The sequence below is a fragment of the Nyctereutes procyonoides genome, unplaced genomic scaffold, assembly GCF_905146905.1.
Source record: "Nyctereutes procyonoides isolate TBG_1078 unplaced genomic scaffold, NYPRO_anot_genome, whole genome shotgun sequence".
In the NCBI taxonomy this organism is placed as follows: domain Eukaryota; kingdom Metazoa; phylum Chordata; class Mammalia; order Carnivora; family Canidae; genus Nyctereutes; species Nyctereutes procyonoides.
This window is the reverse complement of record NW_026575048.1, coordinates 3,626,556-3,697,619: the sequence shown is the minus strand read 5'-3', so window position 1 is coordinate 3,697,619 and position 71,064 is coordinate 3,626,556. Positions and strand designations below refer to the sequence as shown.

The window sequence follows — 71,064 nt, the reverse complement described above, 5'->3', positions numbered from 1 at the left end:
GGGTCTTCCTTTTAGCAAGAAAATGCAGTTAGCTAATCTGAGCTCATATGCTAACACCAGAAATAGGCATTTTCACATAGGACGCATTCGTTGAAGTCCCACAAAATACTCTTCCTTATTTATATTCAGTGCCCATGGACCCAGGCCTGCGACCAGAACCACATGAAAATGGGCTTTGGATAGTTCACACCATTCAGGGTCTCCATACAAATCACGCAGCATCCCTCAGCTTCTTGACCTTTATTCATTAATTAATTCAGTAAATGATTATAAAGTATGTGATGTGCACCAGGTAACATTGACCTCCGTACCTATTTCCTGTCTGTGGCTTCACTCAGGCCTATAGTTCTATCTTGTTCCATACCTCCAGCCCTCGGTCTTTGTTTCCCTTCTCAGTTACAGTCTGGGTGCTTATCCCAAGCCAGATATTTCCAGTCAACCCACTGTCCTCCTAAGGAAGTAAGGAGATGATATAAAATGATTGACATTAAGATACCAGACTGAATATTCCAGCGCTAACAGCTTCTTGGCGAAAGGGAGTATTGTGGATCCTCACATCCTGCCAGTTCCTGGGAAGACTTTCTATAGCAAAACAACCATTCTGAATGATTCCTAAGATTACTACGGAGATGCAGGGGATCCAGGATAGCCAGACAGCCTTGATAAAGAACAAATTTGAAGGACTCACACTTCCCCAAAGCTTAAGGCAATGTGGTACTGGTATAAGGATGCACTTAAAAGGTCAGCAGAATAAGATGAGAGCCCGTTGTAAACTCGAATTTACAATCAATGGATTTTTGACGAGGTATCAGCAAACTCAATGAAGAAAGAATAATCCTTTACACAAATGATGCTGGAAAACTAAATACCCACACATAAAAGATGAAGTCAGACCCCTATTTCACATAAGATACAACAATTAACTCAAAATTAATGATCCATTGAACCCTAAGAGCTAAAAATGTAAAAGTCTTAGAAGGAAATAGGAATAAAACTTCGTGACGCTGGTGGAGGCGGCAGTCTCCTAGATTGAACCCCAAAAGCATGGGTGACAAAATAAAATATAAATAAGTTTGACCTGATCAAAATTTAAAACTTCTGTGTTTCAAAATACATCATCAAAAGGCGAAAAGACAATTCACAGACTGGGGAAAAGTGTTTATAAATCATTTATGTGATATGAGACTCATATCCAGAATCTATAAAGAATTCTTACAACTCAACAATAAAAGGACAATCCAATTTTTTAAAATGGGAAAATAATATGAATAGACATATTTTCAAAGAAGACATACAAATGGCCAATAATCCCATGAGGAAGGTAATAGACAATCACAAATGTTGGTGAGCCTGTGGAAAAATTGGAACCCTTGATCGTTGCTAGTGGGAAGCAAAATCGTACAGTCACTTGGGAAAACAAGTTGGCAGGTCCTCAAAATGTTAAGCATAGACTTACCATATCACTCAGTATTCCACCCCCTGGATGCGCACTCAAGAGGACTGAAAATATACGTCCACACAAAAACCTGGACACAAATGTTCCAGCGATATTATAGTTAATAGGCAAAAAAGAGAAACAACCCAAATGTTCAACAACCAATGAATGCATAAATAAAATGTGATCTATCCGTACAGTGGACATTTATTCAACTATAAAAAGGAATGGAGTACTCACACACACTGCAACATGGATGCGCCTCAAAAACATGCTCAGTGAAAGGAATCAGACACAGATGGGCACATGTTGTATGATGTCATTTACATGAAATGTCAAGAATAGGCCAAATCTGTGAGACAGAAGGTGGATGAGTGGGTGCCAGGAGGTCAGGAAGGGGAGTGGGGGTTGATTGCTAATGGGATGACCTTTCTTTTCGGGATGATAAAAATGTTCTGAAATTAGATAGTGAACAGCTCTGTGAATATAAGGTAAGGGAAAAAAATCACTAAATTGTAAACTTTAAAAGAAGAGATTTTATGGTGTTTAATTCGTATCTCAATAAAGTTGGTACAGAAAAGTCCCCCTCATTTATTAGCTCTCTGCTCTGAGTCCAGACGTGACATGACTGAGATTTCTGCTAGCAAATCACATACAAGGCAAAATCAAAGCGTTGGTGCCTGGGCTTTCTTCTGGATCTCGGCACCCTCTTCCTAGCTCACTCTTGCCCTTAGCAGAATCCAGTTTCTTGGAGAGGAATAGGGCTACAGACTCTGTTTCTGGGCTTGCTATCCATGGGGGTCTCCACATTTCTCACCACGTGGCTCCCTACATCTCAAAGCCAGCAATGGATGATCTTCCTTGGGTAAAATCCTAGCTCACGCTTCAAATCTCTTCATTTGGGATGGAAGCTGTCTCTTTATGTGCTCATCTGAATTAGATCAGTGCTGCCCAGAGTCATCTTCCTTTTCTAGAGCCACCTGTGCTATGTAACCTACCTTCACCACGGGAATGATATTCATCAAATTCACGGTTATACTGGGTGTGTGCACCAGTGCGTTATAATCTAGGTGGGAGTCCTGTAAGTCTGCTTACCATGCTCCCTGGCTTTAAATCTCCCTGGCCTTATGCTGACCTGCCTGTCATGCTCCTCAGGATTATTCTGTGGATTCCCTTGAGTACCAAGTGGCCTAACACAGAGCACACACAAAAAAGTACTTTCAGGATGACTGTCATGCATAATGGGTGCACCTTGCATGTCCTCAGTGGCAGGGGACTCTGGACAACATGGAGGTCCGTGTGCGTGGCATCCCTTCTCATGTGCATTCTAGGAATGGTGCTAAATTCTAAAGCTTTTAGGGATGGTCCTATGATTGTTCCAGAAATCTCAGTCTTATTTTCTATATTTGGAAACTCAACACTCACAGAAATTATGTGTGTTTGTGTGTATGTGATGGAGAGAACATGTGTGTGGGTGAGAAAGACAGAGATGGCTGGCAGAGCCATGGCTTTACTGCTGTTACTGCTTCAAACCATTCTGCTTAAAAATAGGAAATCACATCAAAATCAATAGAACATAATAAAAGTCATCACTGAAGTAAGAAGTCTGCAGAAAGACAAGCAGGTTCCATGGAATGTTGGTCCTGTGCTTTTCTTTCTCCTCCCCACCTTTTCAGATGGTGTGGATTTATCCACAATATGCCCAGATTCTGAAAACCCAAGGGGAGGGGTGAAGCTTAATTGCAGCCACATGAAGCCTGGGAGGGATTGGCTTATTGACAAGGCCTCCCTGCAAGAAGTAGAGGGACTGGCCAAATGATGGTAATTGACCCAGACAGCAATCGTGGAACATTTTAGCTTTGCGGAGGGATTGTATTCACCAGTTGTGATGTAAGATGAAGAGTATGATGCTATGGTTTGTCTTTAAAGAAAGGCTCTTACTTATTTAGCAAAAATGTCTTGGAGTCCAGTTTTCACAGCCACCTAAAATGGTGACATGATATGTACCCGGGTTTTCAGGATTTAAATGTTAAGAAACGTCTATTGTTTAAAATGTGTGTTCATTTAGATAAGAATCTGATTTCAATAAATAACTTTTCCACAGATTAAAAAAATGTTTCTATGCACCCATCGGGAGATTGTATTTAAGACACATTGACCAAACCTCAAATAACTCTTTGAGAAACATTTGATTCCCATTCTTTGCAGATCAGAAAACGGAAGCTATCAAAATGGCATTGTTACTTATGGGAGCTGAATGTTAGAGAGACCCACAAGGTCTTCTACTGCACTGACTTCATATTTTTCTTTCTGGAGGACGATAGGTCTCTGCTGCCCCTTGAGAACATGACTCACTCTTTTCCTATACATCTCAACAAGATAATGCTGCTTTTTTTTTTCCCAGAGGAACTTTACGAATTTTTATCATTGCACATCTTTTGTCTACAGAAGTCGTGTATAACCAAAGGCACATTGGATCGTTTGGTCATGGAGAATCCTAAACATGTGAATTATGTATTTCACAAAGTTATCCAACTGTGTACCATGCATGAAAAGTTGTACATTTTTTTTGATAAATAACTACCTCAGAATATTTTCAGAACAAGGTTTGATGTAAATAAATGTAACAGATATTCAAGATTATTCCCATTTTTAGAGTCTTGTCAAAGCCATTAAACTGAGAAGTAAGGTGACAATCCCTCATTTTTGAAAAGTGGCAGCCAGACTCATCCTTCACTAAGGATGATTGCTAAGAAGTCATCAACCTTCTTCTCAGACCCTCCATCTATTGCCTTTCTTTGGACTTAAAATAGGAGACTGGAAACTGGTCAGAGCTGGAGAGAGAAGGGAAATCAGGGTCATTTCCCCCAGAATCACCATCTTATCAGTGGGAGTGAGGAAGTCCTTTCTCAGAACCACAGAAAGCAAGTGGGGATGTCTGCCAAGAGAAAAACCTGAAGGCTGACCTGTTCCCCAGCCCAGTTTGGAAATAACCAAGCTGCCCACACAGTTGAGAACAAACTCAGGGGGACACCTGTCTTCTCCCAAAGCAGAATAGGCTGGGCTGACAGGAGGCGCCAGGATTTCATGCAGGGGTGGGGGCAGTGCCTGCATCACTTTTGGAGTCGATGTGGCTCTACTGGTTAGCTGTCTACGCTTCTGCTGGGAGGGTCTGCATTACTATAGGCGTGTGTCTGCATTTGCACCAGAGGTGAATACACTACATTGGAAAGATCCACAGTTTGATTCCAGGCAGATGTACTTCCGTGGGTAGATACCTGCATTTCTCTTGGGAGAAGTCTATATTTACCATTGGGAGGCAAGGGCATACATAGATTCTCAAGAGTAAGAATGGCTGGTGTTTCCTATTAGCAAGAGGAGACCCTCAGGAAATCGGCTGGGCCAAAGGTGGGTGATCATCTATACCAAGAAACAATGTATTGTCTGATATATGGGGCTAGGAGGGGAGGAAGACAGAAAGCCAATTATATCTCCTGTAAACCCACAGTGGCCCAATGTGACCAAGCCAGCAGTTAGGAATCTGTACAGAGGTCCCTAGGCACATAGGACCTTGCCCTTGTATCCCCCTTTACAGAAAGCAAAGGTAATGAGGGTGTAGATGGTGTAATGTGAGGTGAACAAGTAAGAGCACATGGCGCCTTGCTTCCCCAGTGAAGGCTACAGAGCCTGAGCAGACCTGAACCACGGGCTAGGATGTGAGATACAAATGCTGCCCTAGACCAGCCTGGAGTTTTAATAACTGAAAATGAGTTTATTGTAATGCCTGAGCATGATCCAGAAGGCTGTGACTGCTGCCCATTCAGGGGTAGGGAAAAGGCCAGCTAGGTGGGTTTGAGGATCGTAACACACAGTTTCTTATGTCTGTCAAGTTTAGCCCGTGCAAACTTATTTGAATAGCGGCTGCTGGGGTAGGAATGATATGTGAGGGATACTGCTTTCAAAAGTTTGGACTCTGTCTTAAGAGCCAACACCATTCATATCTACATTCATTGACGGTATGCCGCCTCTTTGCCTTCCACACCTACCTATGGCGCTCCCGCAATGCATCCAGTACTAGGTTACGGAACACGCAGGGACGCAAGAGCATCTGTCTGCGGCAGACACAGGGGGAGCAGGGCTCACAATAGACATTACTTCATGAAAATAAGAAATGGGGTGGCCATATTAAATGTTCTCAAAGACAATGAACTTCAAATCTTCAAAAATTTTTTACACTCATTATATTGAAGAAATATGTTTAAGTGCATGGCTAGTTGGGTTGATTATGCAAAAGAAGAAAAAAAAAGGAAAGGTCAATAAAGGGACAGTGAACTAACAGGAAAAACATGGTCAATCCAGACTTCTTGAAAACCCTGATTGCCATTTCACTAGAATAGCAATTACCATTATAGCAGCTGTGTTTGGGGAGAAATGAGAATATGTCAAGCGTTATGATCCCAGCTCTGCATTAACTACCTATTTGATCTTGAATAAGTCTTTTAACATCTCTGAGCCTACTCTCTCTCTCTAACCAGCAGCTCTAAACCTAAACACACATTCCCAGATTTCCAGTGTCAAGAAAGCAGTTGAACAATCTACATATTTTAATGCTTATGTTGGGTCTTTTCCATAACAATTCCAGGAGGTAAGCAAATTCATTCGTATCCAGCCTCCTACTGCATCTTTTCCAAAAGATAAACTGAATTTTAGGGTAACAGATGTTTGCTTATTATAGGAAGACAATGCTGTAAAATTCTAGCAGCTCAGAGCATTTGTTTCCAAGCATGAGAGTTTAAGACACTCTGAACATTTGTAAGGCTTCGGTGGCTCTGACTGGACAAGACGTGGTCTTTGTCCGTGATCTCTCCACGGCATGAGATCCCACGGCAGCCGTCACGGATGGGAGAATGAACTCAGGAGGGGCTACGTGAAGGACACCTACCATGGTCAAAAAAGATGGCAATTTTTAATGAAGCATGATCTTTTCATTTGAAATTGTGATTGACCAGCAGGGTAACTTTTCTCAGCTTGTTACGTTCCGAGTTCTGCAGGTTAGCTAGCTAGGCTCAGATGTGATTGGCATGCAGGGCCCCTTAAAACTGTCAGGCCACCTTGCAATTAGGCATGATGCCACCCGAACAGATGGCATGAATGATGGCATGCCAGACAGCCAATACACTTATCGGCATTGAGCATTCAGAGAGAATTTCCTCTCTCAGAATGTCAGAATATGGATCTATGGCATAGCGAGCAGCCGAATATTTCACATAGCGCACAAACTGTAGGAAGAATCAGGGTGTTTTTGTACAGGGCTAGATATGGAACCAGAGCAGCATAGACTAATAGAGTCCCAGGGTTTAGAGATACTTTAAAGGCAATGAATTCTGGTGACCTATTAGATGCTCCATTCATTCATCCATCCACCCCCCCCCAGGAAATTGGACATTTAGGATGAGCTAGGTACTATGTAGCTGTCTGCACAACCAACCAGCCAGGCCTTGACCACATTCACTGGCAGGGAACTCACTTCTCTTACTATATCCATGTCACCCTCCACGGAATCACTTTAAATTTGATCACATCTTCTTAACACATAGCGTCCAGAGCCAAATCCACTGCTATACATGCAGCTGCTTCTCAGATGGCAGACGATTCAGTAGCTTTAAGTAGAACTGTAACATTTTTGGTACTTTTTCTTAAAATATAAATATGAGTTATTATTCAATGTGGTCACCTCCTCACTTCATTCCATTTTTATAAAACACCACAAGCTTTGTGATTCCAGGAAAGAAAACAAAAAGGCTATGGTTTAAAAACGTCCCCGTTATGACCTTGGATAGTAAAGTGATGTAGAAAAGAGCAGTTTCTCTCGGGGTCAGACATGGCTTACCTCTCGGAGATGGCATTTCCTTGCTGGGTGATCTAGGGAGAGCTCTTTTGTCTCTCTGAGCTTCCATGTCCTCGGCTGCAGAATGGAGATAAGGTTGTAATATATCGTACATCTTATCATATATCTCTTCCTTTATTTGGCAAACATTTTATAACCATTGTGTGCAAGGCACCATGCTGGGGCATATTCTATTAATTATCAAATATGATGAGTTTATGTTATAATAGGTGAACACTACATATTGTTATTGAACACTGATGAAGTCACTTGATTGTTTGGCATAATCTGCCAAAAATATCTATGGAATGAAAAATAAACTTTGGGCTTGAAAGTGACCTTATGATATAACATGGGCACGTCTGTCTACACCCGCAAGATGGTACAATTCTTTGCAGGAAAGTTACTAGAAGTGAACTCCCCTAAAGGAAGAAAAAGATGAACCCACAGAATTAGATCGTTTGGATAATGGGCTGTGATGGATCAAGGAGAAGTTTGCAAGGAGCACAGCGGTCCTAGATGAAGTGTGAGGCCACCACTCTCTACATACTCTAGTGCTATTGCTTCAGAGTATAGAAGACTTTGGGCAAGAAGGAGAGGAATTTAACCAAGTTTCCAAGGACCTCTGATGGCCCAACACCATGTGTGCCTTTTCTTCTATGTGTTCTCTCCACATAAAGCAGGAATGGGGGACACAGGGGCAAAGGATGCCTTCGTGATTATTCCTACTCCAGACCCGTGGGTCATGCCTGACTTCTTGGCAAGATGGATGCATTAACATGTAAGCACAAGTGGAAGGTGCTTCACTATAGCCTCTTGGGATGGCTGAATGCCTGAGATCTGATTGCATTGCGCCAGTGGTTTGATGCACAAAGAACGCCACCCTTGGAGGCAAATGCCCAACATGGCAGCTTTGACACAGGCATCGGTGGACTTCCTCAACAGTGGTGGTAATGGTTTTAGTGTGGGCTGTTGGTAGTAGTACCTTCCCCACCATTGTGAGCACACATGCTGCTTTTGGCAATAGACGGTGTTACGGGTTGAATTGAATCTCCCTAAAAATTCACATGTTGACTTCCTAATGCCCAGTATCTGGGTATGGGAACTTATCTGAAGATAGGGTTGTGGCAGATGTAATTAGTTAAAATGACTTCATAGAGTGGCGCTCTAATTCTTATTAAAAAGGGGGGTGAAATATGGACACAGATGTGCACACGAGGACACCTAAAACATGAAGATGAAGGCAGTTAGGATGATGCATCTAAACACCAAGCAACATCAGAGATCACCAACAAGCCATCAGAATCCAGGGTAGAAGGGCTGGAAGAGATTGTCCCTCACACCCCGAGAAGGATCCAACCCTACCAACCGCTTGATCTCAGGCTTCCAGCCTCCAGACCTGCGAGAGAATGCATTTCTGTTGTTCGAGCAACAGGGCTTTGTTAGAGCCGCCCGAGAACACTAACGCACCTGGAGGAAGAGACAGTCCTCCAGGTCACAGAGCGGGGCCACAGGAAACGGCCGAGGCTCCAGGTTGTGCTCAATGTCGAATTTTGCGATTCTGTGTTTAGATTCTACGGCACATGCGTGTGCTCCCTCCAAAGGCCACAAATGGAAGCTAGGGTGCTGAAATGACCAGCTAGCTGAATGAGTCGTCTTATAAAAAATGGTCACTTTGTCAAGGCAAAAAGGGAAAAAAAACAAAACAAAACAAAACAAAACCCCTGCCAACACCAGGTAAATTTGACTGCTCAGGTGTTAGCGCCCTTCCTGGTGGCCCCAGTGGGGTGAGTGGCAGCTTAGCGACCAAGTCCGGTTCAGGTACGTGACACCGAAATTTGCCTCACACACAGCGGGGGGTGGGGGGGGAGGCCTTTCGGCACCAGCCCACCTTAGCATATACTTCTGGTCGGCAGCATTAATCAGAACGGTAAATATTTATAAACTTTATTTATGGTGACTCTTGCTCTGCCCGAAAACTCTCCCACACCACAACAGATGGGAGCCTAACATTATGCACCAGGTATAAATATATAAACATTATATAAGCAGGTAGATGAATATATGAGTTAGCCTCGAGACTAAATCAGAGTGCAAAGGTGTTGAGGGACATCCTGCTTTTGCCTTTTTTTTTTTTAACCGACTCTAGTTATGGAGTTCTTTAAACTAAAACTCAGCATAAGCAATCCTCAAGGGCTCGTGCCTATGTAAGTCCTTCCCGGATTCTGAGTAAATTCAGGGTAAGGCGCCGCGTAGGCATCAATTCTCAAAGCAACGTCCTAGATCGTAGGGCTTCTCTTTTATTCATTCTGATTAATGGCCTATGCAAACATCATTTAAAAAGGCACACTCCAGCGATTTAATGAGAGATTAAGTAATTTTCGAAGTATTACAAATACAAGGGAAATTCCATCCAAAACGACAGAAAGAAATGGTGTGGAGTATCTGCTGAATTTCTATGTGCTGATTATTGATCGAACAAATAAAAGGAGGTCCCACGTTGGAAATGCGCAGTAGCGCCTCACACATACTGGCACTGGAGGCGGGGGTGGCGGGGGTCGGTTCTTCTTTGCCTCGTCTCCCTTCACTGGTGTCTGCCTGTCTCTGGCCCCTCTCGACCCTCTCCCCCAGGCAAGAGTGGGAAGCGGGCTCCTCTGGAGGACAGCTAAAGGCTTTCGGCCTGCTGGAGGGAAGGCGTGGATGCCAAGGCCAAGGCCAAGGCCAAGGCCAATTGGCCACCCCCTGGCAAAGCATCAAGCCCAGTTCCCTGGGATACATTGAAAAAGCAGACGGAGAGTAGCTCACAGCTTCTCTGTACTAAATAAAAGTGGTAAGTTCTGATTCAAATACAAAGTGACCAAAACGTGTTATCTCACCACCGGATACAGATTTGAGGACCTTGAACCCGTCTGCTAAGCCCACCTTCCGATCCCAGAGTCAGGTCTCTGAGTTTCTAAGGCGGGGCCTGGTACTCCACATAAGTTACGCCTCAATTTTGAAATGTATTACCTATTGGAAGACAGAACAAGAAGGAACCCATTTTAAATTCTTTTCCAACACTGATCTATGACACAGATATAGGTGTACAATATCGTTTTACTGAAGATAAATGAATATGAACTTACGTCAAAGCATGTGTCTGGCTGGTAGCCTCCGAAATCAGAGCCCTGGCTGCAACCGCTGAGCTGATTGCGCAGTGTAAGCCACAGTTAGGAACTCAGGGTACACAGGGGACAACTGCCGCGGAACAGACCGGGCACTGTCCTCGTGTCTTTGAGGGATGCCTGCCGGAAACGTGTCCCAGATTGTCCCCTGTAAGGAAATCCCAGACCGGTAACCTTCATGAGGCGGGGCACCTGTCTTCCCGGGTGCTACTTCCTAAGCCTGGCAGTGTGACGTCCCCCCACCAGGGGTCATTTGCTGCCCCAGGGTAAATAAAGGAAAGAGGGTGGAGAAGGATGGAAGGAAAACTTTCACCATGTAGCAGGAGAGATTTCAAACGCACATGGAAGGCTGACTGTGGCAGGTGTGCTGCGAAGGGAGGGAGTGCAGGCGGGATCTGCAACAGGGAGGAAAAGCATCCAGAGCCAAACCCGAGAGGAGGGGATGGATGTGGTCATCAGGGATAAAAAAAAAAAAAAAAACAGTCAAAAAATGTTGGTAGTTTCTGTGAAGGAACTTGATTATTCATCACTCATTTCTTCATTCGTTTCTTTGATAAATATTTATGGGGCAATCGCTGTGTTCCAGGCACGTGTCAGGCTGTGGGGAACAACTCAGTGGATAACACGGAAGCGTCCTGTTCTCGAGGAGCTTTCGTTCTAGCAAAAGAAGAAAGGCCATAATAAATAAGCCAACCCGGAGGGAGATAGAATATTTTCAGATAACGATAAATGCTTTTAAAAAATGAAGCGGGTTAAATGAAGCATAAAAGACACACTGGGGGAAACTCTGGATCACATGGTCGAAGCGGCATCTCTGCATGAGGGGCAGAGTCCTGAAGGTCAAGAAGGAGGGAAACTGATGGTAGAAGTGTTCTCAGAAAGGGCAAAATGTGCCCAGAAGTCCTGGGCAAGGAAAGCGGGGAGCCGTGAGGGATGTTTTGTGTCATCACAACGTCCGGGATTTGGGGAAGACCTGAATATATATACAAAGAGGAGCCTTTAAAATTCTTATCAGCTCCACATCTAGGCAGGTTCTGACAATCTTTTAATTAGAAGGAAGAGTGAAGCAAAGTCTTATGAGCACCCATCCCTCCGTTCAGAGCAGAGCTCCCCGGAGACCAGCAGGTGGGGGCTGATCTGAGAACGCGCCCCTGCAACAGGTGCTGAAGGGTTGCACGTGCAGCTCTGGGGTTTCGGTGGAGAAAGCCGCAGATGTGAGAACCGTGCTCAGCCAAACTGCCTGATGTTGTCATCAGGTGTATAAGCACTTCGAAAACGTTTCCGCCTTCTATCTTTTGGGGAGATAATAGTGTGCCCTGGGATGATGAGGAGGGACTGGGGGAAAAAAATCAAAATTCCTTCCTGAATATCAGGGGGATGCTAGGTATGATTTTTTTAAAAAGATAGTTGGTAAAAAAAAAAAAAAAAAAAAAAAAAAAAAAAAGATAGTTGGTTAACCAGAGGGTTAACAACAGGCTCCATGCCCCCAAATCGTTCCTCAGGAAAATGTAAGAACATCTCCGTGAAGCCTACACTTCTGAGTCGGGCACAGTGAAGCCTCTATCAATCAGGTCTGCTTCATGATCACATTAGACGTTTAAAAGTTGTCTCCGCATAAATTGCTTCCCCTTATTCTCATAATTAAGCCAAAGAGATTGATCTGAAAGAGGCTTTCTTCTGGATAAAACATCCACTGAATAAAGATCTCGGACAGAATGTGATCACCAGTGACTATGAATGTCCCCATCCACCCAAACTTAGTGGCTTAAGGCGAGATCAACATTCATTTGTCCCCTCCCCAGCTGGCCTCCAGGTGCGTCCCCATGAGGCCAGCCTCTCTGCTTCCCTCGGAAGGCTGGGAGCCGCACCTGCTGCGAGCTGGTGGCTGGCACTGGGCCCTCGCTGAGCTCCTCAGGCTTCTCCACCTGCAGGTGCACCTCCAGCCAGGGAGCATCGGGCGTCCGACACCCTGTAGGCAGGTCAGGGCTCCCAGGCCACACACCCCAGGGAGAGAGGGACCCCGGCCCGGGAGGAAGCCAGGAGGTGTCCTGCGTCCTCTCCCTCAGAAGCGAGCCCGAAGGCCAGCGCAGGGTGGTGGGGAGGGTCCCGTGGTGACAGCAACAGCCTCAAAGGCTGCCTGTGCCTGCAAGAAAATATTAACAGACAAAATACACAAACGCAGTATTGAAAGACGTTTTTATGGTCATCGTACTTTCTCAATATTCTTCAGTCAACTCCTGCTTAAAAAAAAAGAAAAGAAAGAAAAGGTTAAAGTTAGGAATGAGCTAACTGTGCAAGCCTTTCTCCAATGCCGCCGCTGATAACCTGCCTCCCCCCCCTTCTCCTCGATGGCTTTCTTCTCACATCCTACTTCTGGGGCTGCTGTGCACACTTGTTTCTCAATAATAACTTACAGTCCAGGCCAGTCTGATGAGAGCCACGGAGGATTCGGGAGCACGTGCAAACACGGGTTCACATCCTGTCCTTTGCTAGGGACATGGACTTGGGAAGTCCATCCAACCCCTCTGTGGTTCCGGCTCCTTAAGGGGAACTCACAATGCCTGTGTCATGGGGATGCTGTGAGGATCCTTCAGGTGATGCTTACCAAATGATCGCAGAATGCAGCACACCCCTGAGGGCACTTGGTGGCACAGTCTGGCCTTGACTCCCTCCCAGAGCACCCCAAGGACGGGACGGCCGTTGCGTCCCTCCAGGTGAATGGTCGGTCAATACGGCTCCACCGTCCAGCAGGTGGAAACCAGGGCAATGCCTGCTATTTGCATTCCTAAGGACACACACACACACACACACACCACAGCACGAAAGGTAAGGCAATGTTACAGTCATTCTAGACTGGGCCAGAATTTCCAATTTCAGAGCAAAATGGTATTTTTTCCATCTTCCCAGAGAATAGTCATCACCTAGTCACCAATTTCAAAAGGAGAAAATTAATAGGTAGCTTGCTACAGGCTTGAAGAGAGAAAAAGAGCCCATCAGTCAGCCCCCGTGGTGCCCCAGGTAGAGTGTGCCAGAAGCCATGGGAAGCAGGGTGTGCAAACCTTGTGTTTTAGAGCAGAAGCAGACCCGTCTCCCTAAGGACGGGGAAGCCCATTGTGAGTTAGTGAATTTCACAAATCAGCAAGTAAGAAAAAAAAATATATATATATATGTAATTAAAAGAATGAACAGCGAATCGTGGCATGTGCAAGGTTCATCTATTGTGGCAAGGATAATTTAATTTTACTTATTTAGGATAATATTTCATAGTGTGCTAATGAGCGAGCTCTCGTCTCTCTGGTAAAAGTAATGAAATGTTAGGATTAGGAGACCTCAGTGCTGCTCTCCGTTGGTCCTGACAGGGGGTGAGACCCCGGAGGTTGTGCTCCACGGCCGGGGTGCATGGACGCGGGGAATAGCAGTGAGAACGGGATCCGGGCTTCCCGAGGGACTACAGTGAAGGCACAGCCGTGTTCACTGAAAAGTGAGTACACACAAATTTAAAGGGATGTATCAGGTGACATGTGGATAGCAGTCTTCTTCTGGAACCATCTAAAATGGATTCTTTGCTAAGAAATCAGAATCATCATTTGTTTAAAGGCAGTTTATATGCCAAGAGGCAATACTCCTTCTCGATCTTCCCGTTTCTTCCAATGAATCTCTCTTCGCCCAAGCCAAGAAGGCAGAGCACGTAGCTAGGCTTCTTCTCTATTTCGTTTCCTCTCCGATCAGTCATGAACACCATCCTCATGATCCTTACCTGGTCCTCCCTCCTGACTCATCCCCAGAGTGTGGGACAGCCCAATGCCCACATCCGGCTTCCCCATCCTTTGTCTTCCTTCCATTCACTTATGTCAGATTGATCTTCTCAAAATGTTCTTGTGAACATGGCAGCACTCAGCCCGAGAACCTTCTGGGCTCTATGTTGCATTCCTGTATTTCTAGACTGAGATTCAAGACCCCCCACAGGACCCTGCCTCTTTCTCTCTATGCATATTTCCTCTAATCCCACACAGAAACCTGATTTTCTGGTCTACAGGTGTTGTTGGGTAAACAAATTCATTGGACCTCTGTCTCTCCATCTACAAATGAGCCAGATTACTCCAGGCTCCCCTTTACCTCCATTTTACCCTCTGTGTTTAGATTTCGATCTACTCTTTTTTTTTTTAGATTGATTGATTGGAGAGAGAGAGAGAGAGAGGGAGAGAGAGAGGGAGGGAGAGAGGGAGGGAGCACACAAGCAGGGGGAGAGGCAGAGAGAGAGAGGGAGAAATCTCAAGCAGACTCTGCTGAGCATGGAGCCCGAGGTGGGGGACTCAATCCCACAACCCCAAGATCATGAGCTGAGTGAAAATCAAGAGGCAGAAGCATAACCAACTGCTACCTGGGCGCCCCTCAATCTACTCTTGAATCCACAGACATTACTTACCCAAAGTTCCCCAGAGACTTCAGGTTTGCAAGCCCAGTGATGGGGTCCTCCCTGTCTGATGGACACTTTCAATGACTTCTCTCCTTGGCGATCTCTCCTGCTAGCTTTCGAGACATTTCTCTTGTTTGCATCTCCTCCTCCCTTTCTGACCACTTGCTCCCAGTCTGCCTCCCTGATCTCTTTCTTCCTTTTGCATTACTTTTATGATTTAAATTTAGGATTCCTAGGGTTTTCCAGTTATCTTCTTGATCCTTTTATTCTCATGGTTTGACCACCTGGTTTGTGAGTGCTCTGGAAAGTTTCTGATTTCGGTGCCTACATCCCAGCCCAGGTCTGGAGCTCCAGGCACTCGTACCTCATCTAAAATTGCCCCACATTGAAATCATAGCATCAGCTCCAAACACTGTCTTTTCTCTACATTCCCTGGTTCAACAGCAGCATCAGCTCAAGGTATCCCAGCGAGACTCCAAACCCTCCTCACTGCAGCTGAGCCCACTAATGTGATCCTTAAATAACTGTAGAATCGACCATCACAGACCTTCATTGTCTCTTCTCCTTTGGAAGAGTTCCCTCAATTTGTTGGATCTCACTTTTCTCCCCCATTGAGTCCACCCTTGAACACAGCCATCAAGGTATGAGTTCAACCTCAAGGTTCTACTTGGAGCTTCCCAGCTGTAATCTTTCCAATAGTTTCTCACATCCTTCGATGGAAGCCCACGCTTGCCCTGTGGACCGTGTGGCTCTCTATGATCGTCTAGAATGTCCTACTTTAGTTCTCTTCAGTCTTCCAGCTGACCTTCACACAGCTCAAGGTCATTCTCCCTGACTCCAATCCTCCTCAGTCCTCAGGGCTCCTGAGAAGGCCTCTCTCCCAGTCCTCACCATTGCATCCTATAATTGTCTACTTGTCTTTTTTCTCTGCCTCCAGATTGTGTACTCTCAGGGCAAGAAGACCGTCTCATGAATCGTCACGGCCCCAGTGATCTTCCCAGAATCTGGCACATTGTAGTTGATCAACATTTCCTGTGTGAATAAACAAAGACATCTATGTTATGTTATGTTATGTTACAGCATCCTGAACTCCCCTCCTGGAGCACCAACCTAAAAGACGTTGCTGTCCTTTATCACACAGGCTCTAGTTGCTAATCTTGTATTCGGACAATGTCTGTGGCTCAGGGTGGAGCCCATTAGGGTCTGTAACCAGGCAGCACCTGCCATGACTGAGGGGAAAATACAGCCACAGAGTTCCCAGCCTGTTCCTGAACACTGTCCCTGTCCCCTCCCATTTGGATTCACTGTCCCCCCATTTAACACTTGAACTCTTAGCTGCTGGGATTTGGAGTGAGGGGCTAATTAGTCAACAAGACATGACAACATCCTGCTACAGTGAGATTACATACACCTACGGGTGTTAGCAGACGCAGAGTAAAACCCAGCAACTTGAGAGACCTGAAAATGGTGTTATCTTCCAACAGCACACGGGAGAATGTTCCAGGAGATAAAACACACAAGACAAATGGTGTCTCTAATTGAAATGCACTGGAAGAATGGGGCCCATAGAATTCTAAATACACTTTCTGTTCCAACGGTCCTCCTATACGGGCACAGTGAACTGGATTAACAAAGGATTGTGAATATTTTTAACCACCAGAAAGAATGTATTCTTTCTAGAGGGGCAGACTCCAGAGACCGTAAAAATCTACAGACATCACACCACCGTGTTACAATTTCTGGTCTGTTTATAATTTATTATTTATTCCTCAATATTAATGCAAAATGCATGTCTTTATTTGGTGAAGAAGAAGAAGGTTGTTTAGGAACCCCAGGGGATTCCTTTCCACATAATTATATTTCTAATTGTAATGGTGCTTGTGACGTAACAGAAGAATTGAAGACCCACGGATGCCAGCCCAGATTCCCACGGCCTTGAGAGCACACGGCTACTCCTCACTGGACCTGTTCCACGCTGAGCTTTCCCTGTATTTCTTGTCCTTTCTGACCTTCACGCGGCCACCGCCCTTCAGGGGGATCCAGGTGGGATGCGGCCTCCCCAGTGCTGGGGCCTGAGGCACTGCGCTCAGGGCTCTACTGCACACGCCCCGCACAGCACTCCCGGATGGGAGCTCTGCCCACTGCGTGACTGCATCAACATCACGAGAGTCCGTGACCAGGCCCTGGGAGGCAGCAGCAGACACAGCGTTCACCTGGGAGAGCCTGGAATGACCATGTCAACAGGCACACGGTGGCAGAGAGTGCTTCAAGACCAGAGAAGTTTCATAAAACAAGGAATGAGGAGGGTGGGGCTGTATGATGTGAGAAAGTGCAGGAGGTTCATCTGAGGAGGGGATATTGAAGAAAAGGCACGATGAGGCAAGGCTCACAGCTGAGCAAAAAGCAGTGTGACATGGGTCTGCCCAATGTCCCTCCACCTGCCCCTCACCTGCCCTGCCTTGGTCTCCCTCCCCTGCCTCCCCTTCCCTGCCCCCCTGGGGCTGCAGCTTCTCCAGGGTGACTGGGCAGCCTGACATACCTTCCTCCCAGTCTCCTCCCCCTTCCCCACTCTCTCCCTTCCTCTCCCCACTCCACTTCTCCCCGTATCTCTCCCCCCTCTCTCTTCCCTCTCTCCCCCCCTCCCCCCCCTCTTTCCCCTTCTTCCTCCCTCCCCTTACCCAGTATTTTGGTCAAGATGCAGAAAACACACCTAAAATCAGCATTCCATAGGAGACATGATGAGTTGGGGTGAGGCTGGTCCTGTGGACGTAGGTGGACAATTCGCTAATGCCCAGAAGAGCTCCTGGGGTGGGGTCCCTCCTGCCAGCCCGCCCACCTCTGTTGGCTTGTCCATCCTCACCACTTGGCACCTGGTGCTCTTCAGAGGAGGGATAGTGTGGGCGAGGCAAAAGGAAAGGCCTCAGCACAGCCAGAGAATGGGACAGGAGGAAGGAGCACCAGAGGAAGGAGCATCAAGGAGGAGAGGCAGGAAGAGGGGACGCAGGTCTCCCTGCAGACGGCCCCAGGCAGGGGAACGAGGGATTTAACTGCTGCCTCAAAGAAGCCCTCCCCACCGAATCTCTGTCTCCTCACTCATGTGATGGGGATAAGGTCCACTGCCCCCAATAAGAAAATGAAGAAGTGCTTTGAAAAGAACAAAGTAATAATACTAAGTGCAGCATTACAGCTAATAAGCGCACAGGCTGCTCTCGATGACGGCGACCCTGAGCACGCCATCTCCCTGGCAAGAGGAAGGGTCTGGACGGGGGCTATATCCCAGTCACACGGAGGCTCCCCAAACCATCCCCCACGGCCACCGGCATCTCGTTTGAGGCTTCGGTCGCTCAGTCAAATCCCAGTGTTCAGCACCCACCCCACACCCCTTGAGCCACACTCCACTGCACCCGGGAAAAGGCAGGGAGGGCATCCAGAGTTGGACACAGAATTGATGGCTTGCAATGAGCCTTTTACTCTGATTCACAAGCTCCAATTTCATATTCCGTATTGCATACAGCATAAGGCACCTGCCACATAGCGTAACGTATGCCACGTAGTGCAGACTATATAGCACGCCGTGTGACGTATACCGCACGGCACATACCACATAGACCACAGCATAGATTTATTTTTTAAGATTTTATTTATTTATTCATAAGAGACACACACAGAGAGAAAGAGAGAGAGAGAGAGAGAGAGAGAGGCAGAGAGAAAAGCAGGCCCCAATGTAGGACTCGATCCCGGGACTCCAGGACCATGCCCCGGGCCAAGGCAGCCACTAAACCGCTGGGCCCATCCGGGGATCCCCCATAGCACAGATATTAAAATAAGTCTTTGAAGTGTATTTTACCGAGCAGAGAGGAAAGGCACTCCGACTTGCAAAGCCTGAGCACTGTCTCTCGGGCATGGGGTGCAGGTCCTAAAAGAGGGCCTGGGTGAGCAAGAACCTGCACACAGGAGGAGCCTGGAAAACACAAGCTTCGTTTTATGAAAAAATCATTTTGGAGGCAGACGGAAGTCAGATTGGAGGGCGACGAGCAACCCAGAGGTAGGAAGCCCAGTAGGCTGTTTTGCAGTCACCTGGCAGGAATGATGCAGTCCTCAACCCCAGCAACAGAGGCCGTCAGGACAGGGAGAGCGCCCAACAAACTCAAGGGGTGCGCGTAGCCGGGGGCCAGGTTTCTAGTTGGGCTCATTAGGAGGGTGCTGCCAAGTAAAGGTGGGGGGCACGCGGAAGCAGCGGGCTGCGGGGCGAGGATGTGGAGGCTTCGCTGGTTGGGGCCGTGGAGGTGGAGGCGCCTGGCCGCGCAGGCCGAGCCCCCTGCACGCTCGCTCTCCAGCTGCCGGGCCAGGGTCCAACAGAGACGTGTGAGCGAGGTACAAAGGCTTCAGGGTCATGACTGTAGAGTTGGAAATAAAGTCCTGGGTGTCAATACGGGTGTCGAGGGAGGAGGCACGGCACTAGGTGAGGGGGACGAGAAGGGACGGTGGAAGACAAGCCGGCAAGTGGACACACAGGGGGCAGGGCTGGACGGCGACCGGAGGAGGCAGGAGGGACCCCTGGAGACCCTGCGGCCCCCGCGTCTGGGGTCTGGCGCGGCCCCGTCTCTCCCCCACCCCGTCCCTAGCGCGCCCCCCGCCGCCTCCCCTCCAAATCAGGCCGCCCTGCGAGACGGTGGGCACCCGCCTTGTCCCCGAGGAGGGGCGCGCGTAGTCTCCCCAACACTGTCACCCTCGTGACCACAGGGCTCGCGTCCCTTCGAAACGCTAAACACCGCCAAGCTCCTCCGGTCTGCGCTTTCCCGATACCCCCCGTCCAACCCGGCGCGCTCTGCAGGGGCTGAGGCTCCCGAAGCGGCGTGCACCTGACCCTCCGACCGTCCTCAGGCGGCGGAATCAGTCCGGGCCTGGCCACCTTTTAGCTCAGCGATTAAAAGCATGTGATAAGGCTGCGCGGCTCGGCTGCCCGGCTCGGCTGCCCGGCTCGGCTGCCCGGCCCGCGCGCTGCGGAGGCTGCGGGAGCATCCAGCGACCTGGGGTCCGAGCCCGCTCGGCGGTGCAGAGCCGAGGTGACGTCAGGGAGGACGTGATGACGCGAGGACGCAGGCACAGGGGGCGTGGTCAGGCGAGGGGGCGTGGCCGGGCGCGGCGTCGGACTCGGGCAGGGGCGGGGCCGGGCGCAGGGGGCGGGGCCGAGCGCAGGGGGCGTGCCCAGAGGACCGGCCCGAAGGAGCAGGTGTCTAATGGGTGAGCCCATCAGGGGGCCGTTTCCCAGGTAGATGGAGAACCACTTCCCGCTGCTCCATTTATAGCTTCTCGGGGCGCAGTGAATGTTTCAAGCCAGACAGCCCGGGCGGGGATCTCTGACTTGCACTTTCTTTGTATCCTGCCCAAATCGATGAGGACCTCAGCATCCCTATTCCCTAACACGGGGCAGCAGTTCTCCGCAGGGCACTGCAGGCGTGAAAGGTCGGTCCTCAGCAACCGGCCGCCACAGCGTTTTGTCCCTTTGAGCTGCGGCAGGCATGGGGGGAGGGGCGGGGTGGCATCCGGGGCTGGGCTGGGGTTGCACCAGCCTCCCTTGGTTTTGGGGACGGCAGGCCTGAGTGTGGGAGGAGCACATTCAAGGTCTCTCCCTGAAAATGCTCGAGCGTGTGCAGGCACTGGAGCCAGGCTCACACGGCTCTGGCAAGGAAAGGTTTCCAGGAGGGCAAGCAGGTCGGACAGGGCTCGGGCTCATACCCATCGCGGGCCCACGTGAATGGGAACGATTTGCAGAATGGAGTAAGCACCAAGCAGCCTAAAATAGGTACCGCCCCCCCCCCCACACTTGCCGCCAAACAAAACTGGGTTGTTCAGAAAATGACACAATCCCATGCCATGGGCCCCGATCGTGTATTGCACACTGCTGCAGAAAGTAAGGATCTTCTGGTAGAGGAAACGGTTTTGTGTCCCAGTTGTCAGGCACAGATGCAGTTTGGGGGATGAAATGGAGATCACGTAAATTAAGGGGCCCCTGGTGCTCATGCCCCCCTCCCCGAATGCCCGTAGTGCCCCTGATATTCTCGGAATGAATACTATTTATGACCTTCTCCCTTTGATGAACGGGATGGCTTGGCCCACACACTTTCTAATGTGGTTTTCATAGAATCATCCAGAGCAAGGAAGAAAGAGAAAGAGCGAGCACGTCTGTGGCTGCCTCCCTTGAAAAAAATCACACCGTGGGCCACAGCAAAACTCTGAAAGTAACAGTGTGAAGTCACTCTCCCGCTCCCCGTTTTGGATGGCAGATGGGAGGCAGGTGCATTTCTGCAGGATGAGCTGAAGAAGAGGAGCTTAATTAAAGAAGGAGCTAACAGCGTCCAAAAGATCTTGAATTGCCACCGTGTGGGCCTGCCTCTCCCTTCCCCAGAATCTTTTTAACTCCTTTCACGGCAGGTCATTGTCCTCACTGCAGCCCGAACACAGTGCGGCTGGGGCTATTATTTGCCTGTGATCAAATGGCCAGGCAGAGATGACTATCAGGCCAATAGGCCCTTCTGCGCCAACTCTGCAATTGAAATGGCTCTCGGGGATGAGGCCTCAGCTGCTGCCCGCCGGGCCGCCTCTAATTATCACGGGGACCCAGCCTGCTGGTCACCGTCAGAGCTGCCATCTACGCTGACCGCCTTGCCTCCCTGGCTCCCACTGCCAGGACTTCCTTTTGTTTTATGCGGTATCCAACTTCTGTGTCCCTACAGATGGAGGAGACCGTCCCTCTGGCACCAAGGCACACTAACCCGAGTGACCAGTCTCCCACTTCTCTGCTGCCACGTTGGATGTCTTTCTTGGCTCGGATTCGAAGTATTTTGGAAACATGGTGCTGGAAGGACCCTGGGGTTTGCTGTCCCCCATTAGGGCTGTGGACCTGGAAGATGTGATAGGGGAGTGAATTGGGGGCAAAATCAGAATGCCGGCAGAGGAATGGTGATTCCCAGGGCATAGACTGGGGGAGTGTGGAGCCATTTCTGGGAGGTGTGCATTCCTCCCATCCTGAAATCCTGACCAGGAAAATAGAGCCCCCGGGGCTCCAGGTCAAGGGGTGCGGCATGCCCAGTGCTGGGGTGGGTGGGTGTGCTGGAGCCAGAGCTGCCTTGGGGGAGGCCCAAGGACCAGGACAACACCTGCCCTCAAGGCCTGGAGACAAGAGAAAAAAAGGGAAGGGCCACTGCCTGCAGAGAGAGCCGGCTGGGAGGGAGGTGGACAGGCCATCATCCCCGAGGCCCCTATCAGAGGTCACCGCCACTTGCACCCCCTGTTTGGCATTATCTAGAACACAGCTCTGTTTACAACGGAAAGCCAGGAAGGTGATCGAACCCGTTAGGTTTACATGAGTAATTAGTGGCAGAGCTAAGACCCTGTTATATTATCTCCTTATTTAAAGCTTTGCAATTGTTTCAAGGAAGTATGTCCCTGGGATTTTATGACCTTTGATCTTTAATCCAGAAGAATGCACTTGCTGTGAATCAGTATTAAGGACATGATATACTCCGGTACACACACACAAGATCAGTAATAATCCCTATTTCTTTATTCAGCTGGTATTGCGGGCCTGTGTTTTTCCTCCATAAACAGCACTCTGCAGCGCGACCCGGCAAGGTGGGCACTGATGCCTCTGTTCTGCAGGTAAAGAAATCCTCACCAGGAAGGCTGAAGAAGCAGACAGGTAGTAAAGACCAAACACAAGCGGTCAGGGAATCAGGATGGGCACCCAGACCTGCATGGCCCCACAGCCAGACGTAATCACTTCCCTAATGCCCAAGGGCTGTGAGTGATGAGATTTATTTTTAACAAAAGAGAAACCCCACAGAAGCCTTTCAATAGATTTTTCCCTTTCTTAATCTAAGGAACGGAGGGGGAAGGTATGAAACATGGAAACAAACGCACTATCAGAACTGGCCCGTGTCATTAAGCCAAACCACCTTCTGAGAGTGGTCAAGCCTTTCTTTCTGCCCAGACGGGGGCCTGAGGCTGGGGTCCCCTTCGGAAGGTTTTCTATTCAAATGGTAAGAGGGGCTACTTCCTGGGTAATTGTTCACAGCCCCAGGGCCAGACTCTTTGAGTTTCCTGGGCACAGACACACTCACACACTCTGGACAGCTGTGCACACGCACACACACATGCACACACACACACACTCGTGCACAGGGGACTTTATCCGGCCTTCAGTTCAACCATCCAGAATTTGACGTCCCAGACCAGTTAGAGGATGGGCAACAGGATAATCTGATTTGAAGAAAAAAAATCGTCTGCTATCCACATACTTCTTGTCTTTCTTAACTGCCTGTCTTGTCACTACTCTTTCCCACCCAGGCCCTTCCTATTTACACCTAAGAACAGAGACAGAGGAAAACTTCTCTGACCTAAGGCTGCGTTATCTAACACGTCCTCTGTCATGCCAGGGGAGCATGTTGGCTGGTGACCGCCCTGAATGCACCCAGTGCGGGCAGAGCGTCGCAAACCCAGGCTTCCCCGGGATGCATGTCCCACGTGCACACACACAGCTGGGCCAGCCTGCTGTTTGGCCCCCAGGGACACATCAAAGTTTCCCATGACGATGCAGGAGCAGATAAGGCTTTTTATATGCCGAGATCATGAAAGGGATTGTAAATTTGCATCTGTTAATCATCGCTACTTTCTGAAGCAGCAATGACAACCTGATTTTTCACGTACTCATTCAACCTTTATTAAACGCCAGCTGTATGCCTGTAGCCACTGAATTGTGCCATATCACCCTGCGGTCCTGCCCCTAGGTGTGATGTGTGACGTCCACTCTCTTTAGAGGATTTCGGCACTAAAAGCATTACTCTACTGAGAAAATGTGAAAATATTCTCTTTCATCCAGAGTCCACCCTTTTGGAAATGGGAGCAAGTTTTCCACAGACTTACTTTTTTTTTTTCTTTACAATCGAGGGTCCTTTGTGAGATAAAGCCTCAAGGATGGAAATTAGCTGCCTCTGTCCTGAGAATCTCCCCGACCCTATTCTTTCAAAGGGATTGTCCAGAGCACTCTGGGACCACCACAATACAGACACGCACGGCTGCCTAGAGGCCTCACTTCAATAGAGAGGCTTACAAAACCTGCTCCCGGTTCTGAGGATCGTCTTCCTGGGGGCTTGGGCCCGGGGAAAGGAGGTCACGGTCTCGGAACTGCCCAGGGCAGACAAGTTCTGTGCTTTTCCAGATGTGAGAAGACCCAAGAGCATTAACAGTGTAGAAAATTTAAACATCATTGTCATCCAAGGGATGAAGGATAGGAGATGAGGAGGGAAATGGGGTTAAGGAAGACACTGTAGGACGAGGTTCCCTCCACCACGTCTCCCCATTCTGGGGTTCACCCCACAAATGTACCTCCTTCAGGCAGGAGGGTGGCACCCATTTCCAGTCTCCCTTTATTCCCAGAAAAATAAAAACCAAATGGTTAGCAAATGCCAGGAAGAAAAGGCGGATGAGCTGAATCAGCAAACAGCCCAAGGTGCAGCCCAAGCCCCGGGGGGAGCCCCAGGTACAACACCCACTCTGTAGGACCGCAGGACGTCCTTTCTCTGCTGCGAAACCCCAGCCACCTCCTGGAGGCTTGAAGCCTGAATCGATCGGAGGCCACCTTTTGTGAAAGTGATGCTATCATTGTGGTTGTAATTTATGCAAAGAAATTCTGTGGCCCAGGATGATTGAATTATAGCAGACAATGCGGGGTTTCTATAGCGTGCACCCCCTCCGGGTTTCTCACTTTTATCTCCGTTAAGATCAGGTCTGTGAAAATTCGGTGCACATGGTTTTCGATCTGAAAAATGGAACGTTTCCACATGTTTCTGTATGTTTTTGAAGCAGAGAGACACACACCACCATTTTTACATCTAACTGAGTCTGGGAGGCACAGGCGAGCAATTCCTTTAAAGGGGAAGCCAGAAAGGGTTTTCCCCGGGACATTTAGGAGCGAAGCTGTGCAGTCGACTTGATTGAAACCTAAGGCACCGCGAGTTAGCGCCCGGCCCCGGGGAGGAGCGCAGGCTGCAGGCCCCAGGCCCACCAACACCAGCTGGGACGTGCCTCTCCCCTCGGCCAGTCCAGCCCCTGTCCCCGCAGCCACCACCTCGGCCCCGGGTAAGATGGGGCGTCAGAGAGGAGGGCAGGGCTGAGGCCCAGGTTCCTGTCCCTAGGTGACGCGCTCTGCACCTGCTTTCCGCTGAGGGTGCGGGAAGTCCCACAATGAAGCTTGGGTGACAGACGGAGCTGGTTTGCACCAAAGGCACCTCCTCTTTAAAGTGTCACAGTGTGGGTTTCAGCGCCCTATTTGCTATCAGTGGTATTGTTGTTGTTTGTTGTGTGTGTGTGTGTGTGTTTTAATGTATCCCCTGCCCTGTGGGGCTGATGAATTCCCAGGCCCGCTGCCTCTCTCCCTCTCTGTACAAATGCAGGGCATTCCTGACGGGGTCTGCGCAAGTGCCGGGCGCCCAGGAGTCTGCGGCGGGCGGGCCACTGTGCAGGGACCCAGGGGACCCTGCTTCTCCGTCCACGGCCCGTGCAGCCCCAGCCTGCACACTCCACCCTGCACCCTGCACTCTGCACCCTGCGTCCGCAACAAAGACACCTGCTTCCCTCAGTGCCGGCAGGACCCGGAGGCGTGGGTCCGAAAGACCCTGAGAAGTGATGAGCAAGGGTTCGGGCAGCTTCTGGCTCTCCTGGGGAACTCGGTGGAAGAGTAGCTCAAGATTGATTTCTCAAAATGCTCTGACCTTCTGAGCATTGGGTCGAGCCTGCGATCTATCATGTCAGGGAGGAGGAGGAGGTGTGTGTGTGTGTGTGTGTGTGTGTGTGTGTGTGTGTTTAAAGAATATGAATTCACAGGGAAATCCCAAGGAACATTTACAGCCATAAAGGGTATATTCCTAATTTGGGCAGATTTGGGAATCAATAAAGTGTTTATATGGGTGGGTCTACCCTCTGAGACATAGATACGTGCACGCACGTACACGCACACAACAGTCGCAGACACCCATGCACACATACATGCACACACGTGCACACACACAGGCACATGCACGTGCACACACACACCTACATACCAAAACTAATCTAGGGCCCAAGAAAAAGCTGATCTTGAGATGTGTAATTTCTGATACAAGGTAAAGATCAAACCAGGAGGCTGTGCCTGTCCTGCGGACTGCCCTGCAGACACTCCCCTCACCACCTCACTCCACTGGGACCTGGATGAGGCGCCCTACAGACAGCAGCTCCGGGGAGGGGGTGGCCCAGAGGAAGCCGTGGGGCATGTGTCACGGCCTACCAGGGTTTTGATAACCATGAGGATGCCGTGGCCCCATTTCCACTCGCACTTGTATCTATAAACACAGAACGCCGGGGAGCACAACATGCTCTCAGTTGTCGCCTTTCCTCCTGCAGCCATTGTACCAGCATTGGAAGAACAGCCTGAGTGCCTGGGGGCAGGTCGGGGTTGCTGCCTCGGCCCACACCCTGGAGGCACCTGGAGGGATGGCCGGTCCTTTCCTTCTCCAGGCTTTTCCCCGAGAACTTCTCTGCTTCTCAAAGGCACCGAGCAGAGCCTGCACAGTAAACTGCCTGCTTCTCTCTCTCTCCCCTTGATTAGATTCCATCCGAGGAAGAACGAAATCTTAGGATATGGACAGCCCAGAGTAAAGACACTGATAACATTTGAAATTAAGGAAAAAATTCTGTTATAAGATAGCGTATAGACAGTGATCCTCGGGGATCCCTGGGTGGCGCAGCGGTTTAGCGCCTGCCTTTGGCCCAGGGCGCGATCCTGGAGACCCGGGATCGAATCCCACGTCGGGCTCCCGGTGCATGGAGCCTGCTTCTCCCTCTGCCTGTGTCTCTGCTTCTCTCTCTCACTGTGTGCCTATCATAAATAAATAAAACAAACAAAAATTTAAAAAAAAAAAAGACAGTGATCCTCTTACACGCACGAGCATATATAAGACGCGGGTCTACAGAACACACAGGAAGGATGTGTACAAACATCACAGAGGTACTAACTTTTCGATGGTGTGATCATTATTAATTCTATTTGGTTTCCTGCACTCTCAATTTTGCTCTTTTTTTTTTTTTTTCCTGAACGAAGTACAAACGAAGTGGTATTGTTTCTATGATCAGAAAGTATTAACTTCAAGGCAGCAATCTGAACACTCTGGTCTATCTGCTATTTGCCGGCTTCCATAAAAATTAGCAAAGCACTTAAAGTTCCACGCAGGGAACATCGTCCCCAGTGGGTTTTCTCTCTTCACAGTTTGTACGTTCCAAGTTATAACTCGACCCCTCTGGACCTTAAGAGTACCTGTGGTATAGACCACTAGTTGGTCCCCAGCAATATTTGGACCCCCCTGTTCCCTCACAATAGTAGAGCCCCAGTAATCAGCAGGCCTTGTGGTTGGGGGCAGGGGAATAGGATGACATTTCCCAGACTCTCTTGTGATGTGTGTGTCCCCACAACGTCCTGGACGGAGCATGTGAGCCAGAGTGGTGTGTGGGACTGTAGCACACATGGTATCAGAAGAAGCCTGTCCAAAAGACCTTTCCTTCATCTCTGAAATTCAAGCGTGGGTAGGTGTTGTTCAAAGCACACCCACCGCTGAAGCCCTGTAGGTCCGCGGGCTGGTGGACTCACCATAGCAGCTGGCACTCAGGGCCAGTCACTCCCCACATCTAGTGTCCAGGGAGCATTGGAGCCTCCTCTCAATTGCTTCCTGGGCCTTGGGGCCAGGTGGGCAAATCTAACCTCGTACAAGTGCCTAGGTGCTCCACTCTGGAATATTTGTATAGTTTCTTGAAATTGCCCAAGTGTTCCTTAGTGCTTAGGTTACTGGTTACCAATCGTCTTTGTTGGGCCAGACTGCCGTGAAATACTCATCTCTGCTTTCCTGGTGGTGCCATCACTCCAAATCACCTGCTACCAGCCCCTGTAAACCATGTCGGATGAAGGGTGTTCTTCCCAAAGCTACGAGATCCTGTCTTGGAGTAGCTTTCTCCACTCAATATCCTGGCCAGTGCATTTACTTCTGTATTTGCCTTAACTTCCAGCCTCCTCTCCCACGACAACCTCTTGGGTGTGCCTTATACAATGAGTGCAGAGCATGGGTGTGCAAATCAGCTTTCAGGAACAGGTGGCCTCACTGCTGTACCTGACTCACAGGGCTGAGGAGGACCACGCTTGCTTCTCTCGATGCTTTTTGCTCCCATGATTAGTCACAAGCAAGTAAAACTGAGTCAAAACCTCCTGTCTTGCTTCATTTTCTCCTCCTCCCATTCTGTTAATATCTCCATTGGTTGCTGATATTTACAAAGAGTTTAAATCCAGACATTCTGAGTTTAGGGTCGAGGACCATCCCTCAGCTTTGTTTGGATCACATCTCTTCTACCCAGGCCTGAACCATGCCTCTTGATTTCACATCTCCTTGCTCAGAGCCTCCATGTCCTGTCTCCACTCTCAGAACAATACAGAACCCCACCCCATAAGTACAGAGATAGGTGACCTGCATGTTTTCCGATTGTCAGCATACCCAAAGCCTGCCTTAAGTTACTCATGCATTCTTTGCAACCTGGTCATTAAAGATAAAATCTCTTTGGATATGCAAATACCTGAAAGGCAAAGCCCTATGATATTCCAGCAGCTGACACTTTTCCAGGCCTCAGATACTGACCATTGATTCAACTTTTCAGTAGGATGTCAGTTAAAACTCAAATATTTCTATTCTTAGCTCAGAAGTCTCAGCCTTAGGAAACATCTTTGAGTTTCTGCACAACACGGGAAACAATCAACAGAGCGAAGAGGCAATCTATGGAATGGGAGAAACCATATATTCGATAAGCGGTTAACATCCAAAATACATTAAGAAACTATTGCATATCAATAGGGGAAAATTTAAAATGGACAAAGGATGTGAACAAACATTTCTCAAAAGAAGACACAGAAATGGCCAACAGGTATTTGGAAAGTTGTTCAACAACACGAATCATCAAGGAAGTCCAAATCAAAACCACAAGATATCCTCATACCCGTCAGGATGGTGATTATCAAAAAGGCAAAAGATAAATGTTGGTGAGGATGTAGAGGAAAAGGAGCCCATGTACAGTGTTGGTGAGAATGTTCATTGGTACAGTCATTATGGAAAACAGTAAGGAAGTTCCTTACAAAATTAAAAATAGAGCTACCTTATAATCCAGCAATTTCTCCTGGGTATTTATTCAAACAAAATTAAATCAGTCTCACAAAGATACCTGAGCTCTCGTGTTCATTGCAGCATTATTCACAATAGCCAAGATAGGGAAATAACCTACATATCCATCAGTGACTAAATGGATAGGAAATGAAATATTATTTAGCCTTGAAAAAGAAGGAAAACTTACTATTTGTGCCAACATGAATGAACCTGGAGGACATTACGCTAAGAGAAATCATCCGGATTCAGGAAGAGAAATACTACATGATCTCACTTTTACGTGGGATCTAAAATCGTACAGATTCATCGCAGCTAAGGCTAGAATGGTGGTTGCCAACCACTTGGAGGGAGAAGGATACAGGGAGACGTTGGTCAAGGGACACAAACTTTCAGTTATACTAATTTTTTTTTAAGATTTTATTTATTTATTTACGATAGACACAGAGAGAGAGAGAGGCAGAGACACTGGCAGAGGGAGAAGCAGGCTCCATGCAGGGAGCCCGACGTGGGACTCGATCCCGGGTCTCCAGGATCACTCCCTGGGCCAAAGGCAGGCGCTAAACCGCTGAGCCACCCGGGCTGCCCCAAACTTTCAGTTATAAGACAAATAAGTTCTGGGGATCTAATGTCCAGACTGGTGACTATAAATAATACGGTATTGTAGGAGTTCAGTCGGTTAAGCATCCAACTCTGGATTTCAGCTCAGGTCTTGATCTCAGGGTTGTGAGTCCAAGCCCCACGTTGGCGTGGAGTCTATTTTGAAAAACATATATGGTGTTGTATTCTTGAAATTTGCTAAAAAGGGTAGATGATTAAGTGCTCTCACCACCCCCATGCACAAAAGAGGGAACTATCTGACACGATGGCTATGTCGATTGCCCCGATTATGTGGATTATTGCACAATGCAGATGTATATGAAGACATCAAGTCGTACATCTTGTATATGTGCAATGTTTTATTTGTAAATTATGCCTTCATAAAGCTGTAAACAAAACAAAACGAAAACAAGCCTTGGGTTTCAGTGGACTGATTGCTTCAGTACTGACGGTAGGCTCAGCACCGGGGGGCACTCCTCCGTGTGGCCACTGAGTCTCAGGAGAGACGACCTTTGCCCTTGCCTCAGCAGCATAGACCTGGGTGTCATTCCCACTCCACGAGACAGCTTTGGTTCTCCTAGAAAGTCCCACAGGGAGATGGGGACCAACTTGTCACCTTGCAGGTCCTTCCCTCTTTGTGGGAATCCACCTCGCCGGTAAACTCCAAAGACCTTCAGACCACAGCAGAACTTTCACATGTTGCTATTCCTCCAAATTAACCAAAATCTGATCCGAATATCTCTTCACCTTGCTGGTGGAATCTCGGTCGTGTTCTGAGCCTCACTTCCTGGACTTGTACAAAATTCTGTAAGGTTCCATGCAGTCTAGATGTTCAAGGAAGCATTGTCTTCAGCACCAGGTGTCCCACAGATAAACCCTGCCCCACGTGATCCCTTTGAGGTAGGCTGTGTCTAAGCTGAGTTTGGTCACCGGGATACTTTGTGGCTTTTCTCAAGGTCATTGCTCTGTGTTCAGTGGCCTCTGACTTCCCAGCATTTTTGATGTGTGTGTGTATCGGGGGAGTGGTCTCTGGGCCTCACTGGGCAGCAGCTACCATGACATCATTGAGAAGTCAGCTCCCTCCTTGTCCCCAGATGTCCCCAGCGCTCACCTGGTCTGCCAGCCCCCATCTCCCTTTGTTGGAAGCCCATCCCTCTGCTCTTTCCCCCACTGACTGCTCCAGCGTGGTTCCCCCCCAGCAAACTCAGGCTTCCAAAAACTCAGGCTGGAATCAACTTCTCGCTGGACACTCCTGTGTTGGGGCTTAGGACATGAAACCATTAGCCATCTGGGAGGGAAGAGAACACACGGTCTTGGCAATTTTATCAGAGTAGGGATGAAAAAGTGTCCAAGGGGGACGCCTGGGTGGTTCAGCAGTTGAGCATCTGCCTTTGGCCCAGGGTGTGATCCTGGGGTCCTGGGATAGAATCCCTCATCGGGCTCCCTGCATGGAGTCTGCTTTTCCCTCTGCCTATGTCTCTGCCTCTGTGTGTGTGTGTGAGTCTATCATGAATAAATGAATAAAATCTTTAAAAACAGAGAGAGAAAGAAAAAGAAAAAGTGTCCAGGAAGGAGAAACATGCAAAGATACTCTGGGAACTTCTGTGCAAAATTACAGGATTACCACTATGGTGATATTCAGTCGTAGGGTGAAAGTCCAGAACGGAGAACACCTCTTTTCTCTCCAATCCTGACCGCCAGGGGTGAGGGGGGGCGGCTGGCAGGGGTGGGGGCCTGAGGATGGGGATGGGCTGGCCATTGCTCATCTACTTGTTAACTTGTGAGTAGGTTGCCCGGTCTTAGTTGGTGTTTGGGCTCCTCAGAAGCTCGTTCCCTTCCTCTGGCGTATCACGTCGGCTAAGGTGGCTAGATGCAGGAGACAGAGCGCCGCCCCCCCTCGGGGCCCTAGACCAGAACGTCCATTATAGCCCACAGTCAACACAGTTTGGGACACCAGATCCCAGCGTTCAATCTCCATTCTTATCACCACATATGAGAATCATCCCCAGTGTCGTGTGTGAAATGTCTCCTGATGACACGTGGCTTCTCCGCACAGGAATGCTGACCTGGACCTCGGGTCACAGAGAGGCCAGCGGGCTGCCCCCCGCCCCCCACCGAGGACCTGGTGAGACACGGTGAGGACACGAAGGCTGCGCTCCGGCGGTTTTGGGTGGCCTGGGGACCCGGCTGAGGCTGGGGGAGGCCTGGAAATCTCTGCCCCTCGGAGAGCACACCTCCTCCCCAGAGGCCAGAGAAATGCCTCGGATATAAATGAGGCAGCAGAGCCGGCTCCATAAATCGCAGCCTGCAGTCCTTTTAGTGCGCCGGCGGATCCCGGCCGTTAGCCGCATTTAATTGCTCGCTGCGTAGGCTCCCTAGATCATTACCATCCCAGCCATCCTTCAAGGATCCTTGTTAGCGGCCCGGGGAGCACCATAGATGGAGCGACAGGGGAAAGGATGGAGGGGAGCTGCGAGGGAGCTCACCCGAGTCGGCGGCTCCGGGGGACGGAGCTTCTCTGTCCCCAACTGCACCTGGGGGATCCCAGGGGCGCACACGGGGCTCTTGCTGATGCAGAACGGAGGACAAGAGAAACCCTCCACGATGTCCCCCAGCATCGCACACGCTTCCCCCAGGCTGAGCAGGTGTCCGTGGTGCCCGGCTGAATGCGGGGCATCGGGGGTGACCACAGCCCACCTCTGGAGACGAAGTAGCAGGTCACCATGGACGCTCGCATCCACAATCCAGCTGCTTGGCAGCGGCAGGTGCCCTGGGAGTGTGAGCCCGGGGAGCCTCCAGGTCGGCTGAGACCTGTCCCCACTCCTAGGACGTTCCAGCTGGGCCAAGACTAACAGACCAGAAGACATCCCAGTCCAACCCACTGGCTTTATTTCAGTGACTCTATTTTTAATCTTGTGGGCATCTTTTTAAAAGTCTTCTTGTTGGAATCTTACGTATGCTCCTTATTCCTTTCTTTTTCCTTTAAATTGTGTCTCGAACGATCAAAACCCCATTTTGACTTGTCCATTATGTGCAGCTCCTTGGACACGATGCCTCCTCCTACTGAGTCTGTCGACCTTCGCGGCGGTTAGTTTCCACAGGTGCCACGAGCTCATCTGCTGTAGGAGCTGTCCTGCCCCGGAGCCTCAGACATGCCCAGGGGTGCAGGCACCTCTCCTGGTGTCATGCTGTTTTCTCCTGGGCGGGGGCCTTTGGGGGGCCAGTCAGCTCCACAGAAGCTGCTGTAGCTAATCCCTGCTCAAAATTCCCAACCAGGGCAGACAGTTGAATCGAGGCCCCAGGAGTAGGCACGCTTGGGGTGCAGAGCCAGCGTGGGCTTGTGTGCTGCATTCCCTGTGCAGGCCGCGCACTGCTAGTTTGTGTTCAGAGACGACCCACCTCCGTCCCCGTCCCTGGCTTCGTAAAGCTGTTTGGTTGTCAAGCTCATGGCACATGGCATCTGCCAGCAACATAGATATCCCTGGGCAGGTGTTGACTTCTTGTCCCCTAAGAGTATTACCTGTCGTCCCCAAAGCTGCTCACGGTTCTCAGTTTCAGCTCTGCTGATGCTCCAGCCTTTAAGGTCTCCTTCTGTGGCATCATTGTGTGTGTGTGTGTGTGTGTGTGTGTGCTTTTTAAGTACATCTATGACATTTACAGAAATGTGCTTGATAGTAGTCTGTAATTCTGGAGCAGGAATCTGGGCGAGAGGGAGTGGGCTGCACATTGCTCACTCCAACTTCTCCCTAAGAATTTGCCCCCCCCCATAACCACAAAGAGCCAACGGAAGCATTTTCTGCCCCGATACCAGAGCAGAGTGGCCCGCAGTGACCCTGAGAGCCCAGAGGGCACAGTGAGCCCTGAGTGGGGTTGGAAACTGGTTGCAGACCCGGCTCTATCACCCCCACTGTGGCTGCCTCATCCTGTGCCTCCGTCTCCACCAAGGGACACACGGATCTCAGCCGTGGAGAAGGCGGAAGGTTCATCCATCATGGGAAGCAGTCCCGGAAATGTCACGGCTGGCTACGGCCACCAGAACGCTTGCCACAAACGATCGCTGAGCTTCCCCCTCGTGGGGCCGGTGGCTGGCGTGGTCCTTTTGGCCGGTGCACAGGGTTTGCCTGAAACTGAGTAGCTGAGCCTCTGGCCTGGTCGCTGCAGGAAGCAGAAGGCGCGAGTGTGCAGCCTGGAGAGGAGAGCGCGGGTCCCCTGCCCTCCCGGGCACCTGCTGGCCGTTGGGGACCTCTGCCCTCCTGAGCTGGCTGAGAACTCGCTTAAGCTTCTGAAGGGCTCGGAAGGCATCGCGTGCGTGTTGCAATCAGACTGCCAGGGCTTCCCACATCAGGTGTGCTGCTCAGCGGCGGTCTTGGCGAGAGCCTGACCTCCCAGCATCCCCTGCCGCCACCCACAGAGGGGCACGGAGGCTGACCTCCGAGGGCCTGCGAGGCCCGACGCACAGCAGAGCTCACGGCAAGGAGGCACCTAAGTGAGAGCCCCCCCCTCTACAGCTACGTTAAGGAAAGCTGTGGTTCCTTCCAAGCAAACATACAGGTTGCGTGAGTCAGGTGACCATATTTTCCATTTTAAAATTTTTTTGTTTGTTTTTTTGAATTCTAATAAACTACTGCATCAGCCCGTCCACTGGCCAAAATAATACCTTCTGCAAAGTACACTCAGATACTTTGGTCTTTATTTTCCTTATATGTCAATGATGGTGATAAACATTATTTCAAAGTGTGATTATGAGGCAAGCAGGAAAGCACTTATATGAATATTTGGCACACAGAAATGTTCAAAATCTGTACCTATTAATCGGTATAAAATGCCAATTTTATACCCCTCCTGCCTGACGGTCCAGGGTCCAAGGGTGCAGGCGCATAACACAGCCACCACCTCGCAGCTCCTCACGGGCCACTAAGGATGGAAAAGCACCTTCAAAAATTTCAAAGTCCCAATTCTGGGATGGGGAAAGAGGTTCCGCATGGGGAGTCCATCTGCTCAAGTTCAATCAGCCCACGGAGGGCAGAGCCAGAGTGGACCCCCAGCCGGACCACATCTCCTCCGCTTTCATGGTTAACTCTTTACTCATATGACCTCTGGGGGCAGCAATCTAACCTCGGAAATATGAAATAAAGGACAAGCTTGGGGACGGTGGAGGATCCATGGTTGAGCTTGATGTCGGAGGGCTCAAGTTCTGTGGTGCTTCATCCCATGAGATAATTAACCGTCCCTGGGTGGCCCGGCCACACCCCGAAGTCACGGAGCACAGATGAGCGGGGATGGCGTCCCTGCCCCTGAAGCACTGAGTCTTCTCAGGCCCTCCTACGAGGCATCCTGCAGGGGCTCTAGGCTCACCCCAGATGTACAGAGAGAGCTCCTGGGGACGAGGCTGGGGACTCCAGCTCCGCAGGTGCTGACCGTGTACCCCAGAGTTTGAGACCTCAGGGCTCTGCGGGTTAGAAATGTAACATATAAAAAATAAAAAAATAAATAAATTAAAAAAAAAGGAAAAAAAGAAAAGAAAAAGAAATGTAACACATAAGCCTGACCTGGCTATGACATCTGTTCTTTCCCTGAAGGATTATGTGGTGAGCACGCACGGTAAACCAGCCCCTGTGCTCTGTGCTGGGAACCCTGGACAATAGGACAGCCAGGGTCTGCCCCTGGGCAGGGACCCACACACACATGGAGTCCCAAGAAAGCCAAGCATAAGTTAGGGGTACCTGGTGCCCCAGGTGGGGGCTTGTGCCAAAGTGAGAAGGGAGTGGACGTCAGAGAAGAAGACTCTGAACGATGCCCACAAGGGCAGGAGTGGCTGGGCCACATCCACGGAGACAAACACCAGCTGGTTACTCATAGGAAAGCTGTGGTCAAGGCTGTCCTGAAAGTTGACCCCAGCTACACCTCATCTCCTTGGCTTTGATGGTTAGCTCTTTACTCATATGACCTCTGGGGGCAACAATTTAACCTCAGAAATATTAAATAAAGGACGACTCTGGGGACGGTAGAGGATCTGTGGTCACAGAGCTTGGGTGGAGGAGGGATGAGCTCACAGAGCAGTGAGACTACCCCGTGAGCCACTGTCATGGTGGAGACGTGTCATTACGTTATGCACTTGCCCAAACCCATAGAGTTTGCCCGAACACCAAGAGTGAACCATGATGTGAATTGTGGACTCTGCATGAAAAAGATGCGTCATTGGGATGCCCGGGTGTCTCCGTGGTTGAGCGTCTGCCTTTGGCTCAGGTCCTGATCCCGGGGTCCTGGGATTGAGTCCCGCAAGGAGCCTGCTTCTCCCTCTGCCTGCGTCTCTGCCTCTCTCCTTCTCTTTCTGTGTCTCTCATAAATAAATAAATAAAATCTTATAAAAAAAAAAAGGAAAGAAAGAAAATGATGCTTTATGGATATGGTCACGGGTTCTAACAAGTGTCCCCGGGGGGTTGGGGGTGTTGATGATGGGGGAGACTGTGCTGGGGGGGCAGGGGAACGTATGGCATGCTTCTGTACCTTCCCTTCAATCTTGCTGTGAACCCAGAACTGCTCTAAAATAATCCTTTTAACAAAACAGACAAAAAATACTAACCATTTCTAAACCACTGATCTTTAAAACGTGCTGTGTGTAAAACTGATAGTATCAGGAATCGGGGTTGGAGAGGGAAAGGGCCCAGCGCTGAGTGGAGGTCAGGATGGGGCCCCGGGGCTTGAGCCGGTCGCCGGGTCTGGCCAAGCGGGGAGACGCCCCCTCTGCCTCCCGACCCGCTAGTGGCAGGTGTGGGGATGGGGGGCGCTGGGGCGGCTCCTTGGACCGCGATGCCCAAGGGGACAGACGTCGGGACCTCCAGGGCGGCACGGAGCTCCTCCGAAACCCTACAAGTTGCTCCTGGGGGGCCAGCGGCCGAGCGCGGGCAGCAGGTGGCCCAGGGCTCAGCCTACGCGAGGGCTGCGATGAAGGTGGCGCCGGGGTCACCCGCACCTGCAGGTGGAGGCCCCGGGATCTGGGTCGGAGACGCTCGGCGGGCCCTGCCCTCGCCCGCCAACAGGTGCGCAAGGCTCGCCATCCATCGGGCTTCCCCGACTGTGCACACCTGCTCCCAGACCTCGCAGGTCGGGGGGCGCAGACCCCTGACCCCAGGGCCGCGCCCAGGGAAGCCGCCCGCGAGCACCTCGGGGTCCAGCCATGCTCCCCGGCCTCCGTGGGCGCCCCTCCCGCCGACCCCCCGACTGTCGGCTCACTCTGCCCCGGCCTGCACCCCCCACCAAAGCCACCCAGGGAAGCCCCCACCCCCACCCCACCCCCATCCGCGGCTACCCAGGGATGTCCCCTTCCCCCACCCTCACCCCACCTCGCCGGGGGCCACCCAGGGCAGCCCCCCACTCCCACCCCCACCCCATCCCCACCCGCGGCCACCCGGGGCAGCCCCCACAAGGAGGCGCCCCCCCCCCGCCTGCCCCGCCCGCCCCGCCTTGGTCATCCCAGGCCCGCTGGGAGGGCGCCAGGGAAATGGCAGGATCAGGGCAGCACTTCCCTCGTCCCCTCGCAAAGAGGAGCCTCGGAGAGTCGGGGACGCGTCAGGCTGGCGCGAGGGCGGCGTCCCCGGCATCCACCATCCACCTCCACTTGGCGCGGCTTCCCCGGCCACCGGCCCGGGGTCCTGGCCGAGCCGCAGGGGGTGCTGCGGGATGCGGGGGGCGGGGGATGCCCTGGGGCTCCGTAGGCCTCCGACACCCCCTCTCCCGGGAAGCCTGGGCCGCCAAGCGCCAACCCACGACCTGGCGGCTGGGAGAGCGGCGACCTCGGTCCTGGGAGCCATGGGCGGGAGCCCTCGCCCCAGAGGCCACCTGCACGGTGACCTCAGCAGCCCAGGTGTCCCAGGCCCTCCACAGCCTCACCGGGACAGCGGCGCCAAGGGAAATGGCAGGGCCGAGGGACCAAGGGCAAGCGGGCACCTGCAAGCCAGGACCGCGTTGGTTGCGACTGTGACCTCAGGACGGGACCGGTCCACAGCCACACCGTTGACCCAGATGGAAGACAGACGGGAGCACAGCCTCCAGGCAGCCCCAGTGGCACAGGGACAGCGTCCAGGTCCACAGCCGCATCCTCGAGTGTCCTCCCGAGCCCCACCCGGGAGAGACGCCCCACATGCTCCCTTCACAGGGGAGGGAAAGAAGAAGGGAGGGGTGTTGAGCAGCTGCTGGTGCCAAGCACAGTTCTGGGGACACACAGATTTCCCCAGGAGGATCCACAGATTTCTCCCTCTGACGACTAGACGTTATTGCATTTTCCCCAGTGACTTCCTTTGGGTAAAAAATGCAAATTGATGACATAGGCCCAGAGACACTGTGTGACTCGCGCAAGGACCACGGCTAGTAAGCAGCAAACCCGGGACTCCCACAAGGTTGCTCTGGAAACTTTCTCTCCCCCCAAAGGCACCGGCACTGCTGCTCGGGCTTCTCGAGGATTCTGGTCTGAGGACAGGATGCTCCGAGCCTATGGCCCGCTCATTCCCCGGGAGGGAAATAAAACGAGACGACATGGTCCCCTGCAATCCGCCGGGAGGTGGGTCCAAGCTCTGCCCCTTACAGACCCCGTCCTGGTGTGGCCTCTGAGCTCCACCTGCTTCTAGCTCACCTGTGCTAGTGAACCTGCTTTCCTGAACCTCTGTGTGTGTGTGTGTGTGTGTGTGTGTGTGTGTGTGTGCGTGAATTAACAGACTTTAGGTTTTAGGCTTCTAGAAAAATAGAGCAGATATCCTGGAGCGTTCCCACACACGCTTTCCCCCGTTGCCCCCCGAGTTTTCTGTACTAGGGACATCTTGCATCCGTGTGCCACCTTGGTTACACCTGATGAGCCAACATCCATACATCGTGATTAGCTAAACTACGGGGTTGACATCATTCTATGGGGTAGCACAGACGTGAGCGATGTATCCCGCGTGACAGTATCACACACAATAAATAGTTCCGCTGCCCTCAAAGTGCCCCGGGTTCCCAGTGGGCCCATGGCAATGCCCGGCCTCTTCCCTGGCTCCACAGCTCTGTATTTTCCAGAAGGTGATGGACGGGAAGCAGCCTTTCAGATGCGCTGCCTTCGCTCAGTAAAGTGCATCTGAAGCACATCCAACGTCCCCCCATGCCTTTTCGCAGGAAGCCAGGTGCCTCCCAAGCTTCCTCTTCCCACCGCAGGGAGAAATGACTGTCCTTCCTCCCCTGCACCGCAGGCATGCGGAGCCCTCTCTGGTGCTGAGAGGCCTGAGCTGGTCACGGTCTGCGTAAATGTCTCGTGTTTCCCCTTGGAAACATTTGAGTCCAGAGCTTCCCGCCTTCAGCACGAAAGCCGAGGAAAATACCCTGTAAGACTAGATGCTTCCCAGATAGTTTTATTTTTGATTTTTTTTTAATTTTTTAATAGCTAAATAAGTGAGAAAGGACAGGCCGGAGGGCTGGAGGCTGGGAGACCTGTGGGGCGGCGGGGTAGGGACTGGCAGGATGTTTACTGCAAACCCACGAATGGGCCGAGCCGTGCCCAGGTCACCAGGCGGGCGTCGCGGGGCCAGGTCAGGACTCTGCTCCATCAGGTGTGCATCTGCCATCTGCCGGGGGAGGGGGGGTCAGCACAAGGAGGGTGGGGTGCGGCCTGCCAGGGATGGGGTCGGACTGTCCCCAGGACACTCTGCCTTGCTCAGGACAGGTCTGGAGACAGCAGGTGTAGGAGACCTCCGGGTGCTTTTTGAGGAGACCAGAACTTTCCTCCCCCCCACACCCACAGGGCTTTCAGTGCCTGTAACGCCTACGAGGGGCCGGGAGAAATAGGTTTCTAATTTCTTATGAGCCGGTCTATAACCGCTGATAGCAACCCAGCAAGGTAGGCGTCCTTGTTTCAATTTCTCAGATGGGAAAACCAAAAGTTCAGAAAATCAAGAGATTGTCAGACCAGAGGTGAGCGAGCCCGGAGGAGAAGGCATGTTCCTCAGACCCGTAGACCCCCGTGGTCCTCCCGCCAGGTTGCAACCTCCACCGCGGCCTCCACCAGACTTCATCCCCATTGCAGCGCCGCCACCCCAGCCACTCCCGTCCCCTGGGAAGAGGCCAGTCCCCACGGAGCCAGTCCGCCCTGGTCATGGGGGTGGACCTGGGCCGGGCAGCAGAGGTCTCCTTGCAACCAGCCCTGTGAGCACCATGTGTCACCAACAAGACAACCTCCTGCTTGAGCTTTTGATCCACAGCTTACTCCGTGCTTATGAGGTGCCACAAGCTGGGGTAGGGACGGGCGTGCCTGCCCTTGGGAGCATACGGTCTATACGGGCTTCATAAAAAAACATAAAGGGCCAAGCAGAGGTCAGGTGATGGGAGGGGCTCCGGTTAAAAATTAAGAGCAGGGCAGGGTGGAGTGTTTGGAGGGAAGCGGGAGCTCCTACTGTAAACAGGGTGGCCGGGCGACGCTATCTATACGGTGACAGGGGGGAGAGGGCGAGGCGGAGACCCAGGGGAACTGCCTCTCCCACGGAGGAGGCCACGGCAGCTCCACCAGGGGGGCGCACGGCACACACGGAGCGGCCCTCGGGCCCGGGACAGGGGGATGCGCACGTCCACTGCGCTGTGCGCGCCGGGCGGGATCCTGGTGACCAAGTGGATCCCTCGGGGCGGGGGCACCCCACCACGATGATCTCCTAGGAAAAGCCGCTGCAGGACGTGCACACGAGCCCTTCAAGTGACCCCCTTCCCAGCGGAGCGCCCTGCAGGCCTCGAACTCACAGCCGTGCGTTGGGGAGCGGCCCGTCTTCCTTAGAAGACTTTGCAAAATGGTAACTTGGAAACTTTGGCAAAGAGAATTGTTAGCCTTAGTCTCTGTGGATCCTACTTCTTACTCCTGTTTAACTTTTTTGTGTTTTTTAACGTTTTGGAGCCCTTGTTGGCCACGAGGTACCCAGTCGTTGCCCAGTGTCTTAGAGACAATCCCACACACGCGGAGAGCGAAGAGCATCCGCAGGTGCGCGGTGCCATCCACGAGCGCCGCAGGTCAAAGCCGCCGGGCGTCCGGGGCGTCCTCTGGCCGCGGGTGGCACCACCCCCACCGCTGGACACCTGCCCGCGGGGGTGTGCTCTGTCTTCAGGTGACGACTAAGTGCTGCCTCTTCCTGGACCCTCTCCCGGCCCGGCTCTCCTGCGTGGAATGCATTTCTTTCTCTGTTCTATAAGTCATCTCGGTGTCTGGGCTCTGGCCATGGGCACAGGTCTATTGCACCCCCTTGGTGACCCACATTTGCAGAATGTCACCATGCTCATCTCTGGTGGACAGAGCCCTGGCTGGAATGACGTCAGACCTGAAAGGCCTTTAGAGCAGAGGGTGAGACCAAGGGGACAGGGCCAGGAGGACGGGGCCGTGAGGATGGGGCCGGGAGGATGGGACCAGGAGGATGGAGCCGGGAGGACTGAGAGGACGGGATCAAGAGGATGGGGCTGGGAGGACAGGGGCCGGGAGGATGAGGCCAAGAGGAGGGGGCCCGGAGGACGGGGCCAGGAGGACAATGGTTGGGAAGATGGGGCCAGGAGGATGGCGCTGGGAGGACAGGGCTGGGAGGATGGGGTCAAGAGGACAGGGGCTGGGAGGAAGGGGCCAAGAGGACGGGGGCAGGAGGACAGGACCCAGGAGCACGGGGCCAGGAACACGGGTCCAGGAGGACAGGACCTGGGAGGACAGGGCTAGGAGGACAGGACCTGGGAGGATGGGGCCAAGAGAACAGGTCCAGGAGGACGGATCCAGGAGGACAGGGGCCAGGAGGATGGGGCCAAGAGGACAGGACCTGGGAGGAAGGGGCTGAGAAGATGGGGCTGGGAGGACGGGGCCAGGAGGACAGGGGCCAGGAGGACCAGGCCAGGAGGACAGGACCCAGGAGGATGGGCCGGGAGGACAGGGCTGGGATGACAGGGCCGGGAGGACAGGGCCAGGAGCCCAGGAACTAGGAGGCCTGGAAAACCAACCTGGACAGCACCACAGTCCCCACCACCCTTGCCCATGCACCAGCGGTTTCTCCGCCAACCCTGCTTCTGAGAAAATGGGCACAAAGGGGTACCTGCCCTGTCTCCCCTCCTCGGAGTGAGGAAGGCAGGAGCGAGTGGGCCAGGGGGTGAGGAGAGCTCACCGGGCCCTCTGTCTGCTGCCCGGGCTTGGTGCTGGGTGCCAGGGGCGGCGGGTCGGGCTCCGCTGGGGGGTGAGGACGAACTCCAGCTCCTGTGAGACATGGGCCCTGCAGAGCCTGGGCTGAACGGCACCGTGGGCGCCTCCGTGCCTTGGGACAAGTGACTCCCGCTCTGAGCAGCAGGCCCCACGGGTGCCAGTAGGGAAAATACACGGGCCTGCCTCCCAAAGCTTTTGTGCAAACCAGAATACCCACTGGACGTAAGGAGCGTCTGGAGGGAGGGCGAGAGCTCAGTGACCACTAGCTGCCTCTGTTGCTACTGGTATGACTGGCGTTACTGGTACCACGACCACCACGACCCCACTCCTGTCGCGATGACCACTCCCGGCCACCACAAGCCAAGGAGCTGGCATCCAAACTCCCCTCTTCCCCTTTGCCCCAGCCTGTCTCTGCGTGGCTCCCGGCAGCCCCCCACCCCCATGCACATCTCATCAGAATGGCCCTGAGTGGGGAAGAAAAGGAAGACAGAGTCATTCCTCTTCCCCGAGAGCTCCCTACGTCTTGCCAAGCACACGCTCCACCCTTGAGCGCTCCGGTCTCTGGCCTACCTCTGCCGTCGGGACGACCGGGGCGGGAGGAGGACTCTGGGTGACGGGCCGGAGACACACGGACAGGTTCCCCTCATCACCATGGTGAGCGTGCCCTCCCTACGTGGAGATTCAGGTTTTCGGGAAACTTCTCAGCTGCACGTTCCACTGGGGTCTTCCCGGCTCTCTGACGTTCGTATGAATATTATCACGATCCTTCGGACACCGGTTGGGTTTGTCAAACCGGAAGCGGGCTCACAGGTGATTGAGGAAACCAAGGCTGACTCCACGGCCTGCCCTCGCTCTCGCGGCTGGGAGGACGCCGGGCCGGGCCCCACGCCCAGAATCCCGCCTTCCTGCCCTTCCGCGTCTGCGGGCGACGCTCAGTCTGTGGGAGGAACGTGGGAATCCAGGCCAACGGGACGGATACAGAAGGCCACCTCCTTCCCCTCTGCGTCCACGCTGTCGGGAACGACAGGGGCAAACAGCATGGGCACCTCAGGCCCACCCACGCAAGAAAGAGGCCCAGACACCCCCGTGCTCTCCGGGAAGCTGCCTACGTGATGGTCCCGGGTGCGAGGGTGAACACACGCCCGTGACGCATCGGTCTTTTCCTCTTTCCCACACCAACGACAACAGCCCACGATCATTTCAGACAGAAAGCCCTGGTTTGTTAATCCGCTGGCGACTCAGTGACTCCATGGGGTGACATTCCATGGTCTGCAGGTAGACGTCAAGCAGAGCCCGGGCAAGAGGGGGCTCCCTTTCTTCTTGAAGAAACAAGAAAAGGTCCCTGAAGTCGAGTGACCTCTGCACAAAATATTGCACTTCAGGTCCAGGGGGCGGGTTTTGCTTCAAAGCTGACGCTCCGTGGTCCGAGGGGCTCCCGCTGCACCAAGGCGCCGACGTGTTCTAAGTCTGCGGTCTTAGGTGAGTCACTTAAATTCACCTGCCTGACCTATCAGTCCGTGGATAACGTCAGTGTCCGGCCCCAGCACCCCACGGGTGTGAGGATCGCAGGTGCAGGGGGGTCAGTACAAGGCCTTGCACACCCTGAGCGCTCAGATGGTGGTCCTGAGGGTTTCATTCCATTCCCTGACTTAAATTCCCAGGCAGATAAAATCCTACGAATGTTTCCAGAAAGGGAACTGAGGTCCAGAGACGCGGAACGACCTGCCGAAGGACACGTGGCATGGGACTAAGCGGTCATACCTTGCGTGACCCTGCAAAAAAGAGTCGCGTTTCCCATCTCAGGAAACATCCTACTGAGTAAGCATCTTCCGCAAAGGACCTCTGGCAGCTGGGCGGACCCTCGATTTTGAGCCACGGTTTTATGCTTTTTCAGTGTTATAATTTCACGATCGTCTAATTAAGCAAACCGGTTCATTACCAGCAACACCAAGGTGCTAATTCGGTCCCCCGCCTGTGACTTCCTTTCAGGCTTGTTTACCTGGGAATCCATGTGTAACTACAGAAAATCCCCACAGCAAGTGAGAGGAGGCCGGGGGCGGGGAGCCTCCCGTGTAGTATTTCTCCAAACCGGAGTCCAAATCCTCCAGGCCCCCGAGGTTTAATTACCTGCTGTTTCGGGGGTGGCAGCCTGATAGACAGACCCTCCCCACAAGCGCACACATACCCCACGAGGGACCAGGCCGGGGGCGGGGCTGGGGGGCCTGCGAAGCCTGGAGTCTGCATTCAATTTGGAACTTGAAATGGAACTTTCACCTTTTTCAGCAAATTCTGTGTGTTCCAGAGGTTTAACTTTCTCTCCACCCCTTCCAGGCCAAGAAGGAAGAACAATCGCGGTGCTTATTTTAGCCCAGAGTGTGAGCGAGAAACCCCTTTGGAACCTAGCAATTGGTTTTTGTTTTGTGACCAGCTCTCGCCACAAAAGGGGGACCCACCTCCTCCCAAGCATTGAATTAACCCTATGTGAGACGGGCAGAGGATTAAGAAGGTTGGTTCAGGCCCCATTCAGAAGGTCCCGAGGGGGGCTTTTTCAGAGGATTCTTCTGAACAAAGGTTGCCAAACTAAGTAGCTTTTTTTTTGTTGTTGCTTTAGCTCTGGCTATTGTTACCACGGAAAGCGACCTTTTCCACTTAATTGGGGCTTTAGAATTCCACCTCTATTGTGTTTGTATATAAGAAACACTGCTAAGGGGCCGAGCGCGTTTATGAATATAGGCCTTTCTGCACCGGGTGAACCCAAGGTGCGTTAGCTGCGTACGTGCACCTGCCCGCGCAAGTTGCTCTGATAACAGGAATCGTCATAAAATGAGCCGCAGCAATACTTAGCTTCCACGTCTCGCGCTCCTGTTAGACGTCGGCCACTCTGGCGGGTCCCCTGTGTACTGTGTCCCTCACGTCACAGCTAACCGTGGGTCACAGACCAGAGCCAGAGACCCCGCGGGAGGGAAGCAGAGCCAGGCCACACCGCCCCGCTGCGCCGCTGGGCCCCGAGATGTCACTGAGGACACTTTTTGGTTCTGCTTAGTCATCCGATCTTCTGTTTTAGGTCTCCAGTGAGCTAGGAGGAAAGCCCCCAAAGACACGAGATTAGCATGTGGGTCTGTCTGTAGACGTGGTTAAAAATGTGACCGTCTCCAAGGGACAGGCGGGGACCGTCCACGGGCGCGTGTGGACTAGTGCAAGGCCACGGGGAGTGGGGAGATCTGAGGAAAACCGGTGTGGTCCAGCTCCCAAAGACATCCCGGTCAAACTGACTTTATGCATTTATTTTCAGACGGCCAAGCCAACCCCAGAGAATAGTGCCAGGTTTGGATTTGGGGCAGGGGGGTTCCCAGTGAGAGACAGCTGTGCTCCGCTAATGGTACGAGGCAGATGTGCCAAACGTGGGGGGCCCCTGACACCTCCAGCTCACAGACATAAGGTCTTCCGTGGTGTGCCCAGGGCTTTCAAAGCCGGGGAGTCCATGCTCCGTTCCACGCCTCCGGCTTCCTGTGGAACCCTACACCACGAGCCCTCAACAGGTGGCTCTGAACAGGGCAGGTGCTCCCTGCGGCGCGGTTCCTGGCCGGCTTCTCTCCTTTGTGCCAGCTGCCTGGCCCAAGGCTACTTGACTCTGCTACCTCTGTGCCAAAGGGACCACGTCTCTCAGGGACCACTTTTCTCTCCTCAGGTGCAGGGTTACAGGAGCCCTTGCCTTTGCCTCTTGGCACAGAAATAATATGCACACCGAGTTCACAAACTGAAGGAGGCGGAGTCTTTAATTCAGTAAGAGGGGCACGGTGCTCAAGGGCATCCAAACACCCATTTCACAAATTCAATGCAAAAACAACAAACAGACAAGCAAATCCATAAAGCATCCAGCTATAGGGCATCAGAGAAGTGTCTGGTCATGATGTTCTGTTTGCCCTAACGAGCACGGACGTTTTATACCTAAAATATCACACAGGATTGTAACTAATGGGCCTATGTAGAGATTGTCTTTTGCCGTATTTTTAAATGAAAATGAGAAAAAGAAAGGAGCATCTGGGTGACTCAGTTGGTAAAGCATCTGCCTTGGGCTCAGGTCATGATCCCGGAGTCCTGGGATCAAGTCCCGTGTTGGGCTCTCTGCTCTGCGAGGAGTCTGTGTCTCCCTCTCCTCCTCCCCCTGCTTGTGCTCTCTCTCTCTCTTTCTCTCTCTCAGATAAATAAATAAAATCTCACAAAAATAAAGAAAAAGAAAAGTGTGTTCTTACAGAACTTGTCCAACTGCCCAGAAGGGTCTCATCAAAAAAGCCTGGATGGCCTCTCAGTCGAGGGAATCAGGCCTTTGTCTAGGATGGAGGGCTATGAACCCCCACTCTTCCTGGGTCCCCTTTAGTGGCCCACACGATGGCTTGGACATTGAGGGGCTTAATGCACGTTACGTGATTAATCAAGTATTAGGGCAATTAAATTGAATCTCGGCATTCTGTGCCATTTTATAGACTGAAATACTCCGTGTTGCAGCCGAAATGCTTCACATGGTCAGAGTGTAGCCTTTTAGCAGAGTCCCCTCTTAGCAAAATGGACACTGGCCACAATGTAAGAAAATGAATGACAGTAAGGTACAAAAAGGGAAATCAGCCCACAAAACCTCTTTGTATCAGTCGAAGGGGAAGCTACAAAAGCCAGTTCAGCTCCCTGGGGACAGCTGGAAATCCTCACGGGTGTTCTTAGCTTATAGGCGGGTATAACCAGCTTTAGTATCAGAGTCCTAATGTTCTCCAGATTGGGTGAAGAATATCTACACTGAGAAACACAGCTATTATAGGGAAATGCACAGATAACGGGGGAAAAAAAAGAAACTGACAATTGACTGAGGGGGAGAAACGATAAAACATTGAGAAACACTGAAATTAATACATAAATTCAAATGATGTGGTCGCCTTGGGCTATTTGGAATAGCAGAAAACCTCCCTGCAGAACCCTGAAAATACCCCCGAGCTACATGACAATTTATGATGTTTGCTCTTCTGAAGAAGGAAGAAAGTGATATAATAAAATGAAAATGATTTCCATACAAATTTGTTAAAACTGTACAACACAGACGCTCAGCTTTCGGGGCAGTTCGCAGCCCCACGCTGACTTACTCGTTCTTGAGTCTCAGACTCCTGACACTGTTCTAGTTTTGCCCTTTGAACATTTTCCTATAAATCTGACAATTGTGTGAGCACAGTGAGGCACGGCAGCCAGCCTCCGCAGCTCGCAGCCCTGCACTGGGCGTACAGAGGCCGTCTCTGTGTCCAGCGTCCCCCAGCCACTTACACCATCTGCTTTAACCCTCCATCCTCCCCTGTCCCGCTCCATTATTTCTAACAGCGTCTACCCTGCCATCCAGGAGCAAAAGCTGAGTGAAGCATCAGGCAGGATACAGAGCATATCTCTTTAAAAATAATAGTGACAACGGCACACACACACTTGTTGCATCTGCACAAGGGATGGCACTAAATAGATGGGTGTGGGTGTATTCCGGGGAGACTGGAGTTACAGAGATAAGCAGGGGGTGAAGTGGGCCCGTGGGCTGCAGGTGGCCGACCCTGCTTTAGGGTTTGCTTTTCCATAACGAGGAACTTTCTGAATTGGAGCATGGATCAAGACGAAGTCATTGGATACAGCTCAGAGGGGACTAGCTGGGCGTCAGCAAAAGTCCTACGTAGGTTTCCAGGTTGTGCGGCATTTCCTTCCTAAAGGTTGGACAAGTTGCCAGGAGGATACCGGGTCTCAGAAACCACACGCAGTAGGACAGAGACGATGAGGCTACTGTACAGATAGTGCAGATGCTGCGGAGGTGGTGCAGATGCTGTAGGGACAACTGCAGATGCTCAGAGGTGGTGCAGATACTGCAGAGCTGGTGTAGATGCTGCATAGGCGGTGTGGGTGCTGTACAGGTGGTGCACATACTGCAGAGCTGGTGCAGATGCTGCAGAGCCGGTGCAGGTACTCTAGGGGCACTGCAGATGCTGCAGAGGTGATGCAGATGCTGCAGAGCTGGTGCAGATGCTGCAGAGGTGGTGCAGGTACTCTTAGGGGCACTGCAGATGCTGCAGAGCTGGTGCAGACACCACCAAGATGGTGAGGAGCACATAGGTTAGGGGAGGGCGGCATGGCGACAGGCAGTTTCGAGGAGTGCACTGAAAGCCTCATGCAGGGTGCAACTGGGAGATTTGGTGGCACAGAGGAAGAATGGTGAGCCCAGACTGGGTGGAGAGAGACATCCTGACAGACAGTGAAGGCATTTCATGCGTTTGGGCCTCCAACGGCAGTGGGATGATAAGGGTCAGCCGCCTAAGGCGGCAGAGGTGCATGAAAACAGCCCAAGGAAGAAAACCGCCACACGTGCGTGAGACAGAGAATGGCGAAGCCGAGGCGCGAGAGGCAGGGCCAGGCCACAGGGACTTGATCTCCCAAGGAAAGCAGCTGTGACTCTGGGAAGCAGAACCCTCCCCAGTGCTTGACCTGGGGGCCTCCCGCTTGCCACCCAGGCCGCAGCTCCCAGCCAACTGCCCGAGCCCTCAGGTGGGCTTCCTCACCCACGGGGCAGGGGTCCTTACACAGAGGAAAAAGGGTCATTCCTGCCATGCCCGAGGGCTGTTCCTGGAGAGGTGAATCCCCTTAGAAGCTATTCGCTGGGCCTGGCTTCCACCAGAGGGACCCCAGAGACCCACGGGCTCTGGGCCTTTGATACCCTCCATCCCGCTGACTGCAGGACCAGGCCATCCGGGCATGGGCTCCTCATCCTTTGATCCACTTGGGGATGAGAACATTCTGTGCTATGGCAACAAGGAGGTAGGTCCACCCTGGCTGCACATTAGAGTCATCTGGAAACTAAAATTTCATGTTTGTGTAGACCGTTCCCATCAGATCTCTGAGAAAGAGGTGCAGCATCAGTATCCCCCAGGCAATTCCTGTGTCACCGTCCACGCCGGATAGCAGCCCATCCAGGTCCCGGCCTCCCTGGCAGGCCCCCCGCCCTGCCTGTGCCTGGATCAGCTTTACCCAGGAAAGGAGAGCAGGGGGTGGGGTGGGGTCGGGGCTGGCCCAGAGCTTCCCCAACTTCCACGTGCTTTTAAGTCACCCAAGAATCTTACAAGACGGTGGGCTGTGATCCCGTTAAGTCTCAAGCCTGAGAATCTGCATTTCCATCCAGCTCCTGGGCGATGCCTATCTGCTGGTCTGCGGACCACACTTCCAGTGGCAGTTTTGGGCTGCAGGAGACAGCGCAGCACTCAGATGAGGAGGACGTGCTAAGATGTTTGAGAAGAATGGACCCCTGGGAGCTGGAGAGCCAGGGGGCTTCCTGGAGGAGGTGTGAGCAGGAGGGGGGGTTGGGCCTGGGAAGAGGAGGAGAGCCTCCGTGGGAGACAACAGAGGGCAGCGAGGCCTCAAACGCTATTCTGATGGCTTTGCCCACCTTCCTTGTCTCCTCCACGCTTATCAGTGTGACCCTCCCTCTAGGCCTGAGAGTCGTGAAACACTGCACGGACGGTTCTGTTTTTACTTCTCATTTCTACTGTTTTGTGCTGCACTTTTTCTTTTTTGTTGTTGTTGTTGTTCAGGCTTTTGTGCTTGTCCAGGGTGCACAGGATGGAACATCTTTCTCTTCTTTTCCGCCTAATGAGCAACTACTGGTCCTTCAAAACCCGTCTTAAATTACACATCGTCTCTAGTATCCCCTCACCGCGGACCTCAGGCGACACCACTGGGTCTCGCCCCCACGCTCCCGCAGCTGTCAGCTCTTGGGTTTGTAACAGATCCCTCGCTCTGTGGCACGAGTACATTTTAGTGCTTCCGAATTCCCATGGGACGTAGATCTTATGGATTCAGGAAAGAGGTATGTAATTTCTAGGAAAACTAAAGTATTCCTGAAACCATAATTTATTCTGTATTTTTCTTTTTTGGCAACACTGTATTCATGTGGTTTTCAATGAACGTCCAAAATAATACATAGCGAATCCGTTTTCTGTGATTGGGGGTTATATTAAGAGAGACTTTCTGTTAAATATGTATTACAGTAAACACATGATTTATTACGATGAACTCATATGATGGGAAAGAGTAGATGTTCCAATAACAAGAAAAAATGATCTCCACCTAATATAAATATTTGATAATAAAAAACGCAAAACAAAGATACAGGAACACAAAATAAATGCCCAATAAAAATCACTTTAAAAATGAAAGGCGCCGTCATGAATATTTAATATTTGAAATTGTCATTCTTAGAATAAAACTTTAAAACAAGCCAAGTATGAATTGCCCTACTCCATAAGCTTGATCTTAGTTACATGACAAATGTTCCAGACATAGAAAAATTTCTTTCACTTAGCGCTGATGTTGTTTGAACTGAGGCGGGATGACCCGAGAGCATCTTCACCTTAGACATGACCACAGCATCTCTCTCTATAAGCTCATATCCTGTTCCAACCCTGAACACACTGCGTCCGCTCATCCTGGGTTTGGCATTGGTGTTGAAATCAATATTGCCGTGGCACAGTCTATGTTTAATGGGTTTCTAATTCTATGACGGAATATTCCACAAAAGCATTTAGGTCGCCTCTTTGAATCTCTTCTTGTAAAATACCGACAAAGAACTAGAGCCTGTGTTGTGTGGTGGATGCCCACGCACCAAAACCATGAGCCGCAGAGACCCCCGGGCTCATCTTCAAATTCCCCCACTGTGGCCTCGTGCCTGACACGGAGCCCCTGGCTGTAAAGACGACACGCTGTGCTTTCTCTTTGTGGTGCGTGCAAATGTTTGCTTTGTATACCAGCAAGTGTCCTCCAACCTTAGATGGTAGAAATGTGTGCAACAGGGAGGATAAATAAACAATGCTGTAGAATTCAGAGGAGGAAGAGACTCTCCGCAGCAGGGAGCAGGACAACGTCAGCTCCCCGGGCACCAGGGCGCGGGCCCAGAGCCCGGAGGAGGAGGGAGGACGTCCAGGTGGAGGCCGGACGTTGGGGATCCGGGAAGGGAGGTTAGGTCCGAGTGGGGGGCAGGGGCGGGCAGTGACTCAGGCCGAAGGCCGCCAATCTCAGCGCTGTAATGTTAGGGTCCCCCTCAAACTGTGTCTAACACAGGACCTGGTCTCACAGGCCGGCACCCTCCCCTGCCCGGTGCTGGGAGCCACCCTGGAGGAGGTTTGCTAAAATGGACTTCTCACTGACTCAGCCCACGTGGGGGCTCTTAGGTCACCTCCTGGCCTTCCTTGACCTGAGCCCCTCGTGCATCTAGCTGCTTGTTTACAGGTCATCCCGTGGCCGACGGGAGGGGGTCAGAGGACCTAGGCCTGAAGGTTGGGGGGGGGATATCACTGCAGGCTTGGGCCCAGGACCAGTCAGATCACAAAGTGCCTGGGCCACACAGTGACAGGATACGTCCACTCTGCACATGAGGGCAATGGCTCATGGATTATTCTGGCAGCAGATCCCATGCCCCCTGCACGCAAACGCCACAGATGGTTGAGAGCCCATGTAACCTCTCCCGAGCCTTTGTGCACCAGGGATGGAGTATCTGGGCCCCCTGCCTCATTTGTAGAGAAGCAGAGCCCACTCCCTCACCGTGGCCGAGGAGCAACCCACAGGGAGCATTTCTGGGGTTGCAGGCGACCTGAAGAACGTGGGACTATTGGAATCTGAATTTCTTCCACGTGGCCACATTTTTCTTCCAGAGTAACGTAGAAAAGTGGAGGACTACAATCAATAAGGACTTAGGTTTTCATGAGTGTTAACATTGTAGGGATGTCCTTTGAGACTCCTTGTTCCCTAAACATGCCACCGCTCCCCATCCCACGCTCGGCTCAATTCGCCCACTCCTGTGGCCTCCAGAACAGGTCAGTCCCAGATGCTTCTCCTCCCTCAATTCAGGGGGCCACCCTTTCATGTCTGACCGTCCACCAGAATCCCTGCTTCCATTCCTGACCCGCAAGATCCCTTCTCCCTCAGAAGCCCGTGTGATCTTCCAAACATGAATCAGATCATCACGGCCCAGCCCAGCTCCAAACTTCCTGGAAGCCCCTCAATTTTACCAAAACCAAACTCCTGATCCACAGTCCCCTCCTTAGGCCAGGCTGGCTTGCTTTCTTTCTACGCCTCCATCCAGACCTACAGAGGCCACCCCAGGACCTTGGCACTGACTCTCGCCTCTCCTCGACCCAGCGTTCACATCCTAAGTAGCCTTTCCTGACAGCTTGGTCCAAAATCAACCCCCTGGTCCTTATCAGAGCCCCCCATTTTGATTTCCTGCTCCCTGTTCATCAGCATCTGATACTCTTCATTTTCCTTTGATTCTTTGTCTAATTTTCTGTCCCACGCCCCCGCCGTGGTGGCAGACGAGCTCCCCAAGAGCACAGCCCTTACTTATTTTCCACGGTTTTGTTCTCCGTGCTTAGAATAGTGCCTGACCTGGAGCAGGTGTACAACAAACGTCTGTTAGATGAACGAAACGATGGAGGCAGAAGCGAGACTCAGAGCCTCCCGCACACACGCTGCCCTAGAAAGAGCACGCGTTTGCAAGAGAGCCCCCGCCTTTACAAAATTTAGAAAACTCCAGGCTCGCCGCCCCTATTAGATACTGTCTTCTACCTGCCACCCCAGTCGGGCCCCTGCAGGACGCCGCCTTGCTCGGAGCCCATGCAGTCTCTGCAGATCCGGCGGGGGGGGGGGGGTAAGGGTGGGGAGTCCTTTTCCTCAGTGAAGATGTGTCTCTGCAACGTTGCAATGTCTCCCCACCGGTTCCCAAAGTCGCAAAACAAAATAATAAATAAATACACAAACAAACCCTTCATTCCCCTAGCGGACGTGAAGGTAAACACCACAGGCAAATGAAACCACGAGAACCAGGATCAAAGGACGTAGCAGCTCATCTCAGGGCCGCTACAAATCTGGAAAAATTACTCCTTTCTTGCCGTCTTAATTTCCTCACGTATAAAAAGAAGTGATTGATTCTAGGCCAAAGCACTCTAGATGAATGTGAATGCTCGCTCGCGTCTGGGAAGGTCATGCTGCCGTTTAAGGACAGTTCGTAAACAATTTGAGTGACAAGAGACAAGGATGATGGTAAGAAGTCAAGACTTGAAAATATAATATACATATGCTTTGAATTGTGTAGAAAACTTTTCGATTGGGGAAATCATGAATGAGATGTCCTATCTGTACACTGGGGACGACGCATGGCTTTTAGGTTCATCTTTTCCTTTGTTCTCGAAGCCGTGATCATTAGATGCCTCATACTTTCACAGCCCCTTCGCCCCTAAGAAATCGAACTGAAGGAAGCTAAGCAGGTAACTGCTAAGCTCCCTTCTTGCCCTGACAGCCTGTGACGGCCACCTCCGGAGTCGGTGTGGAAGTGCTTCTCAGCGCGGCCTGTGTGGGGACAGACCGGACCGGGGGCGGCCCCTCAAACACCGCACTCCCTCCACCCTGGCCACACCGAGGAATGGCCTTGAGAGCCACATGGGACCCCCCCCCCCAAAAAAAAAGACACTAGGATTTTTCTTGGACTCTGGGGAAGGAGCACTTTCACCTTGGAGCTTATCCATCAGAACTGTTGGAGGAATCGGGGTGCCAGGGTGGCTCAGTCGGTTGGGCATCTGCCTTTGGCTCAGGTCGTGATCCCGGGGTCCTGGGATCCAACCCAGAGTCAGGCTCTCTGCTCAGCGGAGAACCTGCTTCCCCTGCTGCCTCTGACCCTCCCCCTGCCCTGGGCGCTCTCTCACACTATCTCTATCTCTCAGATAAACACATGAAGAAGAAGAAGAAGAAGAAGAAGAAGAAGAAGAAGAAGAAGAAGAAGAAGAAGAAGAAGAAGAAGAAGAATCCCAAGCATCATCTGTGCCCCTCACAGGGAATGCTTCTTCGTGGATAAAATCAACCCAGAAAAGAGCAAGCGGGCTTGAGAAACAGAAAATTTTTAAAAAACAAGCCAAACATAAACGCCCACTGACTTCTGTGGACCTCACTGAACCCCAGTGTCCAGCTGGCACAGAAGCAAAACCACATTTTGACCCTTTTGGTCTCCTGACCCAACAAATTCCCTTCCTTGTCTAAAGCAGTCTGAGACGCATTGGTCTCGGTACGAAGATTCAGACACATGCACAGCTTGTCTGCACCCCAGCCTTGTCTTCCCAAGGCGCCCCCCGCCCCACAAGACGGGCCGCAGGGTGCACCCAGCAGGTGCGGGTGCCAGGGCAGCAACGTGCATACAGCAGGGCGGGTCAGGCTGGGTGCTGAGCGCACGGGTCCCCAGGGACCATCTCTGTGCCGAGGGACTTGGGTTCTGGGGCCAAGGGAGAGCCTTAGGCCAGTCTGCCAACTCTCGGAGCGTGCTTGCAGCGCGCGATCACGTGAGAGCAAAGCCAAGCTGCAAAGGAAACTAGAGAGGATGTGACTTATGTTGCAGAGTGTGTGCAGGTCGGGGTGAGTGCCACCCTGAGCCTCGGCCCGGAGCCCTCTGGGGACAGGGGCCTGCTCGGGGCTGCAGGGTAGCTTCCCCCTTGCCCCCCGATACCTGTTGCACTCAGTCTCAGAGGCTGTGGCCCAGGCCCGTGGAGGATCACACACCTCTCGGGGGCCCGGGAGCCTCTTCCAGAGCACAGATGCTCCCTTACTCTGCTGCAGCAGGCCAGGGCTCTCCTACCGTGTCCAGACTTGGGGAGGCACAGCTCCCGCCTCCCAGGTTGGGGTGGGGGGAGGGTGCGGGCCATGATAATACAATTCTCTGTAATAGAAATAAAACAGGCAGCTTTCAGGATGAGGATGGGCACCCCAGGATGCTTTGGGGAAGAAACTACGGCTAAACTGAGTCTAACGCAATGAGTAGAGGTCGCATATTCATTCGGCCGGAGTGGGTGCTACAGGCCGAAGGTTCGGCCCAGAGACGGGAGGATGACATTAGGGAACCAGGACAAAAATCCTAGCAGTGAGCACCTGCTGTGTGAAGCATGAAGCTGGAAGTCTCTGGAAAGGAAGCTGGGGTTGGGGGTTTGGGGGGCACACAGGGCCCACGACAGGGCTGGAATGAGCCCAGACGGTCCTCGGAAGAATCCTGAATGTAACCGTGAAGGCACAGAGGAGGCGTTAAAGCGATTTTATCAGGAAAGTGAGTCCTCTTTGCTTTTCCGAGAGTTCGGTTGGAGGCACAATTTGGATGAATCTTCTGGTTTCAGACACCAGAATATTTGCCTCACCATGACCAGGACCTAGAGCCAGAGCTTACCCAGTGGATCGGACATGGGGAGGTGGACCCCAACCCGGGTGTAGGTCACGGTCTTCACAGCCAGTCAGCCCCTGAGACCCATTCGGCCAGACTGTTCCCGAAATGCCCTCATCCCACAGCCCCGGGCTCCCTCCCATCTGCTGTCAGTGCCTCAGACCTGCCAGTGGGGTCTCGCTTCACCCAAAGCTCCCTCAGGCCTCCGGGCCCACAGCACCTGCTCCAGCACCCACATTAACCTAATGGTGGTTGGGACCTAACTCACTCCCGTACCCATCACTGCACCAGACTGTGCCCTGTCCTTTCTAAAATGCTCTGAAAGGCTAATAGCTCCCCTGAGGCTAGAGCCTAGATTTCATGGCTCTTCCAAGTTTGCACCCATATTTTGCTGTCATTTTTTTTCTGTCCCAAACCACGGTCAGTGGGTGGACAGTGTGTAGACGTGCTGAGCACCAGACCCCGCGCCGAGGACTCAGCCAACAAAGGTAAACAGGACACAGATCTGTGCCCGGAGCAGCTCAAACCTGTCGCAGCAAGTATTTAACCAGCTTTTCCGAAAAGGGGCCGACCCGCCCCAGGGTCACGCGGCTCCCCCAACACCACACGGCTTCCTGCTCACTGCAGGGCAGCCTCTGAATTTGAACTCAGCTCGCCAGGCGCCCTGACACGCTCCGTGCTACCAGCCCCGTGTGGATCCGGAGAAGCTGCGAGAAACCACCTCTGGGGACTTGCTAATCAGGCCCCTCTGCTGCTGTCACCCAGGAGCCTCGGAGCTCGAATCCCCCACCCGCTCGATGCTCTTGGAAAGCGTCTCCCTGATTTTAGAGGTGGCTTCCTGAACAAAGTGCGCGATCAGCCCACTCGTGCTCCTTGGAAAGAAATTAGGGAAGCGGCGAAAAGCATGCAGCAATCAATCTGTCTGGGAGCAGCACCTCGCCGGGCAGGCAGGCTGCCCCACGCCCACCGCCGAGGCCGGACCCCGGGCAGCAGCGGCCCCGGCTCCCCTCACCTGCGCAGGTTCTCAGCCAGCCGGGCTGCCTTTGTCACAGCAGCAGTGGGCTCCCAGCCGGGGAGGTCCGTGCTCCAACAGGCTTGTCTGCGAAGCAGCCATGCAGCCCGTTTCCTCGCGGGAGGCAGTCGTCAAAGCATCCTCCAGGCTGCAGAACGAATCCCCTTTGGGGAACCCTCTTCAGGGCTCCCCAGGGCGCCTGGCACCGCCTGGCACAGCCAGCCACGTCCGAGCTCCAGCCAGACTGCTGACCTGGCACCGGCGCTGTGTGATATAACTGGCTCGCACGGGGAGGCTTTAACTGTCTCGTCCCCAAGCTCAGAGCCCTCGTGTCTCTCTGCGATGCTCCTCCTGCGATGCCACTGCTCTGCCGCCCCGGGCTTCTGTCTGCCAGGGCCCCAGCCTTGCAGGGGCTCACAAACCCAACCCTTGCAAAAGATGCCGCCCAAGGATTCATCATTTTCAGCAGAGTAATTATTAATCCCAGGGCTTCTGCTGAAGTCCTTTTCTTTTGTGAGGCCAATTAAAATGCATTTTCAGCATTAAGACATTTGTAAATATTCTTGTGTTTTTCCATAAATACCTACAGGTCGAAGTCATTGTGTTCTTAAAAAAAAAAATCCAACAAGCACTCCTTCGTTCCTGTGTGACATGCTGTTCTCATTTAATTTATAGGACTCGCAACTCCATATGGAAAGGATATGGTTGACTGGGGAGACATGGATATTTAAAAAAAAATGTAATCGCATAGGAAATTAATAATGCAGGTTAGGCTATGGATTATGTCGTGAGGGGAATAGAAGGGACGGAGGAAAGAGCACAGGATTGACGCCAGAGAGACCCGGGTTCCAGTCCCAAACCTGACAGTCGCCGAGCTGTGCGGATTTGTGCAAGTGCCTGGTTCCCCGGCGTCACGCCCCGGCCAGGCTTGCGAGCACTTAGGCTCCCTGAGCGCCGGTGTCACTTCTGGCGTCACCACCCGCTAGTCCTTCATTTCTAGAGCCGGGAAGAGAAAAGCTCTCTACTTGTAGTTTTTGGACAGGGTGGTCTTTGGATTCACTGAGGATTCCGGGCTTGGACTCCCAGCCCTGCCCCTTCTAGCTCCGTGATTCGGACAGAAGTCAGAGAAGACGATGCCTCGGCCTCTTCATCTACAAGATGGGACAACGGAGCCTGTCCCTGGGCTGATGCACCTCCTATAAGGACCAAATGGGTCGTTGCTTCTTGCAAAACCACCTAGAGTGGTGCTGGGCCCACGGGTCGGGGGCCACAGCTCTCTGAGTTGTGTGCGCGTCTCTCGCACAAGCTCGAGAGCCCGAGTCTCACCCAGAGGGGGCTCTGCTGACGCTTGCGAAGATACAGCCACACCTCTGCGTTTAGGAGGCGGGGGCTGGCCTTCGCAAGACAAAAACAAAACCATTTTCCTGAGCATTTACCGTACACGGGGCTTCTGTAAAGTCCTTTTCCTCTGTTAACTGTTGTGTTTCAGGGTACCACGGAAAAGCGCTTTCCGTTAAATAACCATTTAAAACCGCCCCAATCATCAAACAGGCCAACACTAATGTGGAAAGCTCATTCAACTTGCCCGAAGCAATAGATGCAATCAGTGGCGAGTCCAGGACGGACGGGAACCTGGGTATGGGATCCCCTTCCCTCTCTCCTACTGACCCTTTAGTGTCTCTGCTCTCTGACCTAGACCTCCCAGAAGTAAACAAAGATGGGACAAAGGAAAAGTCACCTAGACTAAAGGGAAGCAAATTCAATGGTATATGTTTGGAGAGGCAGAGAGCATCTTCAGTATATGTGCAAAAATGATCCATAACTTTCCAATCAAAAAAGCTATGAAAAAAAACTGTGAAGTATTCCCTAGAACACTCACTTATCCCCACTGGCAGTAAGCTACCTCCCTGGAAGTATTTGATTTTGTAGTGGGTGTTGTTTTAGTATTTATCGATGGAACACTTGGTTTGGAATATGCTACACCATGTGGGGCCTCCGGGGTAACTCCAGATAATAAATTGTATTTTGCATATTGAAAAAAAAAAAAAAATCAAGGCTGCAAGCCCACGTGAAGAGCGGGAGTCATTCATCACACAGATCGCAGAGGAAAAGGAGGCTTTCCAACAGGACTGAGAAACTGGGGTGAGGCTTGACGTGGGAGGAGGAGGAGGTCTGCCTTTTTCTCCCCAGCCATTCTGTTTTCTTGTGTAACTGGGATCTCCAGGAGGGTATTGGTACATGAACTTCATCAACAGCTTGTGAGTAAGGACCTCAAAACATTTATTGCCGTATGAATTAGATAGATGATAGATTGATAGATAGATAGATAGATAGATAGATGATAGATTGATAGATAGATGGATAGATAGATGGATAGATAGATGGATAGATAGATAGATAGATGTCCTACACTGATGGATGATAAATGACAGCAACAACAGCAGATGAGGACCAACCTGGGAGGCAAGCATCCTCCTGCCGCCAGCACTCTGGTGGGTCCCCGCAGTGGCCTCTGTGGATGAGGCCTCACGCCCAGCAGCCCGGGTCCAGGTGCAGCGCCAGTAACACAGAGCAGTGTGGAAGGGTGGGCTTGGAGCCAAGGGACAGTCACCAGACAGCCCTCCTTCCATGCCAAGGGAGCACAGGAGGAGAAAGGAGATGCAGGTGAGCAGAGAGGAGGGTGTGCCCAGCTCCCCAGGACAGACACAGTCCACTGCCAGCCTCGGAGGTTTGTGCTGAAGGACAGAAAAGAAGGGAAAAGAACGACAGTAACAACGAAAGCCCCGCTTCCCACCCCCAGTTGTCCGTTACATCAAATACCTGATGAGGTGCATCCCGCACGCAGGGGGCCATGCCGAGCATCTTCTCCAGCCCCCAGAAGGTCCTGTGCACCAGGACCTTCACCTCCTTCCAGTCCGTCCTGGGGTTCTGGGTATTGCAAAGTGTCCTCCTAGGACTCCACACAGGCTTCTTCTTGTGTAACAATGAGTCCGAGTCAGCTAAGGACATCCCAACCTGCCCCATTTCTGTTTGGTCCACACACCTCTGGCATCATGACCAAGCCACCTGATGTGATCACTCCTTCACACACCTACTTTTCTGTGGTTCCCTGAGGGACAAAGCTGTGTCTTCCTCATCTGATCTCTGCCCTGTCGAGACAGGTGACCGGGGATCTCTCCTCTGGGTGGGCGAGGGCCGTCCTGAGCGTTCATAGCGTCCGGCTTCCACTCACTAGATGCCAGTAGCATCCTCCCTGTTGAGACAACCAGAGCCATCTCCAGACATTGCCAAACGCCTCCTGGGCGCAAAATCAACCTCGCTTGAAAAAATGCTGCCCTGCTCTGATTACTGGGTTAGAGCTAATGTAAAAAAAAAAAAAAAAAAAAGTGGTTAGAGAAATAATCATATTATGATAGAATGCATTCGACGTAGCTTAACAAGCAGCCATGGAACAACTGATATCTTTCCATGTATTTCTATATAAAAGAGCAAACTACAAATTCATTCCTTCATTTACTTCTTAGGAAATTTAATGAATATCCTGGACACTTTTTTTTTTTTAGTACTTTCCTAGCCCTGAATATAAAGCCACAAGCAAATAATTGTCTGTTGTCACCAAGGTTAGCAAATGAAAAAGTCTTTCGAAAACACCTGCATGGGCAAATACACACGTATTCCCAGCCAACAAACATTATCTATCGTCCGTTCACATATTGATTGATTCCTTTCGCAAATAACTATTGTTTCTGCTCTGGGTCAGGCACTACCGTGCCCAGTGCATGGATTATGAAGCTGTAGAAGACCCAATCGCTGCCTTTAGGCAGTAGGAGTCGGAGAAAATCCCAGCAAACAAATGGGGCAATAAAACGTTATTCATTCTTGCAATAAATATTTAGGCAGACTGCTGCTGCACGCTGGTAATATGATACCGAGGAAAATTGGTACCATCTCACGTAGCTAACAATCTAGAAGAGCTAAGACACAAAATGAGAAATGAGGAAGAGTATTATCATGGAAGTAAGGCAGGCCACGGGGCTCTTGGGTGGGTGCACAGATTAGGGGGATATTCATGGTGATTTCAGCACATGCTCATAAGTTCTTTGATACTCGGCTCATAAAACGTGGAGTCTGATTCACCTCCTGTTGGATATGAGTTGGAGTTAGCGACGCATTTCTAATGGAAGGTAGCGGAAGAGGCACCGTGTGACTCCTGGGACAAGGGCCTCAAGACAAGGACACTCTGCTTGCTTCTCCCCAGGTTGAGGCCCAGTCACGCAGCCAGCCGCCGTATTGAGTGGACGTTCAGGAGATACGGCGTGGCCCAGTGGACAGCCCAGCCAAGGTCGTGGCCAAGGGCCACATTAGTCACCAGACCTGTGAGTGTGCATGAGTTTTTCAAAGAGTCCAGCCTTCGAGTCACCCCGACTGCAGCTCAGTGGAACAGAGGAGGATTATTCCTACCAAGTCCTGCCCACGTTGCAGATTTGCAAGCAAAATAAATGTTGTCGTGCTTTGGGGTGGTTTTTTTTTTTTAATTTTTTTAATTATTTATGATAGTCATACAGAGAGAGACAGAGAGAGAGAGAGAGAGAGAGAGAGAGAGAGAGGCAGAGACACAGGCTCCATGCACCGGGAGCCCGACGTGGGATTCGATCCCGGGTCTCCAGGATCGCGCCCTGGGCCAAAGGCAGGCGCCAAACCGCTGCGCCACCCAGGGATCCCCTGGTTTTTTACAAGCCATAGTAACCCTGACAATATCATCTAGATTGGAGAGATAGTCCCACAGGGGTAGCGGGTGCACAAGGGTACTCTGAGTAGTTTGCACAAGGTTTCGTGACGTGGTGCTATGAGTTCTGCCTTGGAACTCGAGTGCTTTCTCCTGGGAAGATTAGCCAGGCAGGGAGAGAAGTGGCGGGACCCGGGAGGCCCGGGAACACAGGAAGGAGGATGTGAGCCAGCACGTCCACTCTGCGGTGCGCACCCGCGGCCTGGCCTGCCCACCGAGGACAGGGCCGGACAGAGGAGTGGGAAGAAATGACGCTGGATTCACATCGGGAAGCCTCGAAAGCGTTTTTTGGAAATGTCCATGTGACGTTCAAGTTACCGTTTTAATCATCGTGTAGCGTGCACTTCTGCGGCATTCGGCAGCCCCTTGGGTTGCACGACCCTCGCCGCGATTTCCCAAACAGACTTCATCCCCAAATGCCTTGCACACATCGGGCAACCACCCCTGCTCCCCCTCATTTCCCCACCCACAGCCCTGGCAACCACTCGTCTCTTTTCTGTCTCTATATGATTTGCCTTTTTCTGGATGTTCCATTTCAGTGCAATCAGGCTATAGGTGGCCCTTCATGCCCGGCTCCTTTCACTTGGTAGAACTCTTTCCAAGCCTCATCTACGCTGGAGCGTAGGCAGCACTCGATTTGTTTTTACAGCTGAATATTATTCCATCATCAGGAAACCGCACACTTTGTTCACCTGTTTGCCCATCGATGGTGCTTGGCGGTGTTTCCACCGTTGGCCACGGAGAGCGCCGCCGTGAGTGTTCCGAGGCAAGCTTTCATTCCAACACCTGTCTTCGGTTCTTTTGAGGCTATATTAGGTTATTGCACCTCCCCACCAGGATGTAGCAGGGCCCCCAGTTCCCCATATCCTATCAACACCTGTACTCCCCGTTGCTGCTGTCACTGTTATTATTATTATTACGGCCATGCCACTGGCTGGGAAGTGGAATCTCATGTGGCTTTGATTTGCATCTTCCTAACAGCTAATGTGGCTGGGCATCTTTTGATGGGCTTGTTGCTCGTTTGCATCAACCATATTTATATCGTCTTTGGAGGAGCTTCCAACGGGAAAACCTTCTGCAGCATGCCTCGTGTTTGGGCTTCATCTTGTGAGCAGTAGAGAGCCGTTCACCACGGGAGCTTCCAGATCAGATTTAAAGTTCAGAGAAACCAACGAGGCTCCAGGCTGGGAAACCGCTCGTGTGGACGTTAGAACGGAAGGGAGCCCCTGGGAAGATCTGAGCAGTAATCGAAGCCAAGTTTCCAGGAGGAGTGAGGAGCTGGGTCCTTAGGCTGCTGACAGTTGTGTTGTGTGTTCCAATTTCTTCCTGATCCACATATTTCTATGACTATGATGGTGACCTCTCTCGTGTGGCAGTTTCAGGGAAGGTCATCAGAGGAATTCTGGAAGCCTCAAGAAGAAGGACCTCCCACCGTTTAGGTTCCTACCTGCAGGGGTTCCCCTCAACAGTCAGAGCTGAGCCTCATTTTCCATTTTTCTGCCCAGATAATATGTGAAGTTACACAGCTCAGGGTGAATAAAAATGTCACATTGAATATTAAATGTCACATAGTCAACTTGGAGAAACACATTCCATGTATTGATTGTATGAAACCATGACAGAGATGCTTCCTCATATTGCGTGTTTACACTCCCCGTTACTAACTCTGGGCAAAGAAGCTGGGAGGAATTAATTTGCCATTCTTCAGGAAAAACAGAATTTGGTCCTTGCCTTGTGCTGAAGATCACAAATTTCCTATATATTACTAATATCTTAATTTTTGAGACCCTTATATCAACTTAAAACATGTCTATGTGCCTCCTTTTACAAAGTAGCATTATTTATTCTAATCATTAATAAAAAATGTCTAGAAAGGAGTTTTTATACATAAAAAACATTGACAATCCTACCAGTCACTACCTGCCATAACCACTGCTAGCATGTTGGTGTATTTTCTTCAAGATAAATACAGAGAGCAAGCCAGAGGTGCATGGAAATGCAGCTCTACAGACTTTTAAACACTGAGCTGTAGGTATTAACCTATCTGATTTCTGTATTTCCTTCTTTTCTAGTTTCCCTGTTCATTAGAGGGTTTGGTTGTGTGATGACGGCACTAGAGGGCTCTGAGTAGCCCCCACAGAGCTCTTTCCTGGGTGGTCTTTCCAAATGCCCAAGTCACGTTAGAAGGAATGGGATATACAATGTTCATACAAAGTGCCTTGGCCAGGAGCATGGATGGAGGACAATTTCCCCCAAACAATGAAAAAGAAAGAAAGAAGTGAGAAGAGAAGAGATCTATGGGCTCCGTGCCTTGGCCCCTAATGTAACAACCCGAGCACACACTCCAAGTCCTCAGGGAAGGGCGACCCCATGATGTGTCCAACCTGTGCATCCGGGAACTTCTGTCTTGCACGAGACCCCAAGTGGCAGAGGGCCCCACCGGTGTGAAAGTCCTGGTGTTGCGTTCACATCTCAGCGACAGCTTTGTGGGGCAATGACCCTGACCTGTGCTCTGCATCACCCCCAAAACCTCGGCAAGATGCTGAAACTGTTGCAAAGTGCAAAGAGGAGCAGGCTCCTGAAGGCTAGAGGCTGTGTTCTACGACCCTGGGGACACAACTCTCAATCAGTCATGTTGTGGACAATAAAGGAATGAACGTTTCACGGACATCCGGATTGGATTGGTGACCTGAGACACGTGTGTGAAATACTGTGCATAACTGGACACCATTTAGGCATATCCTGCTTGGGGGCCCTATTTCATTTTAACATCAATGTAATAAGTAATAGTTCACATTCTATTTCAAAGATCGTATCACATTGCATCAAGTAAAGCAGGCAAAGATGGGAAGAAGTGCCTTTTCAATGGTGGCGTCAACCACGGTCCCCGTAAAGCCACCTCGCTGAACCGCGCGTGTTCCCATTCAGGTGGATGGAGGATGTAAACTCCCTGAGGCCAGGGGACAGCCTGAAATGCCCCCAATCCCCTCAGTGCTGAGCTGACCGGTGCTGCCCCTGAGGGCTGGGCCGAGGCTCTGGGAAACAGGAGACAATTCCAAACGGCCCCAGCCTTCCTCCTTGTCCAGCCCAGGGTCCTCGTCTCAAAGCCACACAGTCAAGTCCAGCAAAGGACTCATCATTGCTCTCTCTGTGTCCAATACATAAATAAAATCTTAAAAAAAAAAAAAGAAAATTTAAGTTTAGATCTCCGCTCCACTGTAAACTAACCGTATAGTCTTTGGTGTATCACTTAAACCACATAAACCTCCGTTTCCTCATCTATGGAATGAAAAATAATACCCCCACCGCGCACACACACATGTGCACACACGCACGGCTGTTAAAAGTATTAGATGAGGGGGATCCCTGGGTGGCTCAGCGGTTTGGCGCCTGCCTTTGGCCTGGGGCACGGTCCTGGAGTCGTGGGATCGAGTCCCGCGTTGGGCTCCCTGCATGGAGCCTGCGTCTCCCTCTGCCTGTGTCTCTGCCTCTCTCTCTCTCTGTGTGTCTCTCATGAATAAATAAATAAAATATTTTTTAAAAAAAGTATTAGATGAGAACTCGTATGCAGCGCACCTGTCCCAGTGTCCAGCAGACAACAGGTGCAGGGGTACCCCAGGGGTGCTTTGCCCCCCCCACTGTCTCCTCTGAATCAGTCTCCTCCCTGAGAAATGAAAAATAAATGTCTTGCAAATATTATTTCAACTCTGTATTTTCCCAATCCTCTCGCGAAGGCAAAATGATACCCTAATTTGGACGGAATGAGCTAACCCTGCTAAGTGAGGTTTACAAAGCGTAAATCTCTGCGCAGCAGAAATGAGCAGATCTTCAGCCGAGCAGGGGCCCCTGCAGACCGGTGCAGCCACGGGCTCTCGGCTCGGTTTCCCCTCCCAGCAGCAGGTCCCACTTGAGCCCTTGAGTACAAGGATTCACGAAGGAACCTCAAAAGGCAGCAAAACTATGCGCCCCTGGTAACTCTACGTTGTTCAGATATTTGTGGTTTCCGTATGGCTGAGACTGTCTTTGGAAGCCTGGATACCATGACCTAGGATGGTCCACAGCCTGGGGATGCTGCAAGTGCTACGTGTGGCTCTCTCCCCACGTAGTGCACCTGGGGGCGGGCTGCAGTGCCTGCCCGTGATCCCAGGGACCGGGGCTCCCAGGTGTCCCCCCCACTTCCAAGAGAGCAGACCGCGCAGACTGGGGTTGGCGGGCCCAGGACGCGCCCCTGGCTGCCATGGCGCAGGAGCCGGGTTCTGCCCTCGAAGTGACCTGCTTTTCCCCCGGCCTTCCTCATTTTTCACTCAGACATCGCCTGCCCTTCGATGGCCCACCAGCGGCACCCAAGCACGTCGGCTCGCTCAGCGTAACCCTGCAAAGGACACAGGATGTGCTTTTTTCCTCCCGGGCTTCCCAGGCCGATTCAGAAGAGATGCACAATGTCCATGAATATTTAATGAAATTAATGTGGCAAAGCGTGGAATTCCTAGAATTTGGGGGTGAGGTCCCGGCCAGCTGATTTTAATTTTCAGTGAGATATTTCTCTTTCTGACTCCTCCCTCCCCGCCCACCCACCCCCGTCTGAAGTCATATGCAGATTAAAAATGCTGAACACAGATCATCTGGCCAGCACTGCGCCAAGTGTGGTGCCCCAGGCTGCCCGGAAGCCTCGTAGCAAGAGCCTGTGAGGTATTTGTCACAACATACATGTTACACACCAGTAAACTAAGATCCAGAGGGGTTAAGCAAGGCGCCCACTGTCACGCAGCTGAAAAGTGCAAGAGGTGGGATTCAAGCCCAGCTGATCCACTGTGGCCTCCCCTGGATGTGTACGGACACGTGGGGAGGTTGCACATTCTGGGCATAACTTATTTTTAAATGGAATTGCCGGGACGCCTGGGGGCTCAGTGGTTGAGCATTTGCCTTGGGCTCAGGACATGACCCCCGAGTCCCGGGATCGAGTCCCGCACGGGCTCCTGCTTCTCCCCCTGCCTGTGTCTCTGCCTCTCTCTGTGTGTCTCTCATGAAAAAAGAAATAAAATCTTAAAAAAAAAAAATAAAAAAATAAAACCACAAAAGCCTCCTATTGGTTCCCATCACGTCCCCGTGAAGGAAGACGGTCGTCTTGGGTCGTATTATCATTTTACAGGTGGAGGAGGCTCAGTGAGAGCAGCACAGTGTGCTGACCGCTGGGGTCCAGCCTCCCCGCAGCACCAACCCCATATCCTCGGGGTCGGCGGGGAGCTGGGGATCAGCTTGTGCCCCTGGCCACCGCTTCCTGCCTCCACTGGGTCCCCTAATTTTCTTTTTACTGATGGTATAGCTGAGGCAGGGCTTGGTGCATGTCTCTCTGGGCCCAGCTCCCGAGAAGAGATAAAAAGACTACCCATGCCCACCTTCACTCTCCACTTCTGAAAAGCCACAAGGTCCCAAACATGCAGGCATTCACTCAGTCGTTCAGTCATTCAAGGGCCGGCTGCTTATTCTGTGCCAGACCTAGTGACGCATAACTTCCGCGGTCACGGTGCTCACAGGAGCGCAGAGCACAGGGTGGCTGGCCCCTTGGGTGTGCAGTGAGCCAGGTACAGGAAGTGACCACAGGGCGCACCTGCCCGGAAGGCCCGGCAGCACCAGCATCAAAGGAACAGGGGATCCCGGGAAAGAGTTGGGAACCTGAGAAGCTTTCTGGAAGGTGAGAGGAGAATGTTTCCAAGAATCTACGTGTCACCGCCCACGAAGATGGACAGGGCAGGCCTTTAGTGCGGGTGGTTGGGAGGCCGCGGGCAACCTTATCGATGTTAGGGCACAGAACCCTGGATAGCAGGGTGGCAAGGGGAAAGCTGGTGCCCAAAGCCATCTGAAGCAGGAGGCGAGGGAGCAGATGGGCAGTGGCTGGGATCTGAGGAAGGCACGATGAGCAGGCTTCACGCATTCAAGGAGTTTGCATTGAATTGTGTCCCCAAGAAAGATACCGAAGTCTACATCCCCAGGACCTGTGAATGGGATCTTATTTGGAAATGGGGTCTTTGCAGACATAATGCACTTAGGAGGAAGCCATTAGGGTGAGACCTCATGGGAAGGATCCCTGGGCACAGATGCACAGGGACAAGGCACGCGAGCTGGAGGCCGGGGTGGGAGCGTGCAGCTGCAGACCAGGGGATGCCAAGGATTGCCAGCAGCCACCAGACTCCTCGGGAGATGCCGTGAAGATTGTCCCCGTGTCGCTCCACTAGCGCGGCCCTAATGAAGCACCGCAAATGGAGCCGTTCCGAGCACGGAAATGATGGGGCCGCAGTTCTGCGGGCTGGCAGGTGTGCTGTCTCAGGGGACACGCTCCCTCGGGAGGCTTAGGGGAGCCTCTGCTTTCGCCTTCACGTGGTGCTCTCCATATCCAATGTCCCGTTTAGGAGGACACAGGCCACCGCGGCGGGCCCATCCCCGCCGGCATGACCTCCCCTTCACGCAACTGCACCTGCGGTGACCTTATTTCCAAATAAAGTCACATACGGCGGGACCCGGCGTTAGGACCTCAACACACAAACTTGAGCAGATGCAATTCAACACACACCGCCACGTGTCCCAAGGGTTCGGAGGCGGAGCGTGACCCCCGCCGACACCTCGATCGCGGCCCTCTAGCTTCCCAAACTGTGAGAAAATAAATTTCTGTTGTTTTAGGCCGGTAGGGGTAACCGTTTGTTATGGCAGCCCTAGGGAACTAATACAGCTGCTAAAATAAGAGGAAAACCAAAATGAGAGCATGAAGAAGAGGGATGTTCTGAAGGAAAGGGTTATTTGACGGCTGAGAAGCAGGATGCGGCAGGCACCTGGCCGCGCTGCGGGCGACGGAGGGCCGGGCACACGCGGTGGGGGCTCGTCGGATGCGGATGGAGAGGTGGCCTCTGGGTTCCCTTTCTGCACTCGCCCCCTCTCCACCTGTGGGTACCGACCCGGTGGGAGAAGCTGCTACTGGAAGAACCGCGAGTCTGCAGGTGGGCCGCCGGGGGCGAGAGCTCACGGCCTCAGAGAGACCAGGCCGGCAGGCTGTGCCCCGGGCTGTTTGCACCTGCACCACTAACGGAAAACAGGCATTTTACATTTTACCCTCTTTCCTTTTCCTCCTTGTCCTCCCCCAGCCCCAATCTGGAAGACTGGGCAAATTTATTTAAATGCCGAACTGCCAGCAGCGTGCCAAAGTAGAGCGAACCCAAGGAGGCTTCTAATTCACTTTCAGTCAGTGCAAGGGGGTCACTTAGGATCCGCAGGTTTCTTGCCACCGGTTGTGGAAAATGTTCAAGCAGTTTGCTGAACCCTCACTGAGTCGTCTCTCCTTGACCCCACAGGAGGAGCCTGACCCCACAGCTGCTCCCCTCCCGGCTCCTCCTCGGGCGGATGCCCCCCAGGCCAGACTCCTGGGCCCGCTGCATCCTCACCCGCTCCAGCTCCGCCCCTGCCTCTCCCGCCAGGAAGAGTCTGGAAAGCCGATAGCTCAAGCCGGCTCAGGTCTGGCGTGGGTCTTCTCTCCTTTAATTATTTTGGTCACACCCGCGTGTGCTTTGACTCCGATTACAAATGAAACTCTGATGGCCCGTCATTCAGAGACGTTTTCAACGTACCTTCGTTTGCTCTCAAAATACATCAAGCCAAGTTTTTAGAAGACACGGTTTCAGGATACATTTCAGCTAAAATCACTACGCGGTTTCAGTTTCAGCGGATGGTTTTGCAAATTAACGTGGTTCAGTTCAGTTTTGGGTTCACGGTTCAGGTCGGGTCGCGACCCTCAAACATTCCTAGATAAGGTGGATGATATTAATTTCTTATAATAATAATGCTGAAGACAGACGTGAAAATAACCCTTTGTCCGCGACCCCACGGTCCTTGCAAGTGTACAAAGGAAAGATCTCTGGTGACTTTCGTAAATTAGCCCAAGGTCGCAGCTCTTGCAGACGTGAGCTGTGCGGGTGCGGACACTCCTCAGATCAGCGGCTTGCGGTCGCTGCCATCCCCTGGGAGGTGACACTCTGCAGCCTCCTCCCAGAGAACCCCGGCGTGCTGGGTTCGAATGTCTTCTCTGCGCGGACGCCGTCGGTGGGACGGGTCCCTTCCAGGCCGGGGGCATCCTGCCACCCGCGAGGCCTCTGACAAATTGAAACAGGCGCCGCCGTTTTGCTGAAATACTTGGATCAACGATGGGATTTTTTTGTTCCCACTGTCTTGGTTTATTTTCACGGCAGCAATTGCTCACCAGCACGCGGAGTTCTTCGCCCCAGACGTGCCACGCCCAGGCACACTCTGAACCCGCAGGCCCAGGGGCTGCCCCGCGGGCTGCGCCACGTCCCAGGACGACAGCTGAGCAACCGGGTGTGACAGCAAAGAGCCATCCCAGCCTGAACCCCTCAAGGAGCAAACACGTCCCCAGGGGCAGTCCCGACACGTCCCTCTTGGCCCCGCTTCGGTGTTTCTTTAACCCGCAGAGCCATTCTGAGCCTCCGAGCCTCCTTGAAACCCCTATGTCCTGCACCTCCGGAGGCTGCTCCCGCGGTCCCAAAGTCCTGTCCCCCTCCCGGTCCCCCTCCTCCCCTTCCCTCCTCCTCGGCCTCCCCCTCCTGCCTCAGCACTCTGCAAATGCTCTTCATCACCTCCTCCTCTTTCCCCTCCTCCTCTCCTTCCTTCCTAGCCTCCCCCCCTCCCCTCCTTCCTCACCTCCCCCCTTCTTCTCCCTCCTTCCTGGCCTCCTTCCCCTTCCCCTCCCCCTCTCCCTCCCTTCCCCTCTCATCCTCCTCTTTCCCCTTCTCCTCCCATTCCTCTCCCTCCTTCCTGGCCTCCTCCCCCTCTCCCTCCCCCCTGCCACCCCTCTTCTCCTTTCCCTTCCTCCCTCAGCACTCTTTGCAGATCTTCCCTCCCTCTCTCCTCCCCCTCCTCATCTCCTCTCCATCCTGCCCCTCCTCCCTCAGCACGTTCTGCAGATCTTCACCTCCAGCTCATCCTCTTTTCCAGCTGCCTGCCTCTCTTCATAATTTTTATTTTTTTTTTCTTTTTGCCACAAAAGCTCAAACACAAAGCAGAAAAAAGGCTCCCTGGTGTCAGGAGTTGGTGGCTGGGTCTGCAGGGTTCCCAGAGGTCTTTTGCCGCCACTGCCCAGGCTGACGTGCCCCCTGCAAGCCCTCCCCCGGGTGACCGGGGCTGCCTCACAGTCCCCGAAGACTTGGTGCTCCGGCTCCCAGCTGCCGGTCACTCCCGCCGTCCACCTCTACGGGGCAGGACCCTGCCCAGGAGGCCGGGGCACGCTGTCACCTCACAGCCCATCCCCAGGCGCCCCTTCCAGGGTGCAGGCCTCCGCGGGGAGCTGGAGCTGCTGAGGGCCTCCTGGCCGGGTCCCTGGGAAAGGACGAGCTCCCAGGCTCTCTGGGCCCAGCCCGGCTCCCCATCTCCGCCCCGAGAGAGACCCCAGCACCCTGCCAGCAGGCGGGTAACAGCCCTGCGCAGCCGTGCAGCAGGGAGAGGTGGTGACTGGCTCACCGCGCGGCTTAGCCGATGCCAAGAATGTCCTGGAGATACCTGCAGAGTAGCCGTCGTCCCTGCCTGTCCTCCGCGTCCTGACAGCACCTGGCACAGCAGACAGATCGTGCGGGTGACAGGGACCCATTAGATTTATGTAGCACCTTCTAGATCCCAGACACCGCGGGCCCTGGCGGCCCCGATCCTCGGGCGATGCCTGGAAGCCGCGGGAGCCGTGCCCAGGGCCCTGCGCCCTCTGCGACCGAGTCCTCCCACCCGCCTCCCGGGGCACCTGTCGCCCAGCTGTGTGCGTCCTGGCCCCTAGGGCCTCCCTGTGGGGAGGACGAGGGCTCCCAGTCGTTGGTGGGCTCTCCCACAGACCGACAGCCTGGCTTGGGTTGGGTGTTTCTGTGAGTCCTATTTCCCTCATCCCTAAACGGGGGCTTTTAGGCTGGTGACCTCAGCCAGCAGGGACGAGGGATGAATCCCGGAAGGCATCACAGAGCGCCAGCCCCGGCGTCTAGCCCTCCGCCAGGACCCCCTGCACACTGCGGTCCCCCCTCCACGGGGACATCGCTGGTGACCTGAAGGCTGGCCTCACACGTCTTTCCTGAGC

General features: G+C 52.2%; 1 protein-coding gene and 1 long non-coding RNA gene across 2 annotated transcripts; one reads left to right on the top strand and one right to left on the bottom strand.

Moving 5' to 3' along the window:
- Positions 1-18,592: 18,592 nt before the first annotated feature.
- Positions 18,593-19,956, bottom strand: LOC129511074 (uncharacterized). The gene is made up of 3 exons (XR_008664745.1): positions 19,766-19,956; positions 18,981-19,300; positions 18,593-18,864 (listed from the first exon to the last, which is right to left on the bottom strand). It is a non-coding gene; the product is annotated as an uncharacterized LOC129511074 (long non-coding RNA).
- A 17,584-nt stretch (positions 19,957-37,540) lies between these two features.
- On the top strand, positions 37,541-40,853 carry LOC129511162 (proline-rich protein HaeIII subfamily 1-like). Its single transcript, XM_055327696.1, has 3 exons — positions 37,541-37,814; positions 39,621-39,988; positions 40,635-40,853. The coding sequence occupies exons 1-3, from the start codon at positions 37,541-37,543 to the stop codon at positions 40,851-40,853; spliced, it is 861 nt and encodes a 286-aa protein (XP_055183671.1).
- Positions 40,854-71,064: the final 30,211 nt, after the last annotated feature.

Bases quoted from the DNA above. Each gene is read 5' to 3' on its own strand.
- LOC129511162 (XM_055327696.1), top strand. From the start codon at position 37,541: ATGGGCGGGAGCCCTCGCCCCAGAGGCCACCTGCACGGTGACCTCAGC. The intron at 37,815-39,620 runs GTCCACAGCCGC...TCAATTTCTCAG, and splicing joins GGCACAGGGACAGCGTCCAG to ATGGGAAAACCAAAAGTTCA. The intron at 39,989-40,634 runs GTAGGGACGGGC...AACGTTTTGGAG, and splicing joins ATGAGGTGCCACAAGCTGGG to CCCTTGTTGGCCACGAGGTA.